The sequence below is a fragment of the Mastacembelus armatus genome, chromosome 11, assembly GCF_900324485.2.
Source record: "Mastacembelus armatus chromosome 11, fMasArm1.2, whole genome shotgun sequence".
Taxonomy (NCBI): Eukaryota; Metazoa; Chordata; class Actinopteri; order Synbranchiformes; family Mastacembelidae; genus Mastacembelus; species Mastacembelus armatus.
The window spans coordinates 9,502,277-9,574,365 of record NC_046643.1 but is presented as its reverse complement, the minus strand read 5'-3'; the positions used below and the strand labels follow the sequence as shown (position 1 = coordinate 9,574,365).

Genomic DNA, 72,089 nt, shown 5'->3' with positions numbered 1-72,089 from the left:
TAAACTTAAGAATTTTAGAGTTGTGCACACTAATGATACAATATCAATCCTAGACTTATTAAGAAAATGCATGAAAACACCATGAAACATAGTAAGTTTACCCAGACTGATCATTGTTTTATTATTTTTCCCCCATTAGGGTGTTTTAATACCCGTCACTATTTGATCTATTGATATTGCTTTGAGAATCAGCTCCTTAAACAGATGTAGGAGCAGGTGGATGCATCAGGTGCATCTTCCAGTCGATATGTATGAGTTCAGGTTTACACAGGCTTTAGGACCGCGGGATGGGCAGGATGCGACGCAAAGTGCGCACCTCCACTGCTCAGAAGTTAAGGTTACATCTTGAACTTTCCTTGTCTCGTGTCCCGAGACTTTCGCTTCATGGATCCAGCTCTACTCGTCTGATGAATATCTGCGATTTCTCTGGTTTTCTCTTTATTGGATAGTCCCTGTAGACTCTCATCACATTGGTGAAATGCAACCGTCTTCAAAGTTGATGCAAAGCTCAACAATGAAGAACTCACGACAACACTGGGCTAACTTCTGAGTGCCCCACTCCCCTCTCCTCTGCACTCTCCAGCATGAGGCTGTGGGGCAGAGTTACTATCCGGAGGAGGATGTTGTGTCTGTGGCTTCTGCTCCTCGGGTTCGCTCTGGTTACACTGGCGCTCTTGGACCTTTTTAATCGAGATAGAAATCACAGTCATCAGAAACCTGGCCCTCCCCGCCGCCCTCTCCAGCGGTTTCCCAGTCCACCGGACCTGGAGGTCATCGTGGACTCTAGAGATCCTGCTTTAGAGCTCGGCCTCGCACGGCTGAAATCTCTGCAAGAAGACCAGCTTTTATTCGTGCCATCCACACAGGGCACCAAGAGTCCGCCGCAGAGGAAGGGGAGCTATAAGGTGCTTCTACCCGGAGCCAATAGGAGCATAACTGCTCAGGCGCCCCTGACGCACGGAGAACTTGGCAAACCAGTCCGGCTACACCTGGTAGGACTGAAGAGGGATCTGGAGCTGGCTGCATTTCAGAAGTACGGGTTCAACGAGGCGGTTAGCGAGAGGATCTCACTGCGTCGTGGGCTGCCAGAGGCTCGGCACCCTGGGTGAGTGCACGACATATTGGTTAAAGCGCATGACAGAAAAAATAACCCAAACTTTTGTGCGCTGACCCTGAAACGACCCTACTTTTATGCTGCTGCTTCGACTATGTAAATGTGCGCTCCCACTTGACAGATGTCTGGGGGAGCAGTACACCAAGTCACTGCCCTCGGCCAGTGTTGTTATCTGCTTCCATGACGAGGCTTGGTCCACCCTCCTGCGCACCGTGCACAGCGTCCTCGATACTGCGCCCAGACAGTTCCTGCAGGAGGTTCTGTTGGTGGACGACCTGAGCCAGCACGGTATGCACAGTGAACCATATTCATCCAACTACTTGACCTGCTGATTTGCTGACGGCACGTCTGATTGTCCACCCCTCAGGTCACCTAAAAAGCGTTTTGAGTGAGTATGTCTCTCACCTGGATGGTGTACGGTTAATTCGCAGCACCAAGCGCCTTGGTGTTGGAGGGTGCCGTACTCTGGGTGCTGCCAGAGCTGCAGGGGAGGTCCTGGTGTTCATGGACTCGCACTGTGAATGTCAGAAAGGCTGGTTGGAACCACTGCTACAGAGAGTGGCCCAGGACAGGTACTAATCACTCTAAGTGCTGCGTCTTCTGAACTGCAGTGCAACATTTCCATTACATGATTCCACTGTAATCACACTAAATATAAATTGTTCTGGTGGTTTAATGCCAAAAATATATGAATAAGACAGTTAGAGGTTTGTATAGAATAATAATAAACATTTGCATAAGAAGTGGAGGAAAAATCCAAACATCAGCCAAAACTCTTTGTTTCTCCCTTGATTTGTGCTGAACCACTTGAGAAAATTGAGGAGATGGAGAGTTCAGGGTTATCAGTTTTCCTCAATCATTAGCAAAGCAGGGATATACATGTGCCATGTGGGTATCCAACCCTCGACTCTCATGATTTGGCTCTAGTCCTGATGTCAGGCTGCCTGTAGCGTGGCTCTAATTAGGCTAGGTAATTAGGCTGAACTCTCTGGCCTGGAATCTACAACCACGCAGTTCCCTCAGCCACATGTTTGACCCTTCTCCCATTTCTTGCTCCCTTTAATGTTTTCATTTCATTTCCTCTGAGCATCACATCACACATGGCCTCTTGGTGAAAATATTTTAAATACCATATGTGAACCAGGACAGATTCCTAACAGAAGACGGTGCATGTTTCTGAGCTTGGCTTGTTTGACAAAGGCTGAAAGACACTCACACGTGGACACTTGTCTTTTCGAAACACACACATTCACATATTTTTTTTTCTCAATACACACAAACTTTAAATAATGTTTGAATGACAAAAAATACACATCATAAATTGATCCCCATTTTGAATCATCCGACTTGACAAATGACAAATACAAAAATTCATTTGAATATATATTTTTAAAAAAATCAGTGTTTGGGTGAACATTGGTCTGTGCAGGACCAGAGTGGTGGCCCCCATCATGGATGTGATAGACTGGCAGACCTTTCAGTACAATGCCACCCAGTGGCCGGTCAGGGGAGTGTTTGACTGGAGACTTAACTTCTACTGGGAATCAAACCCTCAGCTGCAAGATAAGGACCCAGATTTGGATACTAAACCTGTGCAGTGAGTTTACAGCTGCCACAATCTCATGCTTTTACTACTTCAGTACATCTGTATTCGTGCCAGTTAAATTTATCAAGTGTGCATAGTTGCACAATTATGGATGCAGACTGACCGACAAATATTTTCTTTGCTCTTAAAAAAGATGTTTATTCTGTCTATTACAGGAGTCCGGCATTGGGAGGTGAGGTTGTGGCCATTGACAGGCATTTTTTCCAAAGTGTGGGAACCTATGACCCTGGGATGCTGCTGTGGGGGCTGGAACAAATTGAGCTGTCAATCAGGGTAAAGGAGAAATGGAATAATATGATCTTTCCAGCCATATCCTCTAATTCACATGACCTCACAGGACAGAGATAGATCACAGACTGTCTTTGTTTTTCATTTTAAGCTACATAAGGTATTTTAGCAAGTCAAGTGCTTTCTGTTAAGGCCTCAGGAATGTTGTACTGGGACATGAAGCCTTTTGCAAATGGAAATCTCATTTTAAAAGTCTGGGAATGTCTTCACCAACTCACAACTGTATGAGATCAAAATTATATTAAACCACTTAGATTAGCTTTTAAAAAATGCAAACTTCTGATATGTAGTCTGATATAAGTAGTACAACTTTTGTCTTTCTAGTGAACTGCATTTAAAGCTATTTGACATAGAATAAAAACTATTTCTATTTTTTTTACCTAAACCATTGACACAGTGTTTTACAGCCAGAAACATGCCAAAAAAACCCAAAACAAAACAAAACACACACACACACACAATTATATACTGTAAACCTGTTTTTTATTACTTACATTACTTACATTATCCTAGGTTTGGTCCTGTGGGGGCTCCATGGAGGTGGTTCCGTGCTCTCGTGTGGCTCACCTAGTCCACCACCATCTGCCGTACCACTTCCCAGACCAGGAGCTGCTTCAGAGAAACAAGATCCGCATAGCTGACGCTTGGATGGATGCATACAGGAAGATCTTCTACAGAAGAGACACACTTGCTCATTTCATCAGGCAGGTATGCGTGTGTGCATGTGTTTGACAGGATTTCATCAAGAGACCGGCTTGTACCACATCCTGAAAATCTACCTACATAAATCTGTCTGTGCAGTCTGAGAGCCCTAATATTGCAGAGCGTCTGCGACTGAAGAGAAGTCTGGGCTGCAGGAACTTCCACTGGTATCTAACAACAGTTTATCCACAGCTTTACATCCCCCAGGATAGACCTGGACTGTCAGGCGAGGTAGCACATATGCACACACACACACACACACACACACACACACACACACACACACACACACACACACACACACACACACACACGCACACACACACGCACACACACACACACACACACACACACACACACACACACACACACACACACACACACACACACACAAACACAAACACACACACAAACACAAACACACAAACACAAAGTATACATATTTCTCGAAGTTGGACAAGACAGGCTGTGATGCACAGCATTTGTGCTTGTTTAAGCTGTACAATGTAGGCACCGGCAGCTGTGCAAACTACATGCCAGGGCAGGGACTGCAAGGTGGACCCATGACCACAGCACCGTGCAGTGGGACAGGCAGCCAGGTAACCAGAGTAACCAGTTATATGGTGTTGAAAGCAGAAAAGAGTCACATGACACACAGTAACACAGATGATCTGCTCTATCCTCACAGCACTGTGGTCTTAACTTTGAGGGTGAAGTGCGCTGGGGTCCAATGGGGGCTTTGTGTTTGGATGCCAAGATAGAGAGGGTGGTTCTTTCTCCCTGCCCCACCCACCAGCCAACCCCCAGTAGACTCCAGTGGAAATTCATAAAGGCAAGACAGAAAACTAAACCTGTTTTGATATGTATTGTACCTGAAGACTTTCACAGTCAAAACTGAGTATTTACTCACTTTTGCTCTTCAGACTCTGTGATTCATCATATTAAATCTGAAATAAAATAATCAATATTAAAGTGCCACACCCATCTTAAATTTGGATAGGTTTACACTGACAGTGTTAGGACTGTGTGTAAGTTATAGCTCTTTTGACACTTTTTACTCATGTATGAATTAGTCATCATCAAAAAATCTTTCAACAGTAATTCCTACTTTGAATGAAAGATTAAGATCTTGGCTTGAAAGTGGTACGCTTTTTATTTTTAGAACTTATTTAACAAAGAAGTAATTTACCATTAAAGATTCCAAGACAACGTGACAACCAATCCTGATCACTGGTTGGTTGTCCCTGTAGAGCTTCAATAGGGTTTCAGTGATAGATTAGGATCTTAAAAGAAGATATATAATATAAAAGAAGTTTTTTAAGCTAGAAGCAACAGAAAAAGTTTTGAAATGAATACCACCTCTATAATAGCAGTTATCAATGCCCCTTATGTTTAAACTATGAGACTGAAGCAGGTGATCAGTTATTTGAACGGTCTTCTGTGATGAGAAGTAAAATGAAAGAATTTGCAGTGCCAAAGAAATATCAGCCACTGTTTCCAAACAAACCATTATGAACAAGCTGCCTAACGTGGACAGCAACAACAAACAGCCCAGTGAGCCCAGTTTTGGCAGAACAGCACATTGGAGCCATACTGGCCTGGACTTACTATTGGTGTGTGGCTCAGTGCAGACCAGGCAAAAACATTCCTCTTCATCAGATGACTCTTCCTCTGGTCTCTCAATGTAAATCTGCTGGTGTGCTGCCCCTGTCTGTCTTTCTCTTGAAGTTCCTGATCAACAAAGACACAAAAAATATCACCGTCTGCATATCCTCAGCTGAAAAACACACATCTCATACTTTAGAGAGACAACCATCCCCAGCTGACCTCTGGGCAAACATGTTAAGCTAGCTGCTACGTAGCTTTAGCTTGCTAAATGGTGACTCAAAAGAAAGCTACTATTTTTGACTTTTTAATAAGTGTTTGACTTTTAAATGACTAATAACCTACAAGCTGTTAATACAAAAACAACACCAACATGAAACATTACTCTAACGCAAAGAAAATGATAAAATGTCTGCTCATGTCAGTGTATTGTTTGTGTTGGTCAGTGCAAAACAAACAGGAAGTCAGGCCTAAAGTTTGATATCAACATCACGTCACAGCGCCCTCTAGTGTGGCTGTAACAAGCACCGTGACAACCAACCCTGGTCTTCCTTACTGTAAATCAGAACTTGGCACTTTATTGAAGAGTCTATTATTTTGTTTTGCTTTGAATGTGTTAAAACACAGAGCTTGAAGAACAAAACGTGTAACTCTCCAAAGTCTTGAAAGCAAATGGTCATTTAACAAACTGTGTTTCTGTTTTTCTGCCTCAGCTCAGTGGTCAGCTTGTTCACCAACAGTCTCAGTTATGTCTGGAGGCTGTAAAGGAAGGAGGGCTCCCTCAAAGCAAGGCCAGAGAAGTTTACACCCACACCGACACAGGAGATCTCTTCCTGCGCCCTTGCACCCACCACCCCCGACAACAGTGGCACTTTGAGCAACTGGTGGCACCTAAAGATGCCTGATACAGAAAGCACAGGTGGATTGGAAAGATACAAATCATAGACACATATTGTATTATGCACTGTGACAGACATTGTGTGAAATAGTGTTGAGGACTATACAAAATATATATTTTTACTTCACTTTTCCATCCAGCTTTTTTGTTCCTGTTTTAAGGGTTACAAATAGCATCAGCTGCGTTAGATAACAAGCACATATCTATTAGAGGAATCTGTTATTGTGGTTAATTGTTGTTTATCCTATACGGTTTGAAAAACTTATAGAGAAAGCTACCATAAATGATTTATACTATAATAAATACTTTTTCTTTTGAATTCATGTGTAAATCCTTTGTGCACATTTCTAAGAAAGATATTGCTACACCTTAATGAACAGAGAACTGGATCATAGCAGATTTTCCAAATCACTGACCATCATGACCATTGTCCAACAAATGTAAGCTCAGGGTAGAGGGACTTTAAGTGACGCATAGTACTCAAAAATTATTCTAAATAAAATTGTTGTATGTAAATTATTCCTGATATTCTGATTTCAGTAGTGGATATGGCTTTAAGTTAAAATATATTCATCTTGTCATTTGATTTTTGTTAGTTTTTTTGTCTGGTTTTAGTAAAACAAAAGCTTTTGTTAGTGATATTTTACTCATTTTTAATATATGACTTTCACCATCTTTGCTGTGTACAGATACGACAAGTGTTGTTTCACTTTGCACTGTTGCTGTTAGCTTGTATGTTTAGCCAATCTAAAAGAAGTATTGTCATACATCTGTCAACAGCAGAGGGAGCCACCTGCCTTCATAATCTAAAACCCAAGCAGATCATCTTTTCATTTTCTTTGTTACACACAAATAACCTCCCCTGTTGATTTGATTATGATGATTCTCACTAAGATGTTGTCATATAAACTTTCTTTTGTCAGAGCTAATCTACATGATGATGATAGTAGTACTAGTAGTAGTAATAATACAGCAAGCCTATCCAATGTACGTGAAGTAAATGCTGTCCATAGGAGGTAAAGAAAACAATATTATGTATTTTTAAGTTCAAGTATTCAAATCATGGGCCAGTAAAAGCATAAGTAAAGGTGTTATATAAACTATTAAGCTTAAGGTTGAGATGGCATCTGACAGGCAGGAAAGACCCTGAGGTCATCCTCAGTAACTCGCTCCTTGCCCCAGGTGCTGAGTCCTAATTTACCCCATAAACTCAGTCACACAGCAATGCTCTTCTTAACCCATGGTACAAGTAGCCCAGTCAAGTACACAGCACCTTTTCAGTAAAAACAGTCATATGGTATGTCTGTTTCAAGACACTGGTCAGTGACTTGGACAAACATGAAGCTGAGTAGCACGTCTTCTCTCAGTTACATACATATGGGTTACTGAGTGTTTCTGAGCAAGGCACAGACTCATTGCATGATTATTTTTGCTGTGAGGAGCAATCTATATTTTCTCAAACAGTAAAACATTACTGGAAGGCTTTTTAGACACTCAGTGACTATTTGTAACTGGTGTTGACCATAATTTTTCTACATTGCTACCATTTCAGTGACAAATAGGTCTCATGAATTTGTTACTTTAATTTTACAATTATTTAAACAATTACTGAGTTACACAAAGTACCATCGCTAATTTATGTAGAAAAAGATGCCATAAATTTTTTAAATTGTGGATGACATTTTGGAAAACCAAAGAAGTTAGTATTAACATTCATAAAACATATGATACTGTTGAAGTATTAACAGCGTTTTACGATTATTTCTACATTTAGTCACCTTCATCAAATGTCAAAGCTGAACAAAAGTTTAGTTTTGCAGTTACTTTTGTGTTTTTTTTATAAATAGCAGTGGAGTTTGTAGGACCACAAACAACTGACCTTCTAAAGTTGCATTACATCTCTTCAGTGGTGAGTGTTTAATAGTGAAATACTGGGTGGAGTGTCACTTTACAACTGTGTGATAGTTGAATCTGTAATACCATTTGGATAATGAAACCTTTTAGGCTGCAACTAGAAAATGCTAAAGTACATCATGTGATGAGTAATATGATCTGTGCATCAGTGCAGGGCATTTTTTTTAAATTTCAGATATTTAATGAGATTGTTATTCAGCCTTCCATCTAACGTCTAAATATGTCGGTTGATGACCTGGGCAAAGATACAATACCTTGGCACTGATGAAAGCCACATTCTCCTATTATTATAAAATTATTAACATCCCAAGTTTTGAGTCCCATATTTCCTGTTCCTTTCTAATGCATAAGGCAAAATAAATGCTCCAGTGATTACACACACATGCATATGCTTCTCCTCTAACGCTTCCTTCCAGCTCCCAAGGTGAGACAACTAATATCTGGACTGAATCCCATTATAGAGCTTTATTAGATTCACTCCATTAAATCCAGTTTTCATGTCTTGATCAATTTTGGTGTAGCTTCCACGACAGGACAGGCTCGATGCACAGAGTGTTGTCTAGTCTACTTTCTAAAATAAAATAATTCGATAATCTGAATGGAAGACCTGACCTGATATTCAAACCCGAATCCAATAGCATTTACAGCATACTGTATGTTCAATACTATAAGCCCCATAACATTTGATAACCAAAGGTGCCAAAGTTGTTTTTTTTGTCTATGCATAAAAGGATCTTGTTACTTTTAACACATTTTGTGACATTATGTTTTTCATCTCTGTGGAATTTTGTGAATAACATCGCAGCGTCTGGCTGTGGTTTGTCATTTTTCCAGTTTGCTCTCAGCTGTCCATTGTACCGTAAATATTTCCGTCTGTCTGCAATCAAATGCTGCTTCTCCAGAGACTCTGCTGCTGTTCTCCCTCCAGTCCAGAAACTGCCCTCCTTCTCTGTGGCTGATTGTGACCTTTTCCATGCCCTTCACCCCCCCCACCACCCTGTCTCCCATCAATAGCACCTTTCATCTCTTCTCCATGCTGAGTGAGTGTGGTGAACACAGTGAACATCAAACACTGATGGCTGCTGGGGTTTTCACCGGCGGTAGTCACGGGGTTTCAGTTCTTTCCTCTTCCGTACATAGACACATAAACACACACATCTTCGAAAGAACCGGTGTGATTCAGATGGATGTCAGCTGCTCTGGTGCAGGAAGCTGTGGCCTCTTTATGAAGATCCATGGGGCTATTTCACTCAGGACGGAGGTGGCTGTACTTACTGTGCGTACCTCAAAGAGCCTTGGGTCTTCTTTACACAGACACTGTTGTTTCCAGTGATTCGTAATGTGCTTGTTGTGCAATTAGGTCTGTGCGGATAAGCCTCCGGAGCCACCACTGACACAGAGCAAAGATTAAGTGCATTAAAATGTGACAAAAACTTGGCTTGCAGCAGCAATTAAGGCCAGAGACAAAAACAGCTTTTGAGTGTCTCATCTAGAAAGTTACTGGTGACACAAACCATTTATAAGGAAACGCTTTAAATTCTGAGTTAGTGTTTCAATAATACCCTCATTTCTGTGACACATTATAGAGTTTAAAAAATACAGTAGCTCTTTCAGGGCATAAACATATCAAGAATTGCTCTCTTGAGAAAGTACTATGTAAGCAGCTATCACACATCTGTTCTTCTTTTGTATGTGTTGTATATTGTCATGCACAGATTCGCACACTCTCTCAGCAAATAAGCACATTTGTATTGCCCACAACCTGCTCATCCCAGAGGCAACACACACACACACACACACACACACTGAAGATGACGTATTTCTGCACCTCTTGAATACCTAAGCCTTTGCTGCGGTTACCCAAGTGTACCGCAAGAGGTCAATACATTACAGTATTAATTTATAATCTGCACTGATGGTGTTATGTATTTGTACACTGGGGAGTTTTCTTTCTAAGGGCTTTTATCTGTTCAGTTTAGCGGCATTTCATGTTATAACACTAGTAACAGTGTGCTCAAATCAAATTTAATGTTTAGAGATTACACTTATTGGTTCTGCAATAAGGGAAGTGTTGCATTAATTAGTCTGCCAAAGGGGACTAAAAGTGAAATGTCACTTTACACTGGAGGACTCCATACCTTATCTAGTCTCGGAATGCCTTGGGGACCGCCATGAGAGCTGGAAATCATAGAGGGACGTCTGGACTACCTTACCAAACCTGCTGCTACAGCAACCTGACTCTGGATAAGCAGTGGAAAATGGATGGATGGAAATTTGCACTACTACCATATAGCCCCTTATTTCTCTATTTACCTCTCAAAGGGCTTAAAATCAAAAACACAAAGTGGACGACACATAGATACAGAACAGACATAATGGAGAACAGAAAAATATATGTAACCATTAGTGAACATGAGAGATTCAGCCCAAAATACACAGCTTAAGTAACCTTTCCATCCATCCATCCGTCATCTATACCCACTTATTCCTATTTAGGGTCACAGGGATCTGCTGGAGCCTATCCCAGCTCTCTTTGGGTGAAAGGCAGGGGTACACCCTGGACAGGTCACCAGTCCATCACAGTAAGTAACCTTTCATAAAATATAAATAAAGATAAAATAAACATGTCATAAGATTACACCCTTTCCTGCCAGAGAGATGTAACCAGTGTTTCTCTCACTCTCTCTTTTTTGGGGAGGCAAAATCTGGGCCTGGAATTCAGTGGAATAATGCAGGGCACCATCTTTGACAGACATCCATATAAAATTTATTGCAAACAAAACTATGGAATATGAAATAATTCATAAATATATGTGCATATCTAAAAGGTATACATAAACCAGCCATAAAATATAAATGTTATGATATACCCTACGGTACTCTTCGGCTAGTTATCAAAAACACACCATCACACAACAGAATGAAAAGTTACATCACTCACAGCTGTTTGCTTAAAAAGAGTAAAATGCTGCCAGGTGTTCACAGACAGAGAACTTATTTCTGTACTCTTCTATGAATGTCTGAACATTTTAATCCAGACCTATGAAAGCAACAAAAGAGGCAATTTAGCAGCTTTTCCAGCATGGGCATGGCAGGACCTACAGCTCTAAGAGCAGAAGCCACTATTAATCTATAACTCTGTCATGTGCACATTGTTCTGCCATCTCTACAACCACCACCACTTGTACCATGGCACCCAAAGGAGCGGACTCATTCATCAAACACACAAGATGTCCTGCAAGCTTTCTTCTCCCTTCCTGCTTTACACCAGTGCAAATATAATAGTTAGGATGTGCAAGCAGCTGTCATCTCACCCAGAGTGGAACAGATAAATGTAAAGCCCTTGTGTGGAGAGTTTTCTCCGTATTTTACATGTGTCAGACATAAACATAATGTGGCCTTGGTTCAGCAAACGCACCCCTTTTCTTCAGGAACCAGCCTATCAGAGCTAAGCAAGGGCTGAATGGGAACACCACACCAGAGCTGGGAGATTACAGCATATTTGCATTATGTCCTTGGAGATGAAAGAAGAGAAATGGACAGACTTTTATTACCTGAGAGAGGAGCTCTCACCTTCTGCACAGCGATGGTGTTTTTTAGTGCTGAAAACTGGGGCGAGGGACAAGTGAAGAGACTCTTTTCGCTGGGATAAAGTGCTCATTTGAATGGAAGAGCGAATGTGTGTGCGTGCATCATCATTTCTGTGAGTGTTTGGATGAAAAGAGTGGACAGAGATGAATAGTTGCTGTATTCAGGTCAGGGCCAACATCAAACAAAGTGACTGGAGTGGAATAAACACATACATGGACCCACAGCAGAAGTGTGAATATGAAACACAGAGTTAAGTGTACGTTAAGTATAAAAATTATTGCTCAGCTATCAAATCAGTTCACACCCCTCCCTACTATTATAACAATTGTTTTCTCCTTATTGCATTTTTTAGCACATTCCCCCAGTCACTCCGTCCCTCCGACTCAGGCCCAACTTTAATCGAAATTCATAAGTGGTGGGAAAAAAACACAGTATGGGTGCAGAGGGGGAAGGCAGATGGGCCTCGGTTTGTTAATGACAGATAAAGTGGGAAAGCAGTGAATAAAAGATGAGTTTGCTAGCAGGTGGAGAAAATGATGCATAAACAGTCAGGATGGGATTGTCTGTACACCATTAAATATGGATGTGTCTTCAGGACCCTGAGCTAAATAACAGCATTCCCATAGATGAGCTGGGGGTGCTGCTAAATACACAAAGACTCATTCTCAAATACAAGCTGCCCACCTACAAGTCCCTTCTCAGTAAAACACACAAGAAATTGTGTGTGGGGATTAGTTTGACTACACATACCTTAACGTTCAGACACACACACACACACACACACACACACACACACACACACACCTCAACATAGTTATATCTGCATCATAAAGGCAAATACAGCCTCAGTCTACACCCATTAAGTGTGTTTCTCCTGCATCCCTGCTGAACTTTTGTATTAGACACATTGAGTGTTCCCCTAGCTCCACTCCCTAGCACACAAACGCACACACGCAAACACACACAAACACACACACACACACAAACACAAACACAACACGTCACCAGGTGAGAGCAGCTGCACCTTTGACAGGTGTGTCAATGTGATCCCCATCACACATGCTTACTCAGTTTTCATCTATGTCACCAGTGGGACACGACGATTGCTGTGCTTTCACTTCAGATGAACCGGAGCAGCAGCTAACCAAAGACACACACACACACACATATACACTCACAGGTGTGCGCAAACAAACACACACTGCTATCATAAACAGAGTGTGGACAAGCAACAGTCTTGCATGACAGACATCTGGCATTATTAGTTTTGTGTTTTTTTGTGCACATGAACATACAGTAAGTGTTGGTGTAGGAATAATTCAGCAACATGCCAGTTCTACATCATTAACATGAATATGAGGCTGTCTTAGATGCAAAAGTGTCAATTTAATATGCATATCTGTGGAATAACCTGAAATGATTAACAACAAGCTATGAGTTGAGAAGTTTAAACAGCTGCACCAGTCTTAGAGCAGGTTAAGGGTTAAATTGTGGAGCACTTTGACGATGTTTGATGACAAGATGCTTGAAAAACTGCTGATGTTCCTTTCAGTCTCGGCTATACTTGGTGTTAGGTGCTAATTAGCAAACATTAGCAAGTTAACATCATCACAACTAAGATGGCTTCAACGAGCTTTGCGTGCTACACAAAAATGTGTGTCTGCAAACAAAATGTCATTAACTTGATTAAATTACTTTGACTTCATTAAATTAAGTAGTTTTTGAGCAAACTCATCATGACACATTTGTTATTTATACTCCGTGTTCCTGAAACTTATCAGGAAGAAAAATTCAATTTTGACATAAATGTGTATGCGAAGACTTCAAAACTTACCAAAACATAAAGTGTGTTAAGGAATATGCTGTGTATTTGTTTCAGAAAAGAAAACGAAGTGTATTTCCTGACTATGAAGATTTGTAATAACCTCTTTCCAGCTTTGATTGTTTCTGCAAACCAAAAAAAAAAAAAAAAAAACAGGACATAACAGTCATATTTGGCATTTATTAGCATAACATTTTTGTATCTAATAAATATCAAAATGTTAAAGGAAAAAAGTTTGATTACAGTACATTCCATTTGCAGAGAAAAAGGGTCAAACCTACATGAATTTGTAGATCTGTCGGGCCAAGGGTTATGACCTTTTTCCTGGTTTAGGATCGCATTGGCTGGTACCAGCAAACAGCACTGCCATAACCTCAGATACAGTAGCATCATTTACTGCCATCCCACACTTTTGCATCCTTTGAGGTAAAAAAATACATTTTTAGAATTGATACATTCATAGAAATATAAAAGCCTCTTTGTTTCCTTATTGTGCTTTTATGTGGGAATATTGCCTTCACTTTGAACAGCTGAAAAGATGGATTTCCAAACTTCATAACCCTGGGTAACAATCAGCCTGCACCATGGATCATGAACCAATTTAGTACTAGTGGATCGCTCCAGGCCACTTCACAACAGGGGCGAGTACCTTGTGCCTAAAATTATCCAGTTGTTGAAACTGAAACTGCAACCACAATATATGCATCAGTAAATTCCAGGTTCAGATATTAAAAGAATGAACCTTGTTTCCTTTATATAGATCATAGATAAATGGCAAGCTGGATTTCCACAGGGTGACATGCAGCATGTTAATGTGTGTCTACAGGCACTACTCAAAAAGGCTCAGAAAGGCATGCAGAGAGAAAGAGAAAGAAGGAGGGAGAGAGAGTGGTAGATGTATGGAGAGAAACACAAAAAGAGAAACTGTGAGGGAGAGTCCCTGTGCTCAGTGTGACAGATGACAGCAGGGGCTGTGCTGCCCAAGGCATAACATACCCCTGCAGCCCCAACCCCTCCTCCATGCACCTCCATCACCAACCCCCTTAACCAGCGTCTTTCACTCTCAACCCCCCCCCCCCCCCCCCCCCCCCTTGAGGGGCAGGTCGCTCTCCTCACACAACTCTCTGTCCTCCCAGTAGCCACGCACTTGTCCAGGCAATCCAGAGCAGTGGGCATAGGTTGAGTGAGCAAGGAAATTAGGGTTAAAAAAGGAGGCAAATATGGGGTTGGAGGAAGAATGCTAAATGCTTCTACTCTTTCTCTTTTCTTCTTTCCACCCCCACCACGCATGAACCCAGCCAACCTGAAACCATCTCTAGCCAGGAGCAAAAAAATAAAACAATGAAAAAAAGAGGACAGAAAGAACTCTCTCCTCTACCTCCACCATCTCTCTTGTCCTCCTTATGGTATAACCCTGTTGTTGCTCTCTAAAGAGACCTTAGGGTGGGTGGGTTGCAGGTTGGGGGTGAGCTACATTCATACAGCTCCACAAACCTCTAAATCCTGTCTAACAATACTACACTTACAAAAGGTAAAGCTAACACACCTAAACCTTCTGTACTTGTCATGCAACTGGATTTTTCTGCACGTGCGACAAAAGAATACAAAAACTAAATCTGAATTGCATCCCTAAAAATGTCCTCCAGTGATACAAGGGGACCCCAGATGAGCAGTTTGATCTTCAGTTCAGGAACCTGTCCCAAAAAATACCCTGGAAAATGTCCTGCAGAGTCCAGGAAAGTTCAGATTGTTAGGTAGCTCCCGGCCTGCTCCTCAAGTCCAGTTCAAGGAGAATCCCCAAAGCTCTAAGGAGGGCTCTCATCTCCCCCCGTCCTGCGGAGGTGGACTGTGCACCCTTGACCTGATGGTGCTGGAAGCCCCGTCTTTGAAGTGGGAAATCTCTGGTGAACTGAGGGGTGATGAAGGCATTTGAGGGTGTAAATGATGCACTGCTGAGATAGGGGTTGGAGGTGGAGTTGAGCTGTGGATAGATGGGTGCCCCAGCTGGAGGTCCTGGGGTTTAAGTGTGAAAGAATCCACATGGCATATTGGATCATGTTGCTGGGGAATAGTGAGGGGCGAGGAGGGCAATGACATAGGTGTGTCTGTCCAGACGGAGGAAGTCTGAGGGGAGGAGGGTGGAGGGTAAGACTGAGGCGGGTTCAGATGGGGCAAGTATGTGTGGTGTGCTGGGGAGCAGTGTGTGGGGCAGACTACTGCAGGCTGAGGCACTGATGACATCAGGGTCTCCATGAGTTGAACCATTCTCTTCATGACTTGTCCGAGGTCAGCAACTTCCCTCCCGAGAGAGCTGACCTGGAAACAGAAATACAAGTCTGCTTTAATTTTAAAAAGAAAAAAAAAGAGGCTGTAACTATCAGTAAACATGGCATAAAACCCAAATTCAAGTGATTTATCTCAAGTTAATAAGCAGCCTAATATCTACTACAAGAAAGAGAAGACGTCTAGTTTCTTATCCAGGCCTGGATGACTTAAAGACCATGTCCATGTCTTATGTTGCTGGACGTGTTTGACTCGGTCACCATGATGGCATCACTGCCATGTAGCTGAGCTTTCTGCTTACATAATGAAGACAAACCTTCTAGGAAACACTAATTACCAGGAACAAAAAGCCCCAGGGTATACAGTACAATGTCATCATTTTCAGGTCAATCATTTTGGGCCTAAATATTTCTGTGCCCTGCCTGCCGTTTTGCATGTAACATCATGCTGCTGTGATTGGTCATTACATCGACGGGCAGGGGGGCGACGGGTAGAGGGGGTTGATTAGTGGCTCCGTGCATGTGACTTGTGCAGACCATGAAGCTCTGCCAACATGCCATCTGCTGCTACCAGTCAAAGCATTCATGACCATTCATCAGGCCAGTCACCCACATCAGTGCTACTGGGCACACATCAGCCCTCAGCAGGACACACAACTCCAGGTGGGAACTGCTCCGTTCGCCGTGTGAATACGTCAAGATATGATTAGGCTGAATGCAGACAAGTATGTTGTGATGACAGATCAACCCAAGATGGGAGCCCCCTCTTCCTCTCCCAGTGACACACATTGGTTTGGCATACATACACACATATGTGCATATGTTTATCCTAAATAAGCACAAATATTCACTTTTCTAACGCTGACATTGGTGAATAGTACACACAAACATCTTGTTTTTGCTATTTTTGCTATCCTTTTACATCAATGTTGTTTGACTTTGATCTATCATTCTGAGTCCCTGACAACAGTTTTAGGAGAACAAAATATTTCCTCTCCTCACTCACAATTCACCCATCTCTCTCCCTCTCTGGAGTGGCTGATAAAAGCCTGGGTCTAAGCTCTGGCTCTGATAAAAATAGAAAAGCTGAGAGAGACAGGACAGTCCAATCTGACACGCTGTCAACATGATTCCAGTACTCCCACCTCATAGACAACCATCTGTGGAGATGGTCCGACAAAAGAGCAACCAGATCAGAACCCACTGTAGCTACAGGTACATTTTCATCCCCCAGAATTTGGATCAGCATCTTTACTGTAGATCATATAAATTCATACACTACCTTAGCCCTGAGAGTTATAGAAATATGTGGATCTGAATACATTTATTAACTGATTTATCATGATTACCCAGCAGGCCTCACTTATAGTTACAGTTTATAGTAAATGCTGTGCCAAAATTGAGTTCCATAATTTTTTTCAATTCCTTATTTTAAAACTGCATCTACTACTTTTTTCATTAACAATGGCTAAAATAACTATGAATATGAACGGGGCTGTTCCTAACATCTAAGTAATTACCATTCAGTTCTCCTCAGCTCTGCAGTCTATGATTTTGGTTCAGTCTCATTACTTTCCTTTGCAGCCAACTAGCAGGATGTTTTCTGCGAAAAAAGCTTTCATAAGTATCTGCCCAGTTATAAACAGCATGGACTGATGAAGCTAGAAACTAGGTAGAGAACAGTGGTTCATTAAAATACCAGATGAATACCAAAGTGCCAGATGTTTCACTCAGGACTTTGTGGAGATCAGCGCAGAGCTACGAAAGTAACCAGTGACCAGGAACATGACTCTAAATGGGTTTTGCTGTTTCTGTGCAGCTGCTGGGTCTGCAACATATTGCTAGTGTGTCAGTGTTGTGTTCACAACTTGTTCTGCTACTTCCCAGTGGTATAAAGATTAAAGTAATTAAAGATACAGGCTTTAATTATTTGATTTTCTTTCTTTTTATAAAAGTGGCCGACTACTACATTGAGTTCATGGCTGTGTCATGTAAACACAGCATAACAGACTGTACATTGAAAAAATGGGTTTATGCCAGCAGAAAGAAAATATCCTCTTCCTAAATAAACACATTTCAGTGCTACCTGCATGCACCACATAACATGCAATATCCTAACTTGTCATTTTTATTTGTTTGTGTGTTTGTGGAAGGAGCAGATAAGCTTTAAGCCAACACCTCTTTTCCATCCCCTATGGTGATCGGTGTGGATGGATCCAAGTGAGAATTAACAACCAACAAGACCATGCTGAGAGACTTCCTGTCAAACACCGGTAACCCACAGAGAGAGAGAAAGGACAACAGAGCCACTGTGTGTAACTGTTAAAGTGCTGAGCCACTGGCACATACTTCTCTTTTTTATCCTTTTCTTTTTTTTTGCCCTTTTTGTCCTCTGCCTTTTCTCTTTTTGTGCTCTATTTTCCATTTATTTTGCATTTCCTTTTCTCACTGTGTCTATCTCCTGATCCCAGGTTACACATGGAGGCTTAGCAGGAGGAAGCAAACAGCCCTCCTCACCTGCCAAAAGTCTAATGTCGATTTAGCCACCTGCCAATCAAAGCCATAGGATACAGCACGAGAGACTGTGTATTTCAAGCAAGAAACATGAGCAACTAAAGTCTTTTAAATGTCTTAAAAAAATATGACGCTACATAATACCAAGGCACAGTACATCTACTAATTCCAGGTGAACAAAACAGATTAAACACCATCGATCAGAACCTATACATTTTAAAAATCTTTTCTTGGATCATTATTTCTCTCAATACAATCTCCATCATGTGCCGGACATGCTGGCATAGCCATATGGCTTGTGCTTACCTGAGCTCGCTCGTCAGTCGCTCTCTCTCACCACACAAACACTCTCACACACACACACACATGCTCTCAGTCCTACCTGCTGGTCGAGGTGTCGCAGTTGTCCCCTGGTCTCCTCTGCTTTGGCTGCAAGTTCTGCTGTGCTGATCTGCAGCATATCTGTGACACAAATTAGGCACGAAACAAATCACTTCAAGCATCAAACAAGAACTACAAATCTACACCCAGCAGTTACTGCATCAGGGCAGATAGATGATAAATAGTCTACACGCCGACAGAAGATGCAAAGTCACATTAATCAGCCTCATTATACGACGGTACAGCAGGGCTTTGAATGGGAGCATTTTTCACTTTTCTAGGCTGGTGGGAAGTTGCAGGCATCAGAAATGGCATTAGCTCAAATTTTAGAGGTAAACATCTTTGTAAAGTATGATAAGATGACCTGTGGCAGATGCTGAGGCACTAGGTGGTTCATTAACAGGACAACCTCGGGTGGTGGACAAGGACAAGGCCTGGGAACTCTCCATCGCCCCAATGTCTTCAGTACCATATACTATCCTGCACATACAGACAAAAATGTGCATGTTTTAGGTTATTGTTGATGATACAATGATTGTAGAGTAAAGGTTTTGAGATGACACACTTGATAAAGTAAATTAATTAATTCTATGAATTAATCCAAAATGATACCAAAATCCCAGAAAAAATACAAATTTAGATGTGATATTTGTGTCAGATGTTTATTTGCATGGTGGCAAAGCTGCAAACCTTTGAGCGATCCAACCAAATATGAAGAATGATTTAAATTCCTCACACAATAGTTCACACTGTACTATAGGAGACAACGATGCTGTAGCTTCTGTTTCTGACTACATTCAAATAAACAAATAAAGCTCATATATTATATATATATGGGTTTTGCTGTTTCTCACTTATGACACTTTAGAAGTACAGTTTGTACCACTGTGCTAAATAGACATGAGACAGCATCACAGAGGTGCAGACACAGGCAGACAGACAGATCACTGGTGATGAAACTCACCTGGAGCTGAGGTTGGAAGGGTCTAAAGTGGTGAGAGTAATTTCCTGGATTGTCCTCTGAGACCTCCTGGCATTCTGGTCCATTGACTTCTGGTTAGGTTGTCTCATTGGAGACTTTCCACCTACGGCCCTGTTGTTCACCGCCCGGGTTCTCGCCGACGACAACGATGTGACCCTGTCTTCCTCTTCCTCCTCCTCATCTTTTACGTGTTCCTCCGGAACCTCGACGATAGGCGGATAGCCTTGAACCACTTGCCCGTTCCGTCTCACCCCTGACTAGAAACATGAAAGGAAATCAAGTTGAAAGCAACAACAAATATCATTCACTTATGATTCGAGGACAGAGGCAGAGAGTTGACATTAAATTAAATTCTATTCATGTTGCCTCATTTGACGCATCAGCCTTGATGATGCCAAATTTACTTGGACATATCTCTCAGTTTTATTTCACTGACATCCTTCCTTTTTCAGTTCCCTCTAAAGATGCTGAAACTGTATTTATACAGTTAATACAATTAACCTGAAATACAGAGAGGTTACAGAAACATATATATGTACTCATCAGTTCTTATTAAGATCACAGCACTCAGCTGGATTTATAACTGATAAGGTTGACCTAAAAGTCCAAGATCAACGGCTTAGGCTGCAAATGTGTCCTGCAGAATAATGAAGGCAACACTGGTGAACTCTGACATCAGACTTAATAAACACAGACACATGCTATGATGCTGATCAACTGTAAGATGAGGATAATTAATCAGATATTGTAACAGAAATAAGATCCACAGTAGCCTATTGATCCTCCGCCTATGACCCCCACTCTCTCAGAGGAAAACAACACCATGAGGTTAATGGTTCGGACGGCTGTATTGTTTTTGCTGTAAAATATCAGATTACAGATTCTTATATTGGTATTATCTGTGTAGTCTCAACAATGAAAGAGCAGCGTGACAGCATGTAGGCCATTTTATCTCCATCCATTCTGGGCCAGTTGTGATTTAATGACTGCTAAATCATTTTGTGCAGAATTGATCTTTACAAATGTATCTCCTTTTGAAGGTTAATGTGAGATTGAGTTTATTTTCTGTTCCTGGCTGATTAAAATGTTGTGGACAAACAGGAAGCAGCAGTCGACTTTAGACAAGTCTTTTAAGTAAATGGTACCTGTCTCAAAAGGGCATATTGCCATCAGACTGTAAATCATCAGTCAGCGTTTGTGTGTGTGAGTGCTTGTGGTTTAGTACCTGAGTATCTATTGTGGACAGTCTGGCCTTAACCTGGAAGAGAGGAAATACACAGTAAATGAACTGCAGGAAATAGCAACTGAGATGTGGCCCATCTTTTCTCAGTTTTCATTTACAGAGGAGCTATTTCACAAGGCTCGGGAGTAAATTATTTTCTAAAGTGAACACCAGAATACAATACATGATTATATGGCTTTCAGTGATGCAGTGCTGGAAAATATTTCACTTCACTACACTAATAGTATTGTGCAGCACTCGTATGCAATACAGTATTATCCAAACATCAATCTCAACCTCTCAGCCACAGACACACCCTGAGCTGCCTCCTGCCTACATTTTAACTCCACTCAGTCCTGAGATTTGAGCTGCCACTCTCCACATTAGCTTCACCTAAAAGCCCTGAGGCAGGTAGAGTGTGCGTGTCTGTGCGTGCACGTGTGTATGTACACGTCTCCGTATGGTTTTGTAGACACATTTTGCTCAGATACTATTCTTGTGTGGACATTTTAGTCTTGTAAGGACATTTTGGCCAGTCCTCACAGCTTTGAATGGGTTTTTAAGAGGTAAGACCTGGTTTTAGGGTTAGGGTTAGAATATGTTTAGGGTTGGGGTTAGGCATTTAGTTGCGATAGTGAGGGTTAGGGTCTAGAAAATACATTATGTCTATGAGTGTCCTTGCAACTATAGAAAGACATGACTGTGTGCATGTGTGTGTGTGTGTGTGTGTGTGTAAGTGGGCCAGTGGTGTTTGGGCAAGAGAGACGTAAACACCTGACTGTAATTACAGCAGCACGGCTCCTCCAAATATTTTTCCCAATCTCTCTCTCTCGTTTCTAGTTTCTCTCTCACTTCTTTCTTTCCAGCTTTTCCCTTCTTGCATTCTTTGCCCTTGTGTTTGCCTGCAAACTCCAACCGTTCTTGCTTTTCTCTCACTCAACCCATCAGTCATTCTCGTACATTATTGCACTACATTAATTCATTATACAGAAATTGGTAAGTGTGTATAAAGTGTTTGTTTTGCATGTGCCCCTCCCCAAACTACAATAAATAAATAGATAAACAAATAAAATGTGAATCAAAGATGAAAACTGGGAAAATCTGATTTGAGTTGTTTTTAGTTCAGCCACTTACTGCTCTTTTTAGGTACTTTGAGAGACATACATTGAGTAATCACTTTCCCCATTTTGCTCTTCTCCTATTAAAAGAAGCTTTTTGGAAATTGTGAACAACAGGAGGACTCCATTAATGGAAACTACAGTGATCTTTGTTCTGTTGCAGCAGAAAACATGAACATTTGAGTACATGGGGACTTTTAATCAAGGTGAAAATGGGGTTTAAAACTGGTACTTTAAAAAATGCTAAGCCTTAGTTACAATGCAATGAAATCAGTATTTCTTAATCACCTCAACATATATAAAACATACAATTAAAAAAATGTAGCCATTTAAAAGTATTTGTACTAGTTCTGACCATCTCATATGTGCATGTGTGAAAGGGATTTTAGTTGAATACAGAGACACTTTCCTCCATTAGCAGATGAATTTGACAACAGCCTTCTAGTGTTTCAATTCTGCACACAGAGTACATCATTCTGCACAGCAAAGCACAAACATCCAACAGTACTATAAAAGACAATGGACTTACATGTGTCTCATGTCCCTCCCTCAGGTTGTATGTGAGGTCCTGCTGTAGGTCCTGCACAAAGTGGTGGGAGTATTCAGGGTAAAGGTCCAGCACCTCGTACAACCCCTTCAGGTTGATACACTGCAGGTCACAGTAGGTAAGGGCTTTCACATCCGCATTGGTTTTTATCACACGGTCATCTAAGGACAGGTTTGCCCCTATAAGGTCTCCTTTACCTGCTCAGAGAAAGAAATGCACATGGTAGGCATAATGTTTACATGGTAGTTAAATTAGATGAAGATGCAGACATGTGTCCACAAGATATAGACTGGATCCCAACCATCTCCAGAGCTGTTGTTCTGCACTTGACCCTGCCTTCTGATCTCAATCACTGGCTCATTACTTTTAATTAAAGAGTGACAAAAATACAAAACAACGTTTTAAATGTCACAATAATCCAGCAAGTTTACTATTGTAAATACCACAATATTTATTGATGAAATAATAAATGTAATCATTTTAGAGGAGCCAAAAAAGTGTTTTTCCCACCCTGGCAACTCAGAAGCTGTTTTCATTAATGGCTTAAATCTGCTCTAAAAATTAGCAATCACCGCTGTGACTGAAAGTGTGTTTGAACTGTTGCCATATTCTCGACATGAGTTTGTCTCTTTTAATTACAACCAGGGAGCAACAACTGAGGCCAGCACAAAGAAATGAAACTGGCATCAAAACTATCATTCAGCCATCATTCAACAAGCCTTACCACTTAGTCATCTGTGAGCGCATCGACTGTTGAGAACACAAAGCGTGAATGGTAGTTGAAAAAGACAGAGACAGTAGATCACTCTTTATGGTCTTATTGTTATTTATCAAACAAAATCTCTTCCACTGCTTTTACAAAATGTTACAGTTTGAGTAAAAAAAGCTGCGACAGCTTTTTCCTGTCCTCTTCATACATGCAGGACAAAGTACTCTGTTAGTGTTAATGCCCCTAAAGCAGTGCTAAAATATTCATTATGGTCATTGTGAACTGTGAACACTGCTCATTTACACCACAGCTGATGGAGCGGCAGTCGTGACTGCTCTTATTTCCCTCCTCTCTGTCTCTCTTTCTCTCCAACTGTCTCAGTCCTCTCCGTCTCAGCTCAGCCTTTATTTGTCTCCTTCCCTCTCTCCTTTCTAGATTTCTTATTGGTGCTATATCAAAACTCTGTCATTGTCATCTATTTCCTCATCATTGCCTCTCTATCTGTATTCCTTCTCTGCTCCCTTTATTTTTCTCCTTTCCTTCCTTCCCTTCTTTGTTCTTCATTTTTTACTTTCCTCTCTCATTGTTGTCAACTTTCCTTTATTCCCTGCTTTGCCTTTTTTTCTCTTACTTTCCCCATTCCCTTTTTCATTATTCCCTATACTTTTTCTCCTTATCTTCCTTTTTTCCTGTTTTTGTTCCTATCCTTCATCTTTCTCTTTGGTTTCTTCATTGGTCACTTCATTTCCCCCCCTCTCCTTTCGCTTCTTCCTGTTGTTCCTAATTCCTTTCCCCTACCTTGCTATTTCCCCCTTGTTTTATTTCTTTCCCTGCTGCCTCCATGGTTCCCCCTTTCCTATGCTTTCATTTCTTCTTTTATACTTCCTCTATTTTCATTATTTCTTTCTATTACTGCTCTGTTTCATATTGCTGCACATTTTTTGTCCTTCATTTCTTCTTTCCTTAGTTTTTTCTTGTTCTTTTTACCCTCCACATTTTGGGTCCTACTTCCTTCCTTTTCTACTTCATCTGAAATCAGCTCAGCTGTATTAACACACTATTGACTGCTCTTATCCCATGCTGTCACACATTCCCTATGAACCCTCTACTAGTTTCCTTTTCCTGTCTCTACTTTAGTCCTCAGCTCTCCCAACCTACCTCCTTGACTTCCCTCAATCCAGTTTTGTTTCACTTGTTTGAGATATTCCACTACACGCTTTCCTCTCTTCGTCAACCTTCCTGTCTCTTCATCCTATCATTCTCTCTGTGTCATGTATCTCAACGTGGCCTCTCACTCTCACCCACTCTCTATTATACGGTGCTGAGCAGTGGCTATGGACTTGTAGCGTGACAAGGAAGCGAGGGATCGAATGAACATACACAGAAAGAGAAACAGATAGAGGGAAGCTTTTTTTCTCTCTCCTTCAGTCAGACACTCAATGTCAGCCTGACCTTCTGCACAGTCAGCAGGCGAGCACAGAGACAATGCTTTCCGCCTGTCAAGCCCACACATACATATGCACTCACCCACATGCACAAATAAACGCCATTGTGTGTACCAGTAAACAATTCCACCTACTCGTTGCACACACACACCCAGACACTGACAAACAGGTGCTGAGACAAACAACAGGTAAGAAGACACACGACCGGAACACAATAACAAAGCTCAAGATAAAGATTGTAAATAGTGCTCCAACAGAGACAAAGTGATGGATGAAGTTTCAGATTCCCTTTCCCTCTTTCTATTACTGACTCGCTCACACACGCTTACACACAAACCTTCCTGGCACACACATGGTTGTGGCAGATTGGTCTATAACTGTGTGTCATGAAGGTCAGATAACAGAAGCCACTGAGGTCACACAGTACAAGAGGCTATGTTGCAACAGCAGAAGTGCATGCGTGGGAACACAGCTAGAGCGATGCTGGTTCTTTTCTTGTTTCAGATTTATTTTGCTTTTGGGTGTATGATTTTTTTTTTTTTTCACTATATCCCCAAAAATTCACAGAAACTGTGAGCATCAGTTTTGAGTGGGATACTCTCCAGCACTCACCAGGTGCAAATTTGTGTGTATGCAGTGAAGGAAAGATGTGATGGTAACAAGCTAGAGTAACCATCTGTCTTGAGTGCACCGAATTAGCTCCAAAACCATTTTTGCACCAGAAAGATACCTCTATAAATCTCAACACGTACATACTTGAAATGTTTTTCCTCATGAGCAGTTTGTGATAAAATAAAAAAACATCATCCTGTTTGGTTAAAATCAGCTCACAAATCTTGCCATCTACCATTGGTTGCAATATCTTGTCTTTTTTTATCCTTTTTTTAACAAGCACCCATTCCTTTTATGCTTTTTGAAAAAATACAATTTAATCTAGAGTTCCTTTAATTAGAACTTCACATAATGACTCCTGCTGACTCCCTTTCAAATGTGCATAAAGAAATCCAAAGTTCTTGTATTAGCTTGGGCTGAATTGCAGCTTTAGTAAATGTTTTGGAATCTCATTTCTTCATTAACGAGTAGCCAATTTCTATTTTAGCATCACAACAGTTTATTTTTCTGGAATTGCTGATTTAGGGTTTTCCCACCATTGAAATTCCCCCTATTATATTATTCTGTTTCTGTTGTTGGATGAACAGAGAGCACAGCTGCTATTATAATTAACCACAGCTCTATGAAATCAAACATTAATGTAACATGTACAGATTTGGCCCAGAGTGTCATATAAAGACTGATTGCAGCTACTTACAAAGGGACAGGACTAGACAGCACTAAAACAGACTCGACTAGAGAACTGAAATTACCCATCTGCAGTGAAAATGGTCTGAGCTGAACTGGGCAACACAGATTAAACTGGACAGGACTGAATCACAGTGCTAAAGAACAGGCCTGACCATACACAGCTGGACATCACTGGAGTGGTGGCGATAACTGAATGGACTACTGCTATAGAGTGTTAGACCGTCTGCAATGTCTGAGTGTCTGTGTCTGTTTCCACATCTAGTTATTATGGTTGTTCACCATGGAAATACCAAATAAGTATTAACACTGTTATGTTCTTAAAAAACAAGTAAGACTTTGGAAATTAAGAATCTGTCTCCTTCATTTTGTATGTACAGCAATAAATAAGGCCTTCTTTAGCTCTTATTGCTAGACCCTATTGTTGAGCAATAGTTGATTTTATGGGATAAACTCCAATAAAATAAACTTTTGTAACTTTGCAATAACAATAGGCTGTGAGAATGGGCTGAAGGATTTAGGACACTGTAATTCTTCAAACATTCTTTCAAACAATGAGCTCATTTACACAACCCAGCGTTATCACAATGAGCTCTGCAGCACTTTTAAATGTGGGTTTCTTTGTAACACTCTAATGATGACACAGAGAAATTCTTGCTCGGCCTTCACATCACCAGCCGCACCCCCCCACCCTCCCCGTCCCTTAATCGTACCCAGGATGGCCAGCACCATGCCATCTTTCAGCACCTCCATGGATCCAGAGCAGACAAAAAAGATGGCCTGCAGTGCATCGCCTTGTCGGAGGAGGTACTCTCCAGGAGCAGAGAAAGAGGTCTTGATGTGCAGAGACAGGGAGCGCAGGCAGCCACGACTGGCTGAGGCAAACAGCGACAGCTCCAGTATCTCTTTGTTAAGGTGCATGGTGATGTCGGACCGCAGCTCGTCCGGGAAATCCTTCAGCAGCTGCAGAGATGATAGGAGCGAGGATGAGACAGAAAAAGAGGAGGCAGTTAAGAGTGAGGAGAGGATGAGGGATAGAGCTAAGCCGTAACTAAATGGTTAGATTTTCTATTTATTAAATTCTTAAGATATTGTACTACAGGAAACATTAATGCCAAATCGAATTAAGTTTTTTTTTTTTTTTTTTTACACAGTATAGCCCAGAATCAATAGTTTGATTCATTCAAAATCAATAATACTACTTACATATTACTGTAAATCAATACAATATAAATTGTTGCTAACCACAACTTAAACACCCAACTAAAATCTGGAATATCCCTATCACCATTAAAAGAAACGAAACAAAACAAAACAAAACATCTGTCTGCTTGTCATGACAAAGATCTGGAGCTCACCGTCACAGAGTCGCTCAATGAGTCATCAGAGCCAGGCTGACTTTAATCAACAGGCCCATCTATAATTCATCTGTCTGGGAATCATCTTCATCACTCCATCTAAGCACTGGCCTGGGTTTTGACAGCTGTCTCGCAGGAATTCACAGCCTAGATGGATGAGCCTCTATCAGACTACTGACTGGTTGCCTCTGTTTCCTCAGGCTTGTCAAGAAAAGGTGCTGTTAACTCTTCTTTTTCTGCTTGGGTTTTGTCTAAGCTGTCCAAACTGCATTTGCAAACTCCAGTCATTTTCCACCTCTCTCTACTTTTCAGTTTATGTTCATGTGTGTTTTTTGCAGGTCTTTATTTAGCAGACTTTTCTGTCCAGCACCACCCGCAATAAATGCCACTATAGCATAAGCTTCAATTCCAAAATCATTAACATTGCTCCACGACTACCAGTGAATAAAGTAGGATTTACTCAGAACATTTATGTCCTTGATATAGAAGCAATCTGATTGTAATAATAAGGTACTAAGAGTTGAAGTCCTGCATTAAACACACATAATTATTAGTTAGCATCAATATATAAAACATTCACTATTCAGAATTCTCCTTTTCAGCATATTTTTATATACTGTATATTATAATTAACAATGAAATATTAGTATGCAGCATTTTAATTATGTAGCGGATCATGGTGGAACTAATTTAAACTTTATATATGTTGCATAGTTTATTATTATTTTTACATTTTGCGAAGTAATTATTAGCTAACACTTTTAAATAAATGTGGTGGAGTAAAAGAACATTTTCATCACAAATGTAGTAAGGCAAAAACAAAACATATCATCAAGGAGATAAAACATACTGACAAATGTGCTTAGGTACATTTGCTTGAGTGGATATACTAATATATTTTCTAACAGCAGCTTATACTGTGACATCCTGTTTGCCCAGTTTCATATACAGTCATATCCTGAATCATGAGGTGACATAGTGTCCTGTGATCCACAAATTGTCAATGAAGACAGAGAAGTGATGTCATATCAATGTTTTCATACTTGTGTTCTGTCTCCTCCTTGTCAGTCAGTGCTGAGAAAAACAACATGCTTTTACATGGTCAGGACATCATGTAATGTTAATCATATAAATGTGACTCACATGTGAGGAGGCAAAAGTATGTGATCTTTCAAATGAAGTATTGATCCCTATTTGCGACGCTGCTCGATGTCAAGACTCTAAGTTAACTGAACGAGAAGGATAAGGATTTAAGAAAGTTTTCAAACTGAATCAGACTGTTTATTACCTCGTTGCAGTCGATGCCATTGTTGACTGACCAGGTCGTCTGAAAATACTCCAACATTCTCTGCTTGAGGCTCTGTGGCAGATGATGGACACGAATGAAGTCCTTGAGGTCTTTGGTTCTGGTGTGATACTGGGACCAGCGCGAGTACATCCTCTGAATAATGGCTGTCACATTACCAAAGACCAAGGCATGCATCAGTGCTGCAGGTAAGAAGAGGAAGATAAAGAGAGGACGGTATGATGGGGGAACTAGACAGGGAAAAAAATAACGAAAAAATAAATTAGATTTAACTGACAATGAATTGTCAAGACAGGGAACCAGAATAGAAAGATCTTTTAGTCACTGTTTCAATGGCATGGACTTGGTGCCAGCAGAAAAATATTTTTGTGTACTTCACCGTAAACAGTGTCATTATGTAGAAAGAGACACTACAGGGGCTCTTTGAGACACAGTGGACAACACTTCAACACCTACTCGCCCAGTGCTGGTCAATGGAAGCTGCAAGGAGCAGTCATGTCGGGTCTTTTCATGTCTTTACAACCAAACAGATATTTCCAAAATCACACCTACTGCTGCTGTAGCCACATTGCCAGGAGATACGACAAATAACAAAAAGCTAAAAATTTCTGAATTTCTGAATGGGAATTTGAATGGGAATATATGAATAGGAATCTTATTGGAAGCTGTAAATTTATGTGATCAAATAAACAGACAAACCAGTCAGTCAGCTGTATATTAAATTACATTCACGTCTTTATCTCTGCCCCAGCTAGACAGGATAATCAGTGTCAGAACTGAGAAAATCTGAATTGATTGGAATGACAGAAACCTGCTTTTTACACACCCACAGGTAATCCACCCTCCTAATCTTATTGAGTTTACAACTGTGCTGCAGGTGTCTCACACGCCTCCAGACATGAAAACACCGCACACAGTACATGTGTTGAGTGTGACTGCTGCACCACTGACTCCTGTTTCCGACATGTGCTATTTACCAAAAATAAATGCTTTCAGTCCCATCCCTTAAAACTGTTTACCTACTATATCAGATATTTCCTCTTTCGTTTTATTCTAATGAGTCAGTAATTCAATTTATTCCACAGATTCACCACATTTCATCTATAGTCTGTTATAAATATGAACAGGTGTGTTGTCTTAGTTTTCATTTCACGTTAACAAACAAGGGACATAAGGATGTGTGTGTGTGTGCAAACATGCGTATGTGTGTTGTGCGTCTGTGATTGCTATCACCTCCAGGCAGCCAGAAACATTTAACATTTAGCTGAACAAGAGTGGGGAGTGTCCACAGGGAAAACCCCTCCACACTGACCTCCCCCAAAAAACAAACCTAGTGTAAGGATCCAGTTTAAACTGGCTCAGAACACCCTGCAGACATTTGTGTAACATGTTGATTTACACAAAAGCCATTTCCAAACCTATAGTCATGTGATGACTTTATGTAATACTTTACATGAATGTGATCACTGAGGTGTGTGTTCTCTCTACCTCCTATGAGCATGACACAAATAGAGAAGATCTTTTCTGCATCAGTGTTGGCTGAAACGTTGCCAAAGCCCACGCTGGTCAGACTGCTGAGGGTGAAGTAGAGTGAAGCAATGTAGACGCTGCGGATGGACAGGCTGCTGCCGGTTCCATTCACACCTCCTATGGCAAAGTACGGCGACTCCAGACGTTTCCCGAGCTCATGGAGCCATCCTGGAGTTAAATAGTTAAAGTGGGGAATTTAAGGATAAAAGAACAAATGGATGGGTAACTCTAGTAAAACAGGTGCTTTTGTTGTGATTTCCAAGATAATAACATTGGTCATAACAGTATGGTCACTAAAAGAGATAACTATGACAGAACAATTCTCAAAAACCCCTGTCTCTTCTGACCTGTAGCAAGTATTAAAGGATCAATAAAAGTCTATTACAAAACACTGAATATTCATATATTTATTCTTCTTGTATTCCTACATATTATCACCATACAATTACACAGAATCTGTAGTTTTATTAATACAGTGAGCTGTATTGGTTATTTTTAAGGAAGTGAAGATACAGACACAGAGGGCTGTCCTGGGTTCAGTGGTCTCCTCCATGCTAAATCCAGAGTGGTGGAATTAACAATGGATTTAAATGGTTGGGAACCAGAACCTTTCCTTGGCCAGTACACTGTGGTGACATACAGCTGATCCCAGGAGAGTCTTCTGCAGACACTGATGAATGGTAATTGGATAGAGGCCCCTATAGCTCTATGAATTCAACACTCAGTTCGGCATCAGAAATGTATAATTAGAATACACAGTGGCTCATGTACCTGTTATTTTATGGCACTGAAATGCAGTAATTGGTGAAGAGAAATCTGCATTGTTCTCATGATCCAGTCAATGCTGACCCGGAACCAGTTATGAAGACACCGGGGCAAAGTAATTGCAAGAGGTGCAGCTCATCGATACTGACCAGAGATCAGCCCAGTGGGCCTTATTATATGAGGGACCTGGAAGCTGAGACGGAACCCTGGGGGCTCTATCATTAATTAGGAAAAGAATCACACGATTGGCTCAGTCAATTTTAAAACTTACACACAGCACCTGCATGAAGGTATACATACACACACACCTGTACAGCTATCTTTGTGAGGGCACCTACTTAATTTATTCCCAAACCTCTTCCTCTAACCTTAATTATTACAACTAAATATCTAAGCCCAACCTTTACCCTTAACCCTAAACATAAAAACAAGTCCTGACCCTCAAACAGATATATGAAAAAGTGATGTCCCCACTTTGTCACTGTCCTCACAATGTATAACCCAGAGCCATACAAGAGCACACACACACACACACACACACACACACACACCCTCACACAAACACACACACACACACACACACACACACACACACACACACACACACACACATTTACTCACAACGAATGCACATATTAACAAAAGACTGAATAAATAAATAGAATCAGTGAGGAACTCAAACTTAATTCAGATGCCACAATACACAGTTTAGTGAAACAAACATGCACTAATATCTCTGGACTGCAAACGACTTCATAGTATGACAGTATTATGTGTCAGTAATATAGTTATTGGCAATAACCTCGCAATTCAATACTACGTGATTCAAACAGACCTAAATGTGGTGTCTTTACTGATGTACTTTAAGAGCAGCAGGTCATGTTTTAAAAACCCACAGGAGGACTACCATAAAATAATAATAAAATAAAACCATAAAATACACATCTACAGGTAAATTTCAAGTTCTACTTTCTCAAAAAAAAGCAGCTTTCATGCATCACTGGTAAATCTGAAATAACGAGCAATGAAACTGAATTGAATCAGCATACTGACATATTTACCACACACACTGTGAAAAATCTGAAATTAAATATGAGTACAAACAGCTAATAATAGATAAAAAGAGTGATGAACAAATGGCCTAAATGACATTTTGTATAGTTGGGATTTATTTGATCAAATAAATTATTTTATTTATTAACACCAGATGATCAAAAAAAAAAAAAAAATCACTTGAACTTTACAGTCTTTCTTTGGAGCCATGAGCCATGAATCATTTATTCCACAGATTGTTGCCCATAAGAGCTCAGCACTTTCTTTAGATTGATTTAGTACAGAGCTTGACAATGCTGGATAATGGCTCCCACAGCTAGAAAAACCTAGATAAAATGAAAACACGTCATTTGGCTTCACAGTTTAACACAAACAAAAAACCACTTCTTCCCTAAAATCAAGTCTTCCCCAAACATCCTCTGTTCTACAATCCTCTCATCTTTAAACTCTATTTCAGATCCTCCTGTCTCAGCCCAGTGTTTGGCACTGCCAGGGTCCACTGTTGTTTTACATAGGGAGGTGTTGTAATGGAAAATGTTGGTGTTATGAACTATGATAAACTCCTGCCAAGTGGAATCTAAAAAAAAAAATCTAATTATTTTATTGACAGAATGTGAGCACCCACCATGTTGTTATGTGCGTCAAGGCAATGACATAGTTTCTTTATGCCAGAATAATAATACAGGTCTGTGTGATTTTATAAACACACTTGCTAGCACATTACACTCCCCAGTAACACTAATCCAAGCTCCCCGAGCCCTTTGGTGCCTGAAGATACACTTCTGTACTTGGTATAGTGCCCAGTAGTATCCACAGTGAGCTGAAAGAATGATGCTGTGGAGCTCATTGCTGTTCTCTGTCTAGTTTTAAAACATCGACAGCAAGGGGTGTTTGGAAGGCGTTTGGATTTGATACTTGGCATAATTCTATCCTTTACTCACCAATATCCCAGTTGTAGGCGTTGGCCTCCATCTCCATCTTGCCTATGATGTACCAGATGCAAGCCATCCAGTGGGCCAGCAGGGCAAACATGGACATTAGCAGGGTGAGGACCACCGTGCTGTGCTGGGAGTAGCGGTCCATCTTCTGGAGCAGCCGCAGCAAACGGAGCAGACGTACCGTTTTTAACAGGTGGACCACAGACACCTGGGGATGAAGATCAGCAACCCAAGGTAAGTTTATTTTCAGGATGCTGATGGCAAATTTAGGAACTTCCTGCAGTTTTGTAGCATAAAAATCATTTTGTGAAGATGATCAGCATCACAGCTACATGTGTTAAACTAAATTGCACTAGCTACCTTGTTTATACACAAAAACACACACTGATGTCATCACTGAATATCTACCTATAAGTCCTGAAGGCAACAGTGTTCCTACTAAGTATCACGATTACATAACCTTTTTTTTTTTTGATTTTGATTTTTTTTGTTGATTTTCGGAGGGCAAATTCAGACAGACAGACAGTGAGACAGAAACTGTGAGCAGCAGTCTGAAGTCGTCTCCCTTTTACAGACAGTAAATGTCACTGGAAGCGTGATAAACCAGCTTAATACACACACTGGCTAATAGACAATTTCATCCACAGCCCTGTCTGAGGTGACAAAAAGCTCTTAGCCATTCTTCATGTCCCCTCCAGTGATACAAACTGCTCAACCACTCTCACATTCTATAATTAGAACTTGACAAATGCTTGTAAACACATCAACAATATGATCTATATGAAGATTTCTTGATGAAGGATCCTTGATTATAAAAATAGCAATTAGAGCAATCAGGCACTTGCTTGCAGGTGTGTTCTGTTGTTCCCCCCCTCCGGTCTTCATAACATATTTCTTTACTCCAGTTTTCTTCTTTTTATGTCTTTTGCGCCTTCACTCCTTTAGTCTTTCACAAATGAAACTGCTTTTGTCACACCCTTTCTGCTTGTTCCTGCCGACTTACATGCACAACGTCAAGTTCCCGTTCACATCTTTCCTCACATTCATGCGCTGTAGATGTGACATGAATGTGTGAAACATCCATTGTGCACATGCTCCTCAGGCAACCTCCACCAACAGTCATTTGGGGCTTGCTGACAATGTTTAGTCCCACCATGTGCACAGGCATATGCATTCATGTAGTGAGTCTTTGTGCGTGTGTGTGTGTGTGTGTGTGTGTTATTTTTAGTTTATAACAACTGTTATGAGGTCAGTGCTCTACTGTCCAGTACTCACAATTTCAGTGGGCTGTTTGAGGGTCTTTATGTGTGGAGTTTTCATGAGTGGGTTTTCTCTGGACACTCTGGCTTCCCACAGTCCAGTGACAAGCAGATTGGGGTTATAGGTTAATTTGTGACTCTAAATTGCCTGTAGGTGTGAATGTGAGTGTTGGTCTGTCTATATGTGTCATTCCTGTGATAGACTGGCAATCTGTTCATGTTGTACCCCACCTCTCACCCAAGGTCAGCTGGGATGTCTCTACAAATGTTTGCATGTGAGAGACAGTGAGAATTACAGAATCACTGTGTTTTTACAGACCATGAAGACAAGCTGTGTGGACAGTCCTTATTAGATTAGATTAGATTAGATTTAGATTAGATTAACTTTATTGGTCCACAAGGGAAGTTCCTTGGTCACAGTAGCTCAGTTACATACAGACAATCTTGAAGACTATTAAGTAATAAAAATGAAAATAGAATAGAAAAATACGAGCAGAAAATACAATTAAATATGTGCAATATACACAGATATAGAAGTAAATATACACTATATACAAACATACATAGTCAACATCACAGAAGAGACTGTGGTGGAGGATGGTGGAGTCATCTGCTGCAAAGGGGGGAGTTATTAAACAGAAGGATGACGAACGGTATGAACGAAGTCCTGTACTGTTCGCTGTGACAGCGGAGCTGGATGAGTCTGTTGGAGAATGAGCTCCTGTGACCCTCTATGATCTGGTGAAGTGGGTGTGAAGAATTGTCCATGATGGAGAGCAGTTTGTCCAGTGTCTTCCTGCCCCTCACTGACTTGAACGTCTCCATGTCCCTGCCAATAATGTGTCCTGCTTTCCGGATTAGTTTATTGATCCGACTGATGTCCCTCTTGGTGGTGCTGCTCCCCCAACTGGTTACAGCAAAGTAGTGGGCACTCGCAACTACAGACTGGTAGAAGAGCTCCAGCATCCTGCTGTATACGTTAAAGGACCCAAGCTTCCTCAGGAAGTAGAGTCTACTCATGCCCCTCTTGTACACAGCATCACTCCAGCCTGCTGTTCAAGTGAAACCCCCAGGTATTTGTAGTGATCCACAACTTCCACCTCCTGGCCCTGGATGATGATGGGCTCCACTGGTATCCTCTTCCTCCTGTAGTCCACCACCAGCTCCTTGGTCTTGTCCACATTAAGGAGCAGGTGGTTGGCCTGGGACCACTCCAAAAAGTTTCCAATCAGCGTTCTGTACTCTGCCTCCTGCCCACCACAGAGTCATCAGAGAACTTCTGCAGGTGGCAGAATCCAGGAGACAGTGGAGGAGCTGACACCCATCCTAAGCAACTTGTCATTCATCAGGAAGGGCTGAATGGTGTTAAAGGCACGGGAGAAATCAAAGAACATGATCCTCACAGTGACCTTCCCACCATCCAGGCGAGACTGAGCACGCTGGAGCAGACAGATGACAGTATCGTCCTCACCAACATGAGGCTGATATGCAAACTGAAGAGGGTGCAGGGCAGAGGCCACCAGGGGTCTAAGTTGGGCCAAGACGAGTCTCTCCAGGACCTTCATCACGTGTGACATCAGAGAAACTGGTCTGATGTCCAGATGGGATGGGCCTCTTGGGCAGTGGCACTACGCAGAATGTTTCCCATAGAACGTGAACGTGACTTAACTGGCCAAGTATGGTGACCCATACTCAGAATTTGTGCTCTGCATTTAACCCAATCCCGAGTGCACACACACAGCAAGTGAACACACACACCATGCACACACACCCGGGGCAGTGGGCAGGCAGTGCTGTGGCACCCGGGGAGCAGTTGGGGGTCCGGTGCCTTGCTCAAGGGTCTCGCCTCAGTCATGGTATTGAAGGTGGACAAGGCGCTGGCTGTTCGCTTCGTGCCACCGACCATTTCCTGCTCCTGAGACTCGAACCTGCAATTTTCAGGTTACAAGTCCGACTCCCTATCCATTAGGCCACGACTGCCCAGAACCGGTATCTTTTCCAGCGGAGCAGAAGTGTCCGGCAGGAAGGGGTCGTTGGAGTGTTGTGGATTGGCCGTCTGGGGAGGTGTAAGGACTGGAGCGGTGGGGGAAGGGCCAGCAGGGGGTCCAGAGCTGGGTCTACTGAAGAAAGCATTCAGCTCGTTAGCTCTCTCTGGGTCGCCTCCAGCTGCCGGGCTTTGCTTTTTGGTGGGTTTTTTTTTCCCACAGGCTTGCTACAAAAAACAGAGAACTGGTGCAGCACGAGGGGTAATGAAACCTTCTACTGAGCCCTGGGGAGAAGCTCCAGCTCCTCTTCACCATCCATCACCACATCGCATCCCACCTATGGAGAAAGCAGCCTGCACCATGTCCCATTCTTCTCCAGCAGCATGAGCAGTAAGTAACATAATATACTCAACAATGCATATACACCTCCTGCCACTTTCTCCTTCAACCTTTCCCTCTTCCACTTCCATCTCACTTGTGCCATTCACATTTTCATTTCCTCTGCTCATCAGGTGTGAAATTTACATTTTGCTACCTGATTGCTTACTTTGCTTCTGCTTTTTAAGGTGGTATTTGTGCAAATGAGACTATAACTTTACAGAAATGCTCATTATTTTCTTCCCCTGCAGCCACGCCTATAACTCTACAAGCAAATAACAGTGTGACTGGTCATGTTTTACTGATGCAGCAGCAGTGGAAGAATAACCACAAATAATGCAATTTTCCAATAGAGTAATAGTAAAGTGTAGAGGGGATGATCACAGACTCAAAAAACTCAAAAATATGCTGGAAATAAAAAATGCATAAGTATTGCACAACAATAAAAAGAAGTGTATTTTGAGTATTTCATTAACAAGAACTACTACTCTACAACAACAACAACAACAACAAAAGAGAGAGAGAGAGAGGAGAGAGAGAGAAGGAGGTCTCTAGAAAGAGACACCGCTGAGGCCCCTTGGCTCATTTTGGTGAAAGATGGCTTCTGTCCTCAAAGGGGACATCAGTCTGAATGCTCTGTCCTTAGAGGGGGCATCATGCAGAACACTCAGCAATTACCAGCCATTCCTGTTCTCCCCCAGTGGCAGTGAAGGGAACTTGTGACCCAGTAGCCCTACACCCAAATCCCCACCAGCACATGGTATTTCCATTAATATAGTCTGAACCCAAACAGGCACTTTTGCCTGGAGCTGCCTGCCAATGTGTCCACTCTTCCCCTACCCTTCCCCTCCACACAATATAACTGTGCCTGGTCTTCACTGATCCCTCCTCTTACTCCTCTTTTTCGTAAACCTACTACTCCTTTTTTACACCTCTATTCAAATGAATGTCTCTTAACACTATGGCTAAATCTATTTTCTGTCTTTGTTCACATTGCACCCACTGTATGTGAGAGGAGAAGTTTGCAGTCACAACTGTACACTGGGCATTTCTATTCACATTAAAATGGTTGAGTGAAAGTAAACAACATAAAGCCCAGTCAAGGATCTGCTTCTCTAAATTAGAAGTTAGAAAGCAAAACTTCCAAAAACTACCAATCAAAACCTCCATGTGGTGTAACGCCTCCATTGGGTGATATCGTTCAGCCTGAGACAAGACACGATGGCCCACCTAATTGCTCCAGATCTCTGTGTCTTCCTCCATTCAATTATTCTTAGGGGGGCTGTGTATTTGACTTACGCAGGACAGAAAAAGGGTTTTAATGATATTGGTTTGATTGTACAGTCTGGAATCAATATATGGAATCAACAGGGAAACAATCCACATGATCTATTCTTATGAATTGTCAGATGTGCTGGAGGTGATGCACTTTACAGATACTGGCTCTTTAATACTGGACAATCCATCAGCTATTAGTCTGTTTTTTAGAACAGCATTTAAATTCAGTGTCTATTAGCTTGTGTTTACAGTACATGTCCTTATTTATTCTCTCTTTCTTCCTTTCTTTTCACTTTTTTAAATGTTTTTTATCTTTTCTGGGATATGTATTATATTCAGTCCGACAAGTATATGGCTACTCACCACGCTGACTTTGAAGGCATAGAGCAGGTCAAAGGGCAAGGCAGCCACCAGGTCAATGATGAACCACGTGGTCAGGTAGTGGATGCAAATCTGTCGAGCGTCAAAGATCACCTGGCCTGACTTACTGACATAACTGGTGCGAAAATTGAAAACAATGTCTGGCAGGAAAATAGAAAGAAAAATGTGGGAGTAGGTAGTTTAGTTTTATAAATGATGGAGCAATGTTTCAAGAATTTCTACATAATAACTGATGTAAATCAGTTATATTGAACCTATTGCATGACTAACCTATGATGAACAGTATCTCCACCGCGATGTCGCTGACAGTCGTGCTGCGAGTCAGGTCATCATCATCACCGATGAAACACACATTGTAGGGCACTGTCACAGCAACGTAGAACGTAGCAAGCAGAATCAACCAATCCCAACCTGCCTTGAATGTGCTGTAGTGAAGTAAGATGAACTTGGACTTCTTGGCATCTGCTACCTTGTACTCTGGTAGAGCGGGTGGATCCCCAAAAACATTCTGGACAGGACAGGAGAAGAGAATAAAAGTTAAAAGACTACAAATTGTAGATACATTTATTTACTAATATACACTAACTAATCTCTGTTTTATTTATTTCTCAAGATACGCTTGTGATTGTGATGAAGTGATTTAATGAACTGCAGTTTTTGTTGGAAAATTTTGTTTACTGGAGAGTTTGTCTCCCATGCTTTAATAACAGTAGTTATCTTGTCATTTCCCATGTTACACAGACCATGCTCTTCCACTTTTGAATCACCCTTCATCATGTTGCATCCTGCCCCGTTGTTTGAGGTGTCTGACGATACCTTGTTGAGTTTAATCTTGCTCTTCTCTCTGCTGTGGAGGTGACCAGAGATGTGGTAGAGCACCGTACTGCTACGCAGTCGAGCTGAGCTGAATGGAGAGCCTGTTTTCACCCTGCTGCGCCATCGCTCTGTAAACACACACACACACACACACACACACACACACACACACACACACACACACACACACACACACACACCAGTAAGCACCCCCCTACAATACTTTACCCCCCAAGGTAAACTCTTGATGACTGAGTCAGTCATTATGCTTGATGACATACATAATATTCTGTCCTGAATAGGGAAACATGAATATGTAACAGGAAGAATGTGTAATTTCTGAGCAAATTGCACAATTTCTGAGTGAGGTTTAAAAAAAAAAACCTGGGTACTTACTGTCATTTTGCTTTTGTAAATGTCAAACATTTATTATCTACTTTCATTTACATTATAAAACTGGAAATAGTGGACAGCGATGTTTTTTTGTGTAACCACTATCTTCAGCAAAACTGCAGTTTTCAGCTTTAAAAAGTCACTATTGGGGCAGAGAGGCATTTTAAGTGCAGTATGGTAGATTTGTTATGGTAGATTGCTGCTGGGGTGGGGTTGTGTGTGTGCTTGCAGGTTTGCTTGTATGAGTTTCTTCCAATTGTATTGTAGTGGTAGATAAAGTAGGTAGTGCAGGAGTCATGTGTTCAGACAGAGAAGTCGGATAATGGGAAAAGGCAGTTTATTGCTGCAGGGTTCTCACTGCTGTGAACCCACAAGAAAGGACTAAGGCCAGATTGGCTCGTGGAGAGATAACTGCAATAACAAAGCTGGCGAATAGAAGTGATAACTGTTTCTGAGTGTCCTTTGGAACTTTGGAAAGTGTGTGCTTGTTTTCTTTGGTTTGATTTGGGAGTGTGTGGACGGACCCCAGATGAGGCGAACAGACAGGGCCCATCCATAACACGATGCAGCCTTGGAGGATGCGACACGGCAGGAGCACAAAGACAGAGACATGCTTATTTTTAGAGCTAATGAATTTCCTTCCACTTTCATTCAATGGGGAGATGTGGGTGTTTTGTTTTGGGGGAGGGCAAAGGCATGTAGGGCAGATAGGGGATGTGGAATTTAATATAAAGTGTAAAACCAGCTGGAAAAGATGAGAAATAGAGGTGTTGGACAGAGAGAGGTGAGGAAAGGACACAAGAAAGCTAGAAACAAGTGAGATTTCACAGAGGATGAACACTCAAAAATAGGGATAGTAAGGAGAGGAGACAGGTGGTGGAGAGAAGAGATTGTTGACGCCAGACATTGGGTTTCCCTCTTTTCACACATTGTTTGGTGAGTGTGGAGGACAGAGACCTAACTGGGCCACATCCAGGATGTTTGTCCATCCTTGAAATCACCTGGTTGTTGATCTTTTTTTCTTTTAAGCACATTAATATTCTCATTTATACAGGCTTGTCAGACCCAGGCCCATTATAGTGAGGTGTTTGTCTCTGTTTGAAGGCATGCTGCATCAGCCTCTTTCTTTTTCTATGAATAGCATTTCATTATGTGGACAAAAATAACGTTGCTTTCTGCTTCCTGTTCCCCCTTTTTTACAGTAATGAGAATAATTAGGCAAATCCAGAGGAGGCAGGCCTGCCATGAGAAAGGGCAGTTTGGTGTCTTCACAGACACAGAGACAGACAGACAGACAGACAGACAGACAGACACACACACACACACACACACACACACACACACACACATAGGTGTTTATAATAATGAATATACAGCAATTAAAACACATGAAGGCCATTTGATGTGCATTTCTAACAAAGATATTAGTCTCTGAAATTAACCCTGTCTACCCTCAACCACCTGCTCTTCTACCTGCCTAAACTTGTTTGCACTGCCGCCAGTGAAGAAAAGGTTGCTACTGAACATAACCCAGGTAAAGATTTTGAGAGTTTAAAAGCAAACAGCAAACCTGTGCACAGATATCAGCTTTGAATATTGGCTTAAACAAAAGGGTCAAAACAACGTAACGGGCAGATGATCTTACCATCCTTTTATTTATTGCAAAACATTTACTCACCTTCTATGCATAGTAATATTGGTAATATACGGTAATAATATAGTTTGTTTTAATTTACTGAGTTACTACAAGTTTGGTTCTGTACTGTTTAGTTAAAACCAGTGACCAAAATCCACAAGCTGAAAAAAACTTAAGCAATTAGGAGTTTCCCTCTTTCTTATCTGTGAACCATTAGATCCATTTAAAATGAACACACTGAAACATACACATACTGACCTTCCTTCTTGTCCTCTGGAATGGCTTTAGCTTTCGTGTCGGTGATGTCCTTAAATGAAGCCAGAAAGAGCACCACGTCTCCCTTCTCATTCTTAATTGGCACGATGTCCAGCAGGCACCAGAACAGCACCACTAGAAGGGAATAACACTCTTTTTAACACTATTAAACATAATCTTTGGATAGATTCAAAATGAATTTACAATTTGTGTGAATTACAATGTGCATAAGGGGGCATAGAGCAACAGTTCCACAGATTCGCAGACTTATTAGAAAACCTATCTAAGACTATCTCTCTGAAAGTCCCTCTGGAGACACAGAGCCTTTAAATAAACCAAGTCCCAGTTCCTCGGGCACAGCGAGAGATGAACCCATCTCTGAGGTGCTATCTACTGCTAAATAGATTGCTTTTCAGAGGATCTGTGGCTCAGCAGCTGTGAGCATGTGTGTTTCACCCCATTACTGTTTTTGTTCCAGTATTACTGTTAGTAAGTTTAACAGGACAGACTTATCAAAAAGATGCAATAAAACTGATTATTTTAGGTTAGAAAATATCCAATTATTATATTATTCTGTTCATTTTGTACAAATATTGACCCAATTTAATACTTAATATTTATTTATATATTAACAATAGAAAAAATGACTGTGTGTATAGGGGTCATTTGCACTTACAGGTCTACAGATAATTAACACCAGTTTTGTTAGTGTTACATTTATTAGTGTTAATTAATGAATCGCATTAAATACAATCTAATCCACACCATGCTGGGGTATAAGCATGGCAGTGACAGCAGTAAAGTAAGTTACTTTTATGAGATCCCAGGGTATTTGTCATGTTTTCCACTTTTGCTGATGCACATACATTTAGTTTAAATGAGAATTTTCAAAGCAGAGGTGCTGATCTACCTTTCACTCTTTTCTTTTTAGTGAGTAGATTGGTGATCAAAAGGGATTTTCCACAGAATTCCCTCCCATTACTCCCACTCACTAAGTCTTCCTTGCCATGGTGGTGATTGAGTCACGGTGTTTTTGTCTCTTTGTGTGTATGTGTGCGTGTGCACATCAGCATACCAGCGAGACAAGGCAGCACTATCAAGCACACGGTGAGAGAAAGAGAGCCCCTGATTGCTTTACTCTTTTCTCACGCAGACAGACGGAGGACAAACTGAGTCAATCAGCTACGTTTACTTTTCGGAGTCTGCTGTGACAGATGGAATAAGAGGGATGAGACTGGCTGAGGTGGGGAAAGAGGGAGAAAGACAAGAATGGGAGACCCAAACTGGCAGCAGCAGTTACATGTGAAAATGGTAAAAGGGATGGGAGAAAATAAAAAGGTAGTATCATGAGAGAGACAGAAAAGAAAAAGATAGATGGGGAATAGATGGTGTGACAGAAAAGACAACCTCGTGGTGTAGACAATCACATCTGTGATATTAGAAAAGCCTTGTCTATGTAAACTTCACTCAGCTGCCTGGTCTCTTGTTGTGCCCATTGACACCTGTTTCCTTTCTGGAAAAAGCAAAACAAATCTTAATAGGTGGGGAAAATGTTCTTTTGAGTGGTATGAAAACTGTTAGCCTAACTCCTCCTAGCCACCATTCACAGTGTCAAACATCAATGCCTGATCAGAGAAAAACAAAACGTCTGATTATCAGCCAATCATAGATGACACTGAGAGGTTGGGCACATCCTGGACAGATCACCAGGGCTCACACATAGAAAAAAAAACAGTGTCACATTCAGACCTACAGGCAAGTTAAACCCCTTTAAAATGATGTTTTCTGTTTTTGTATAGATTCACACAACTGAATACGCTGTAACACACAACTAGAACATGCAACATGGAAGTAAAGAAAACTCCCCCATGTCCATGCAAAGACACAGGGCCCCATCCTGCATCACAGCAAGCATGTATCCACTGATGCCTAGATGTGCTCATTATTTTTGAGTTCATTTTGTTCCTAGGCCAGCTGGCTAATCAGTGAGGCACACACCAACATATACCACATCACAGCTCACTGTTGGGCTCAGTACAACCAGAGGAAACAGGGTAAAGGAGTCACTAACTGACAGCTATGAAAGTTGTGTCTCAACGTTAAACAATTGGAGGATTTTTGTGGCTTTTTTTGAAAGACAACCTTTTAATGAGAATGGACCAATAACCACATTAGTCACACATTCCTTCAACCATTACTACGTCTCCCCATTGGCCTATCTATGCCAATTTAAGCTCTATCTATGGAGCTTATTCACAAAAAGCCAGAGAATTTCCAGTCACACCACGTGGTAATCACTCTGTCTGTGCTCTCCATAATGGCTGGCTTTCAGTGCTTGTCTACTTGCCTTGGTCTCAACATTTAATTGGTAAATGGCAGAAAAAGACACATACTCTGTGTTTTATGGTAATGTGAATAGACATGAGCAGCAGCATTAAATGATAAATGAGGAGAACAATGGGAACAACTGAACCATCTCAGAGTTGAAAAGATAATTCTTTGTTTCGTTAACTTTCCAAGCCTCACCTGTCTTTTTGTAGAACATAATCTCATCCTTAAACTCTTTGCGCTCCTCCAAGGCATCGTCAATGCTGAGTATGATGCTTTCGCTGGTCTCAGGCCCATACAGAAACTTACAGGCACAGCTCTTTTGCATGACCTCCGCCCGGGAAAAGCCTGTAAGCTCGCAGAAGCCATCTGAGCAGTAGACGATGGGAAAGCCTTTTGACACCTGAGCATTGGCCAGGATGAAGTTGCTGTCTGCAGGTGAAAGGAGGGGAAGAGAAAAAGGACAATGAGCTGAGATGAAGATTTTGTTCTTGAAGTTGTATAGACGTTAAATTACACAATTCTTCCTGCTTATACAAGTATACAGAAACTCTTGGATGTCTTTTGGCTGTCCCTGTACACAGTTAAGAGAAAAAATGAGCAGCTATTTTAGCTCAAGTCCCAACTCCTCTTAAAAGAAATAAAATACACCGTTTGACTTCCCCACAGGCAGTAAACATATCTTCACATTGACTGCAGTGACATGAAAAAACAATATCTAGCATGTTTTTCCGGTCTAGGCAGGCCAAACGCCCCATAGACCAAGCTATGAATGATTCATTATATCATTGCTCCTCAAGGAGCAATATAAATCTTTAGCTACTTATGACACTACTATGTTCACTAGCTAGTTGCTAAATTCCAAGTCTGCCATTTGGTGCTGAGCATGTTCCATACAGTGGGCTTAGCAGAGCGTTGCTATTGACACATATATCAAATACTGCTGACAAGGCTGACGGACCAAAAGAGTAAAGTTATGGGCTGTACAACCAAAACAATGAGCTGAAAGCTAATAAAATGCTCCATAAAGCTGAAACCACAGGTGACAGGTGTGTGTGTCTATGTATTGGACACTATGAAAGACACCTTTCACATTTCTCATGGTCATTTGATCCACTGTTCTTATAAATACTAAGAGCAGCTTTAGTGATTTTGTCAGCATCATATACAATAGCTCATCTAGATTAATGTGCACTCTGGTTGTGAGACCACTGTTTAAACTCCCAGCTCCCACTGCCCACTTGTCAGGATTCAGATAATAAAAATGGAAGCAAAACCGACTGGTCAAGGAGCACCTCTCTGGGTGATTAAATGAATTGCTGCCTGCTAGCCACCAGGGCTAAAATGTGACTTCTAACGCACACATACAAAAGGCTGATCGGGTCCTCAGCACAGGTAGATGAAAGCATGTGTGGGCTGCAACATGAAGGTCATTTATCTCACTACATGGTGGATTTATCTGCATGTTGAAGAGCATTGGGATGCGACTCTTCAAACTCATTCCCTAATGTCATAAACTGACCCTGAATTCATAATCCTTTTAGTGAGAGTTCCAGTAAAGAAAGGTTATATGTTATGGGGAAATATGGGTAAAGAAAAGAGTGAGAGAAAAGATAGGAGGGTGTGAGAGCTGTGGGAAATATGCTAGAGACATGACAGAGAAAAAATAATCATATTATAGTGTTGAAGTCCATCACTGTTAATTAGCCTATTTGTGTCTAGCCCTAAATACCCAGTTGAAGTGAACCAGCTGTTTATACCTGAATGCATTTATTATGGCACACAAACACACAAACCCATCCACACAAACAAACACTCACAGCGCCAGTGTTGTCCACAATGTTGCTGAGCTGTGCTGATAGACAGCTAATGTTTACAGTACAATGCCCATTATACAAGACAGTGGACTGCTGTGGTTTGACGGATTCTATAATGTGTGTGTGTGTGTGTGTGTGTGTGTGTGTGTGTGTGTGTGTGTGTGTGTGCGCCTTGCTGTAATTTGATAAGCGCTCAAAACTGCTTAAACAACCCCCTAAGCTGCAAAATAAAATGTGATTCTCAAACTACACAAACACGCAACTGCATCTTTAAAGAAACATGTAGCATTAACAAATCATTACCTGCATTAAGTCTGAGACATATTATGTTCCCACTAGGATGAACACATTAAGCCACACACACACACATATAGACCACTCATATATAGAAACAGACAAAGCAACATGATCCAGTTCATGATCGTTGCTTGAGACATAGCAGCACCTTGTACCTGCATAGCAATTTGTTTCAGTTGATTTCATTACAAAAAACAATTTTCTGCATCAACAATTCCTTTTTCCACCAAACCTCATGTTTAATTGTTTTATGTCTAATGCCAGACCTCGTTGGAGGAAACCACTTTAGATTTGAACTGGGAATAAAAACAACAAGAGAACAAACCCCATGTATGTGTCCGTCAAGAGGAATGAGCAACATGTTCCTTTCTATAATACCATTCAGCAATCAACAATTGCCTCTGCATGCTTGCTGTCACTCCCAAAGAAACTTTGATAAAATGAACAGGAGATAAAGAACCATGAAATTATGAATAAAGGATAGTTCTCGTTTATTAAATCCTTATTATTATTATTATTATTATTATTATTACCTTAATCAATTATGTTGCTTATATTTGGGAAAGTATTTGCTAATGTCTGGGAACAGAGCATCACCAAACAAGTACTTATCCACTTCTTTATTTGGAAAAAAAAAATCCAAAAACTTAGTCTTCCAGGTGAGTTGGGTTTCTCAGGCCAAGTGTTTAAAACCCATCTGAGCCACTCATATTTCTTCAGATTTCTTTTTCGTGATGTCTTTTTTGGAATCACAGTTAACATTAGTGGATGAAAACTCAGTGACAGTGATACCCATTCATGAAAGGAAAAAAAAAAACACACACACACAAGGAGAACATGTCTCGTCAGCAGTAATTCCTAGACAGATGGTCAGCGTGGGTCTCAGGACTGGGACCAGCTGTCAGAAATGAGGCCCCTCAGGCTTAGGGGTAAGGAAGAGACAGGACTGCTGGCCTCCCCAGGACCTCAAGCAAAGGCCCCCATCCTGTCTGGTTGCAGCTCCCACAACACAAAGGGATGGTGCTGACAGACAATTATTGTTCACAGTAAAAAAACACACTATACTGTGTTTGACAGTAGATTACTTTGCTTAGATAGAGTTGACAGATATGTTGTACATTGTTTCAGAGAATGGTGATTCTGGATGTTTATATTGTATTTTTTTTATGTATTAAATGTACACACTGCCAACATGGACCCAAAAGATGTTGTCATCCTCTGAAAGCTCTTTAGTATTATACACACTCCACTGACTTACTCTGTGCTCTATATATATTTCTATATTACAGATTATTGTACAGTAGTGATAACCTTAATTCATGATCAAATTTATATATACTATTCTAGAGAATAATTACAGATTTTATTAGATTAGCACAGTGGATGAGTGGTTTCCACCATTGCCTCACAGCAAGAAGGTCAATGGTTCGTGACCCGTCAGGGGCCTTTCTGTGTGTAGTTTACATGTTCTCCCTGTATTTGTGTGGGTTTTCTCCAGGTACTCTGGTTTCCTCCCACAGTCCAAAAACATGTATGTCAGGTTGATTGGTGACTCTAAATTGCCCATAGGAGTGAGTGTGAGTGTGTGAGGTTGTTTGTCTCTATGTGGCCCTGTGATGGACTGGTGACCTGTCCAGGGTGGACCCCTGCCTTTCACCCAGAGAGAGCTGGGATAGGCTCCAGCAGATCCCTGTGACCCTAGATAGAAATAAGCGGGTATAGAAAATGGATGGATGGATGATTACTGTGACCATTGCACCAGCTGGGAGAATTTCCAGTGGTCGGTGTTTATTCTGCATCAGTCAGTCAGGCCACAAAAATGAATCAAGCAAAGTAATGACATAAAGTTGAAAGCTTTAAAAACATCACTATTGTTTAACCAGGCAAAAAAAGGGTCTTAAGATGACAAAAACCCAGTGGTCACAAGTCCTCTGCAGGTAAGAGGAGAATCTGCTGGAAACACAGCCATGTCTATCAGAGGCCACTTTGAGTAAAAGACTACATGACAGCCTTGTTAGAATTTGCCAAGTCGGACTCTGAAAGCATGAGGAAAAGGCTAAAAAATTGAACACTGAGCTGAGCTCCAAGCACACCAGGCTCTGCTCATCACTTGGTTAATACCATCCCTCCCCAGCATAGTGGTGGCAGCATCACGCAGGGTACTTCTTTATGGCAGGGGCAGAGAGGATGGTCCAAATAGATGAAGGATGCTCCAGTGTGCACACAACCTGAGACTGGAATGACAGTGCACCTTTCAATCCAACAATGACCTGAAGCACACAACCCAGACAACACTAGTGAGTGACTTCAGGACAAGAGAGACCTTAAGATGACAGTTCACAAACACTTCCCATCCAATCTGACAGAGCCTGAGAAGATCGACCATGAAGAAGAGGAACTGCCTGAATCCAGATGCAAATCATCTGGACACTTAACCAAGAAGATTTAAAGCTGCCAAGGGTCTTTTAAAGGGCTGAATTAAGAGTCTGAATACTTAATGCGTTAATGAGAGATTTCAGTTTCTAATTTTAAACCAATTTGTCAGAATGTCTGAAAACATGTTTTTACTTTGTCATCAGGGTTTTGTGATGGCCTCAGCTTTGGCCACCCCATGAATTAATTACTTACCGTTCTGCAGATCCTGGGGTATTGGCCATTTGGAGTAAAAGATTGGACGGAAACCATGGGGAGATTGAAATACTTTCTGCCTCATTTAGACTATACCAATGGCTGCCCCAGGAGAAGGGGGAGATCTATAAGGGAGATGTTTAATTTGATTTATATAGTTACTTTGGAATATTATCTGTTATGTCAACTTTGTTTCTTCATTAATAGGAATTAAGTTAGTTTGTTTAGAGTTTATTTGTAAATTATTTAGCAGTTGTCTTGTGTTTATCCCCCTGTGTGTCATGTAGTGGTTGGGCCATCCAGTATATATGTCCCCCTTTGTGTCAGTTTAGGTTAGGTCATTTTTGGTTTGTTAGTTTGCTCTCTGTTAAGATTGTTTGGTTCATATTTTTCCTGAGTTGAGTTATCCTTTGTTGACCTCTTTTAGAGTTCTTTAGTAGGTAATTGATTATTTTTGTATTTTCATAATTTTTAAGGGTGAATAAATCCCCTTTGTTTTCAAAATTATTTTCTGCATCCTGTGTCTATCTGCCTGGACCTTCACAGATTTACTGTGTGTGGATTTGATTGGTCAGTTTAAAATTAAATCTGCAACACATTAAACATGTAAGAAGTAAACCGGTCTCAATACTTTTTGAGGCAGCTACTATTATTTAGTCTTTTTATGTTTACCTTTGTACCAAATTCCTTTATCCTTTCATTTCTCCACCATTATTTTATATTGTTATTACCGCTCCCTCTTATTGTGCTGATGTCTCTAGTTTCTTCCCTGGCTCCTTGGCTAATGCACCTGCATAATGCATGTTTCTTGGCACCTTATAATGTTTTGTCCTTGTTCTTTCCATCACTCCCACTGTCCTTTCTCTAGCCCTCCTTCCATTCCCTGCCTCCCTTATCAATCTTGGATCTCTCCTCTCCTCCCAGCTGTTCTTTATGTCCTTCCTACCAAATTTGGATCTCTCTACCTAATTACTTTTCATCTGCTCTCTACCCTTGGAACTTATATCTCTCTTTTCCCCCGATCAATTCATATACTTATGTACATGCTGACCTTGTCCACACCACCCCTAAGAGATCATCTGTCATCTGCCATTACTATGTTATTTCTTCACCTTGAACTTCTGCTAAGACAAATCTGAATCATCTCCTCATATCAGAGTCCTTTAAAGATTTTATCTCACTGCTTTCCCTCCTGTTAGTCTGGTCATTTTGTTTCTTTCTTTTTTACTCTCGATCTTTTCTCCTCTGCCTTAACCTCTTCATCACCTCCCATGTCTCAACTGTATCTCTGCACTCTGAATTTCTTTTGGCTAATTGCTCTGGTGTGGAAGCCCATAGATCATCTCCCCTCATGCTCACACTACTGCATGACAGCTGCTGGAGAAACTCCACTGGGACACGAGAAGAGAGGGAGGGAGAGAGGGAGGGAGGGAGGAAAGACGGAGACAACAAAAGAAAGAGGGAGGGCAGAGCAGGAAGAAAGTGAGAGAGGTGGTTACTGAGCCCTTTTATTCAGTAACAGTCAACTTATGTGCCTGGTAATTGTTGATGAAAGTGTATTTGAGCTATTAATAAAATGTAGTTTTGCGTGTAATCAGAACACTGTCACAATACAGGACTTTCCTCATTTAAAGATGTATTTTCTGGTGGTTGTAATATTTGTGCCTTTTCCCAACACCTCATGAAAAATTTACAGAACTGTGAAGAAACTGGCAGCATTTGTTGGTCAAACACTTAAACATGTTTTTCAGTTGTCCTGACAAGTGATCTCTTGCATTGCACAAATAATGACTGTTTTTTTTTTTAAGAAGCAAAGACAGGCAACTAGATCAATCTGCCCCAGTTCAGCATCACATTTTTGTAGTAGCCATCTGTATTCATGGGGGCTCAGATGTATAGTGCTTTTACACTAGGGGCACTAGGTCAGAAAATGCTCCTATTGGTCCTTTTGAAATGCAGAGACAACCCAAAGAACAGACAAAAGACATCCTCTTTTGTCCTTTGGGTTGGAGGAACTGTTGCAGTCTACTTTCTTAGTAGGTCAGTACTACAGTAACTAGGTGCATGCAAGGGAACTCTGCAGAAGCATAAAGTGCACCATCAGGTACATTCTTTCAGCACACACCTAAACAAAGGGTGATAGTTGGGAAGAGAAGTGTGTGCTAATGGATGGGGTATCTTGTCCACACACTAGTGTGTCCTAGATTTGTGGTTTTTAAACAGTCTCACAAATGTTTTGTATGCACATTCATCAGCTCCTTGACAGGCCTATGCCACCACCCAGAGCAACCCCAGAGCTATTTAAGGCACAGCTCAGATGAGGGGTGAGCAAGCATGAGAAAGCAAAGGGGACAGAGTGGGAGAGGAGAGAGACAGGGAGGGAAGAGGAGAGAGAAGGAAGGAGGAACCGACAGGGAGAGCCAACAGGGAGAGGGAGAGAGAGATGGATGGCAATGGAGGCAAGAAAGTGAAAGATGAGGGGAATGTGGACAGGTAAGGGGAAAACAAGGGGAAGCTGAGTTGTACACCGAAGCAGACAGATGAGGGCGGGAAAAGGTGCTGAGGGTGAGAGGGTGATGTGAGAAGTTGAAACTAAATAAGATGGAGCTGTGAGAGGTGGAATGATGAAAGATGTGGATGGAGTGTGGTAAAAATTGGCAGGGAAGTGGGGAGATGGATGGAAAAAACCTCCTCACCTCTCTGACAACATTCATACAGGCCTCTAAGAAACTGCTACAGAGCAGTCACATAACCACAAAAAAGTCTGAGTTGCCATGGTTACCACTGACACACACCATGGTAACCAAGGTTACAACTGTGGAGTTTGTCAGCAATGGATACTGAATCTAGTCAACACAAGATTATGAGATTTGCCCAAATGCATGTGCAAATTGAAGGATGCATATCGATCATGAGTCTTTTGCATTGAACTCCGAGCATGAAAACATGCACAGACTCGCAGCCACGCCAACTGTGGCAATCCTTTCACACTGTAACTGAAGAGACAAAGCCATTAGCCAAATCCACAGTCTTAATCACCTCTGTGCCTCTTTATCATACCGTCCTCCAGGCTCTCAACAACTGAAACATTACACCACTCATTACATTCCTGTAATATGACAGACCGCCTCTATGCTCATCTTTCCCTAGCTCTCTCGGTCAGTATCTTCTTCACCATCCATTGTCTATGTCCCTCTCTGTCTCCTCAAAATCTCTCTCATATTCTAGCTTCCCGGCCTGGATCATAAAAACCAGTCTTCACAGTGGAAAGATTAACTCAGTCAAAACTTGATCCAGACTTCTGCTGGTGAAACCCCATTTGTCTATCATTTTGGACAGTTCAATAGAGATGCCAATTAGGCGATTTAATAAGGCAGAACGTCCACAGTAACAGGGACGTCCCAGAACAGGGGTACTCACCACCCTTTTAAGTGCACAATAATAATCAACCCTAGTGACCTTACTGCAAGGACACTATTTTCCTGCAAAGGCTTTACTGATGATGGTGGCTGTCATTTTAGCAGCATACTTTGTCAAAGCCTTGTTGAAGCAGTGGATAGTGCTGGACTGCTATCAATTCAAAACACCAGTGCCTTTAGCTATGCTTGTTTACAGCCAGTGAGTGGGTAGATGTTACTTTTAACAGGACACACAACTGATGATGTTGTGGGAAACGGACTATTTTGTGTGCATAATTGTTTTTTTTACAGCAGAACAGCAGCCAGCTATTTTCAGCAAAAACAAAAACTGTGCACAACAAAGAAGCAATTGGCAAACAGACAAGGTTAACAACTAGCTGGAGAAACATGTTGCTTGATTTTGCCTTTAATTTCCTGCCCTGTAGTATCATACAACTTCGCTTCGGTCTTAAGTCGCCATCTGATCAACTGTTTGCTATTTCAACTTTAAAGGTGATAATATGTGAATGATTACAGCTTGTTGAGTAGCCCTGCAATTAGTCACTATATTATTAAACTTTCAGCATCACCTGCTTCACAGGGATACATTTTGCTGTGCTATTTTATGGTGTTACCGTGCACTCTAGGTGTGTGCTTTGACATGATTTCATGAAAAAGAGATCCTCTATAGTCTATGAGCAAAACACCATCTTTGTGTTTATTTTTACCCCCAAATAAAACATCTCGATATTAAGTGGGCTTTGGAGAGAATGGGAACAGCAGTGCCAATCCACCGCCAGTAAGTAAGAGCCCCTCTGCACCCTGCAGCACTACAGTCAATGATGATTGATTACTCTCTCACAGTCTCATAACTGCACTCATTAATTCCTTCAGAGTCATTCTCTGACTGAGGATAACATCAGACCTGCCTCTTCACGTGTTAGCATAATCACACTGTAAATTAACAATCTACTAAGCATCTATTACGTGGAATTAAAAACTTGCTGCCTTATTTGGCACTGTATTACATATGTTATCAAATAGTCAACGTTATATATGCTTTAAAAAACCTTGTTAAAACATACAGTATGTGCGTCAGCATGTGGTTTGTGGTCTTTCAAACTCAGTAATTAGCTCCCTGGGTCTTACTGTGGGTCATAAGGTTGCTGACGAGACCATCGTGGAAGCAACACTATATCCTCTGGCTTCACTGAGACAGTAGGAGCTGATTGTGATGGGATGTTCTGTGTGCAATACTGTGAAGAGTGTGAACATTCACCTGGTAGCAAATGGTAATCACAATGTGGGATCCCAGAGCCACTTTTTAACAGCTTGATTAGATGTAGCACATTTAAAGAAAGTTAATCAGTGGAGAGGAAACTTCTGCTTAGCCACACTTATGTTCAGAGACAGAGACAGTTGAACACACACACACAGACAGTCTGTTGTCATTCTTACTGGGGATTCATATTCCTGGAGACTTACCCTAACCTTAACCATCACTCCAACCTAACTCTTGCCCTAACCCTAAATTAAAACTAAGCTTATACTAGTCTGAAACCAGGTGGCTGTTAGTCCACTAAAGGGCTTAAATGCTGCACTTTCCTTTTTCTTTTTGCTTTCTTCCTCCTCTGTGTCTTCATCTCACTTTACTAATATAGATCATATCTATCTCTTTCTCATCCTCCCTCTCCCTCTCTTTAAATACAGACCTAAACATAACCACCACCGCCTTGTACCAACCTAACACACAGCTGTTCAAAGTCTTGGTGTCAGTGATCGTGGCAGTAATTACCTGCCTAGTGGAGGTGGAACCCGTGTGCGCTGAGAGCTAGAAAATAGCAACCTAAAAGAATGGTGCAGGACGGGAAGCGTGCAGCACAAACTCAGAGACTTCACACAGCCCTCTGCTCCAGGTGTACCACCAGACCTCCTATTTAATTGGCAGAAGAACAGCCCAGTATAGTCTCCATCTCCCCTGTGAAGGTCATCACTGGTTGACAGAAAGTCATGTCAGCAAGCACACTGTCGTAGTGTTGAGGCTGCAGCAATAACTTTAGTTCAGAGTCACTAAATGACTATGTTCTGTAATGGTGGTTCTTAACTACATTTCAGTGACATGATCAATTATGTTCTACAGTTCAGACACCAGATGTAAGATGTTCTTCAAATTACTGTAGTGCAGTACAGTGGTTCTCAAACTTTTCAGCTTGTGACCACTTAAAATGAGGAAATATATATTTGTGAGCCCCAGGGTTTGTTTTAGGTCTTTTTGTGAAACTACTATGGAATTTATACTTTACTTTATCGAGTATTTCATATTAATAAAATTAAAGAGTAAAAACATGATTTTTTACTGCTATAGCACTGTGATACCTAAGTGACAATGTGTGAGTCTAATGAGCAACACACTAGTAAACACAGCTCCAGTGATGGACAAGTGGTAAGATTATAGTCACCTGTATGATTTACCGTTGTAGTGATGACACAAGGTGTCACAGCACTCTCACACAGTCTTCACAGTGCAGAGCTAGAGATTCTGTTATTTTAGTTGCAGTACAGGCAAACAGGAACACACTGAACTCAGGCCAGTGATCGGTGGTGTTTGTGTCTGCCATCCAGTCAGTCAACAAAACATTCAACCCACAAACACTGCTGTTCTTTTGAAATGGCGTGAACTGAGCTGATTTGGTTCAAAACGAACAGCAGCTTGCCTCATATCATGCTATAGGAAAATATATGTGGAATGTCAATTATATAAAGCCTTAAACATTTATATCTACCCACATCTGAGCTCATTAAGTGGAGCAGGCAGGCTTTCTGTGTCTGCTCCCAGTTGGTAATGGTATTGAACCTGAAAGTTTCCAGTTATTAGCCACCTCTGTAACCATGATACCTCAATGTATTGAAATAACCCTGGGTCTGAACTGCAAATATCTGTCTCTGGGAACACTCAAAAAGTTTACTCCATTTTAAAGGCCACCGGTAAGTGTATAAAAGTTTTTCTCTGAGTCAGATCAAGTTAAAGACTTGCCTCCCTTCACTAGCAGCCATTTATCATACATTGTTTTCAGCTCTATCTTACCCACCCAGGCTATGGGTGATGTCAAAGGGGATCACGCAGGAGCGGATCCAGCACTTCACTTATATTTGCTCTTGGCCAAACAAACACACCCAATTTGTGCCTTCAAGCTCTGCTGCCTCCAGTCTTACAGTTCAAATCCAACATTAATTTCCTCTACCTCACCAGTTCAAGGACAGCTGTTCATTCTCTTGGCCTTGACAAACCACTTCTACTAGGTACAGTACCGCTCCTATTCATTTATGTGAGAGGAGAGCTCCTGGCCAGGAGACTGAGTGTTTGTTGCGCCAGGATATATAGCCTGCTCTTACTCATGCAGTGGTGCTCCACCTGCAGGTATGGGGAATGAAATAAGGATGAATGTTTGTGGCTATTATTGTCTTTCTGTGAGTGGTATGAACACGCTGTAAAATGTAGTGTGGGACATAAGTGGGGTCAGATAATGAGTTTGGGTTAGATTCATCCACAGAGGGCATGACGCATTGTTACCATTAGGTTTAAGACAAGTCATTTTTTAATTTGAAAAATAGTTGCTAAGTATTAGCTCAGGCTGAACAGAGATTCAGTTAGAGTTATAGAGGTAAAGTGTGTTTTATATAGCTGTAATACTTTCAGACATGGATACCATAGTTCCTATTTGAATCAGTGAGCAAAGACAGGATATAGCACAGCTTCACAGCAAACCAAATCTCTGCAAAAATGCCTAAGTGCCTAAACAAACAATAAAGAGGGTCTAACTTAAAAAACTAAAGAGGAACTGAAGTTTGCAGAAAAAACAGACAGTAAATCCATCCATACATCATCTATACCTGCTTATTCCTATTTAGGGTCCCAGGGATCTGCTGGAGCCTATCCCAGCTCTCTTTGGGTGAAAGACAGGGGTACACCCTGGACAGGTCACCAGTCCATCACAGGGCCACATAGAGACAAACAACCTCACACACTCACACTCACTCCTATGGGCAATTTAGAGTCACCAATCAACCTGACATACATGTTTTTGGACTGTGGGAGGTAACAGTGCTAACCACCATGCCCCTGTGCTGCCCGGACAGAGTAAATGATTTCCCGAAATCGTTTGAGTAAGTAGAACATGTTCAACATGAAAAGGCAAATAAGTGGCATTGAGTTCTAAAAAAAGTTTCCATTTATAAATGCCTGTTCGTGCTTCAGTCTGGGAAAATATTTACTGTGAAACATCCTCCGACAAATTAATTTTGATAAATGCGACCGCTGGTTTCACAACAGCGGGAGGAAAAACGCATTGTATCCGCAGAGACAAAAAACGAAAAACGACATGTAGACAACTTTAAAAAGTTTCTCTGCACAAACATAAACATATAATCCAGTCTCTAACTTGTGCGCAAGTCGTCCAAACGCGTGGTGAGTAGCGGGGAGCCCGTGTGCGCGCCCTTTGTGCCTGTGTTGAGGCTGTCGCTGTCCGCGGTGCTGAGCTTTCAGAGGCGGAGGTTTCAGAACCGCGGACAGCGACAGCCTCAACACAGCGCTCTCACAACGAGCGTAAACAATTCTGAGTTACCTTGAAGTTACTATCTATTTCAGGGAAAATAAAAGGGCCTGGGAATCACCGTGCCTCGATCCCACCTTAAACTGACAGGCCATTCTCAACCCAAAATGCAAGAGAGCAATCCGTGTTGACATCCCAATGTTATCGATGAGATTTTTTTGCAGGTTTTAGGATGTTGGACTGAAAATAGGCTGGAGTCTGCCTTGACAATTTCCTTAGAAAAATGAATGAACCCAACCTGCCGAAAACTATAGGTTATTACAGCTACTATATAAATGCAACTGTTACAAAAAAAGCAAACTTACGAGTGCCATCAAACCGTGTGGCTATAGTGTCCAGAAACGTGTTCTGCGGTGCTAATAATCCTTTCATCACAGGCATTTTCCTCGCTTAATGTCGAAGTCCCCATCAAAGTTACTGAAGAGACGGTACAAGTTGGTCAAATGTGCGAGATGCCCCCATTTAAGGCGCTGGACCTCTATAAACCAGCAGCAATCCGGTCAACTCAGCACAATGCGATCTCTAGTCGATGGAGTGTGCACGTGAAGCGCGCACCCGTGAGTCTGGAGATTCTGTTGCGTGTGTAGATGACAAGAGAAAGATGAAGCCCACAGGTGCAGTTCAAGTATTAGCCAGGGACGACCGTGAGAGACCGAGACTTCCTGTCAGCGATGCCATTATTATGGCGCTGGATTCAATGATCATCTCTCCTCAGCGCGCAATGGTCAGAGACATCAATCACTCTCAACGCAACTGTGGTCAAAGCGCCAGTGAGGGAGTTTCTCTGTGTGGAGACTGTGGCATCATCATAAAGCGAACTTTTATGTGCATGTCCCTATAGAGATACGTTTTCTTTGTATTGTCACTGTTTTAATAAAGTGGTGGCTCAGTATTTATGTGGGCACAAATAGAACAAGGGCTAAATAATAACTCAGGCGATGGTGCTCCCATTTAAAAAACCTGTGACAATGAAAAACCACAATTTCATCACTGATCCTGTTTTAGTAATACAATATGCAATAGGTAGATATTATAATGATTATTATTATTATTATTATTATTGCTTCAGGAGATGCAGCTTCTGCATTTACAGCAAGCTCACAGCTGGCAGTTCTGAGACATTAGTGTTTAGCGCCACCCGATGGCGAAGGTAGGCCAATGCGATAAGTTTGTCAAAACTCAACGACTACAAAAGAAACGTTGGACTTATCAGTTTTACAACAGCGCCTTCATGTGGTAGTTCAGTGAAGCATACCCTGGTAATTTTAAAAGCAGCTTGAAATGCATGTAGAGAAAGCAGAGCAGTGTTTTTGGTTAAAGAACATGTCAATTACACCAAAGTAAAGGCAGTGGTGTTTCTGATGGTGATAGTGCTGATGGTGATGGTTATTTTTACAAAATCATAAACGTGACACCACTAGCTTACAGTATGGTATCTTATAGAGAATGAAGTCAACAGTTATTAATGGATGAATTCTTACACAGTTATATATAGCTATTTTGAAAATGAACATTTCAAGATTCTGCTGCAAGAAATCAAAACCATAATCACCGTGATCAGAAAATCCTACACTGCAAATCCAAACTCTCTTCTCTAAATCCATAAATGGGATTACACCCAAGGTTTTTTTCTATTGCAAGCCTTGTGCACTTACAAGGCACCTCTAGCAAACAGCAATAAATCACACACACAGGTGAAACAGATGCAACTAAACCCCAATCTAGGTCAATCCCATTACTAACAGTGCCATACCATAGGAGCACACACCAAAAGTCAAGCACTGAGACTCCTTTGCAGGTCCTTCAGTAAAGACAGCTGTTATATCATTAGGACAAAGCAAAGTCATCATGTGCTATAAGGCTGACTGCTGTGAATCCTATACATGTATCACTTTAGTGGCTAGTGCATGTTCACACACATATATAAACATATACAAGATACTCATGTGGAAACACATGACATGACTCATGTCCCTGAGGTGAGGCAGTGTTAAGTAGCCAAACACACAGAGAGATACTTCAATAAACGTGTCAGCTAATAAAATTAAAATAGACAGTTAATGCACAGTGATGCTTCACCTGTATAATGAAGTGCTTAATGCATCATTTAAGCCTGATTACTGCTGCAAACACACATTCTGTATGTGTGTGTGTGTGTGTGTGTGTGTGTGTGTGTGTGTGTGTGCCATAGGTAAGTTAGTTAGTTGTATATTAAAGTGACAACTGAGTCAAAGTGAATCACTGTTGCTCATGGTACCTTACATGAAATTTTGGAAAATTCCAGTATAAATAAAAGAAGTAAAGTAGATTTATTAGGAGGAAGAGGTATAAGGGTGAAAGATTTTGGAGGTAGACTAAAATCATAATTAAAGTTTAGACGCAAGATGGAAAATTAGCTAGACTTCAGAAAATGGATAGAAATCAAACATTTCTAAGTTGAAGTCTAATAAGGATTTAGTAATAGTGTTTCAAACTCATCATAATCCACATCTTCAACATTATAAACAATATTATCACCTTCCTCACATTTTTATTTTTATTGTACTTCTAAAACAAATCACAGTGTTTTCCTAAGTACGGTCCTCATAAACTGAATTACAGAAATCATAAATGGAACAAAAATATACAGTAAATTTGCAGGTTTTTTTAAACAAGAAAAGCCATAATTGGAAAGCACTTATTCTGTCAGTAATACTAAATTACCAAACCATGTTTATACAATTTATATGGATTAGAAGTTATTACGTGATGATTGTCATTCAACAAAATGTTAGAATTAAAGGTTCTACTCACGATATAGACAGCCACCATAGCACCAGCAGACAATCTGTCATGTTCTGAGTGGAGGAAAGAGATAAAGCATTAGTTTAGTGTGTTTAATGTGTATTAAATATGAAAGATATACATGAAAGCATAAAATTGTAAATTCAAACAGCAATGCACAATTAAAAATAAAATAATGAGTTAATGTCTGTTTTTACTGATAAGTTGTATAAATTTGTTTTTTACAAGTGACGTGTGGCTTTACTATAATTTTATCTGCACTCCTCTGTCTCTCTCTGTATTTTGGCTTCATTATAAACAGACCAAGTTAAACTCTAATCAGATCTGGCCTTGTGCCTGGATTCATGCTTTAAGACTCCCTCGTTACATTGCAAAGGCAACATTGTGCCGACATTTTAACTTAATGGTTTTTATGGTGCCCCTGGGTGCTACACAGGAAGCGGACATGGCTGTTTTAAGATACAGCTATAAGTTCATTTTACACACATACTTTGACAAAGTTAATAGCCAAAACTGTATGTGCAGCATGTACACGGCTACATTCCCACACACAATCACACTGTATTCATCACTCACCTCTACAGAAGCTCTTTTCATTACAGTACAAGCAAATACAGAAATGTCACATGCCACGCTGGGCCCATATGGGCCAACATTTCTACTTTCTATCTTGTGTCCTTTATTTTAGCTTCTCATCTGTCTCTTCCCACAAAACAAAACCATTCATTTTTTCAGCCTAGTGGGTAAAGAGGGTAAAACTTTTGTCTGAAATCTGGAGGTCCAAACTTATACCTCTTTTATCAAAGCCTTTCTAACCTGTATACATCAAGTCTAATTTGGATTTCAATACATATTCGACCTTAACCTGAGGGTTTATAGAAGTATGTTAACAAATCAAGAAGCCTACACACACTCCAGCTAAGAAGAAATCTGAGAAGAGACAGCTGCCTTCAGGCTGGGTCTGTATAGATATCAAATATGTCTACTAGGAAAGGTTTTTAGCTTAGGGTGGTTCAGTTGAGAGTTATTACAAGAACAGTGGTGAAATAAGTGCTCAGATTCTGTGCTTAATGGTTTCAATAAAATACCGTCCTAATCCACTGTACTTTGCCCTTTGGAGGTTTACATTTTGCTTAGGTTAAAGTGCACATGTGTGTTAGGTTAAGTCATGTGTGTTTCAGTCTACTGGTATGCGCGAACACATACAGTCATTTTAGAGTGTCTGTGTTTTTTGCATTTCATTGTTTCACATTGTAAGCATTTCTGTGCATCTGCAAACTTTCTCCAGATCACGGACTGTCCATGAGCAGGAAAAAACTGAGCTGTTTAATAGTGAACACTGGCAGTCGGTTTCCCCTTTAACATGCCAACATGATGCCTCTACCCATCTAACAGCAGCAGACTCACTAACTATATCATGAGTTTATAATAACCACATCACATCCATAGCGAATGCGGTGGAATGAAAATCTAACCTAATTTGGAAAGATACACGACTGTGTGAGTAGTAGGGTGTCCCCTGAGATGAGGCTTCGATTGAGGGAGCTGTGTGCTGCACTGGTAGCATGCTTTGTGAGCGTGTAATGGTCTTAATTATCATTTAGCATGCCAGCCTCATTGACGACATATCCAGCCAGTGATAAAATAGAGTGACAGAGAGAGAGAGATGTGTGAGCATACAAACACTTTAAGGCACATGCACAAGCAAAATACTAGTAGATATCACTAAAGTACATACACACACACAAAGTGAACTTATGCAGTAGCATACCCTGAGGTGCAAGTGGAATGATACAAATGCACACACACACACACACACACACACACACACACACACACACACACACATTTCCACCCGGCTGAGTGACATCTCTCTCTCTGAATTAGTCACGATGAATGATGTGTAACCAGCCATGACTCGTTCTGGCTGGGGAGATAGCTAATTCACTTTGTTTAATTAGTCAAAAGTAGTAGAGCATGCTCTCTCTCCCCAAACATACACTCCCATTGCACAACATCCACCCATCTATGTGTCTGTAGAAACCACATGAGTGTAACATTTAATGGGGTATTTGCCAGATTGAAGGACCTACCTCTGACTCTTACTCTCTTTCTCTGACAGACACAGACATACAACACACACACACACACACACACACACACACACCTATTACTTTTGCTGTGTGACATCCTCTCAGAGATTTGGAGATCACAGCTCCAGAGGTGAGATGCATTTTGTTTACAGTGGGCTGCATGGAGGGTGATACTGACACTTGACTGCAACGTCAGGTTTCTGCAAACAGGACAGAGGACAAGCTGTTGTCTATGTTACCTGATTTTGCTGTATGAAAACTTTGAGGTAGAGTGATAAAATAATTTTCCTTTTATTTGTGTGATGAGCTTTGGTGCTTCTGGTAATCCTATGTTCTGATATTTTACACTGCCAGTTCAAATATTAAATTAATAATAGAATAGTATATTGTAATTTAGTATGTTATAGCATAGTATATAATATATACAGAGGACTGCTTTTCTACTGTTATACTATATGCATAGCATACTACACTATGCAGCAATACTTGCAACACTGTATGCTTAGCCTACAGTAATAGTATATATAGTATAGTAGAATATAGTTTAGTATAGTATAGTATAATATAGTATAGGAGTTAGGGCAACTGAATTGTTCTACTACATTATTCTATAATGTTTACTATACTATATCAGATGTATATCAGTGTGATGTGTGTTATATAACAGTTTAGCACAGTACAGTATATCATATTGTATCACTACAATATTATGGTGATATATATGTAATATACTACAACTTACTATACTGCTAGACTATAATATAGTATTGTATAGTATAGTATAGGATAGTATAGGATAGGATAGGACATATATACTATATATATATATATATATATATATACTGTATAAAATGCTGTACAGGTTTCCATGCTGTAGCCTAGTGCTGTAATTGTAATGAGATATATAACGCATTCTTCGGTGCATGGAGTTAAAAAAGTGATTATCTACATATTAAACACAAGCCATGGGTAATCTTGTGACAAAAAGTTAATATCAGTCAGCCAGTTCCACCTTGTCCTGCTCCACTTTGTTACCATGGAGAGCTCAAATACCCTAAAGACAATAATAAGTGCGTGCACAGCATGCGGCAGAAAATAATAAATAGATTTATGCGCAATTGTCACATTTAATACATTTACGGAGCGCGCTAGTGAATTCATTATTACACCATATGCTAATGCAGCTGGGTCCGTGTATTTATGAGTCTGTGTGTGTGTGTGTGTGTGTGTAGGGGGGGTCTCTCTCTCTCTCCCTTCCTCTCTCTCTCTCTGACTCGCTCTCTATCCGCGTGCGCATAGGGCTTTGAAGTGTAACCAACAACTGCTGTCCCGGCGTCAGGGCTGGAGCCTGATATATGACAGGGAACCTACTCCAGGAGCTCCTCAGTGTATTGTTCTCACTGGAGCTTGATCCACATAGCAGCATGCCCCGGTGCTCGGGATGAGAGGTCGCTCTGAACTTGCACTAAGGGCCAGTTTATCGTTACACCGAAAGCGAAGCGCGGTCGGAGAACAAGGAGCGATAGGGGCAAAACTATCTGGGCAGTAAACACGAGATAATATCGATGTTAAACAGACGATTGTTGTAAGTGAAAGCGCGCATACAAGGGTACAGTGTTGGACAGACACCGTCAGCCGAGAGAATCGGGTCTGTTCCCCAACTGGAGATCAATGGAAGCGAGGATAACATATGGATACGGTCGATGGCTACAGCAACGGCGCGTTGATGTAGGATGGCAGGTCGGGGATGCACGTTGTGCCGACTGAAACAGGTTGGTTTCGCCTTGATTAAACTTCAGCAGAATCGTTACGTGGGACGATTGGCGCGCATTAGGTGCTGAGGATGAACTGAATCAGTGTCGCTTACAGCGACGCGCCTGGAGATGACAGCAGGTTTATTATGGGTACGCTGTGCTGTAGGGTCTCTGGACTTTAACTGGATTTTGATGATTATCCTAATCGCTGCATCTGTGTGAAGGTCATCTCCCAGTGCTGATCCTTCAGATCGCACTGTTTGTGTGCGTGTGTGACAAAACTGTGCATGTTGTTGTTCTTCACAACTGTATACGACTGAAACAGCTTTCTACCACACTCTCTTGACACAGCCATCCAAATATGTTTTCTAGTGAATTAAATTTCTATTATTTCATTAATTTCTAGTGTACATTTTTTGAGGACAGGATTATCATTGCTAAAGGACAGGATTATCATTGCTAAAGTTAATACATGTAATATTCTCTAGAAACAGGAGGTTCAGGCATCAAAGGGTCACCATAAACTCACTGCTGACCTCCACAGACATGCTATCCAAATATTTTAAGAGATTTCTATTAGGGCACCTTGATTCTTTGATTCTTCAGTGTTTGTCTCTATATCATCGTGAGACCACAGATGGACACCCTGTGTAATGGAGCCAAGAAATCTGAGGGCAGCGATCCCATTGTAGACCCCCGGCCTCCTCCTGCCAAGCTGGCTCGACTGGAACAAAACGGAGCCGGACCGTCGGCCCAGGAGAGGAGCAGGCAGGGGAGTCCTGTGGCCAAAAACCCTTGTCTAGCCCAGAAACCCAGCACAGTGAGGCCTCAGAGCAAAAGCTGCCACAGCAGAGGTACATGAGCTGATATTGGGAAAGCTTTAGATAATTTATATAAACAAGATTCCTAGTGTGTTTTTGTTTTCCTTCTAAATGTTTAAATTTTTTACACTCACTTGAAATTACAAATGGGTTCTTTAGCACATTAGTAATGACTCCTACATGTCATCTGATGTGTCTAATATGAACTACCAGAGTGATTAAATGCAAAATGTCATTCTGTCTGAAATCATTCGTCACCTCAGGAAGCCTGCTGCCGGTGTTCTGTGTGGTGGAGCACAAGGAAAGCCCGTTGGAGGCAGAGAGGAGAGAGGAACATGCAGAGTTTGTGTTGGTCAAGAGGGACCTGCTGTTTAACCAGCTGATAGAGATGGCCCTGCTGACACTGGGGTACTCACACAGCTCTGCTGCACAGGCCAAAGGTACACAGCACACACATGAGATACAAAAACACAAGTCATTCTTAAAGTTTGCTCACAGTTATCTCTTGTTTATATGTGTGTGTGTGTGTGTGTGTGTTCAGGTCTGATCCAGGTGGGCAGGTGGAACCCGGTGCCTCTGTCTTGTGTCACAGACGCTCCTGATGCCACAGTGGCTGACATGCTGCAGGATGTTCACCATGTTATCACCCTTAAAATACAGCTGCACAGGTAGAGCAGACATCACATCTTTAAATATAGTTTCTGTATAGTCTGGTTCTACTACTGTTCCTGTCTATGTTTAGTCTCTGGACTGAATTCCTCACCTGTAGGTGTGAATATGAGCCTGAGTGTGAGTGTCTCGTGATGAACTCGAGAGTGGTTGAATATTTTCCAGCCTTTAACTCACTTCATGCAGGAGAAAACTAGAGCCGATCAGCAGCCTGAATTTCTTACGAAGAAAATAAAATAACTAAAGGACATGGAGCAGATCTTGTTTTAACAATTGTTAATATCCTAAAATCCAATTTAATGAGTGATTTTATTTGCTTGTTGCAATGAATACTGATGAGCAGTTTAATGGTAGATGTAGATGACATTAAAGGTTATTTTCTGCTTGTTACATTTTTAAATAATCAGCATCTCATCAGGTGTCTGTTTAGCTTTACCACATATAGGGTGTTGGGTTAGAGCCCCTATAGGAGTTGGGACAGACAGCACACTGATTACCTCAAGATTCACTTAATTAAGGCCAACAGAGACGTACATTTTTGCCCCTTTCTCAAAAGACATTTAGACCTACAGCAGCGAAAGCAACAGCTGTTACAAATACAAATAACATTTTGATGGATTTATTCTATCCAAGGGTCCCAGGAAGTCATGACAAGACCCTGAAACTGAAGCCGCCCAAAGGAATTCAACATCATCATTAATTTAACACTGCATTGTCAAACAGTCCATTGTCTTACAGAAAGAACAAACTGGGATCATGTATGCTTCACATTAGATTACTGAGTGTGCTGCAGTTTCCACCTACAGCCCAGGCTTTTATTCACACCCTCATAAGTATGTGTGTTTGTGTTTCCTTTAAAGCATGAGACAGAGCAAGTGTGTGATCCAGTATTTAGACATAAAGTCCACACTATGGGTGTGAATGGAAGTGAAAGTGTGATAATTAATGAAAGGGGTGGGGGGTGGGGGGGTTATTAGCCCTGTCAACTTGTTTGATTTGTTGTCTGCCATCACCAAATGCACGCTAGAAAATGCTCCTTACAGGGACAGGCTTTTTTTTTTTCTTTCTTTTTTTTTTTGACTCCACTCATTTTATATATAAAGTTCAGGAGTTTAGTCTTTATAAGAAATACAGTATTGTGCAAAAGGTTTAGGCACTAAAAATACACAGAGGATGCTTTTAATATAAATCATCCAAGTTGTTTTTCAGTAAAGGAAACCAAATTTAAATCTAATCAGTATTTGCAGCTCTCTTCCTTGCCTTTAAACCAGCAGCAGTTCTCATTGGTTTGACCTGTGCACAGTTTCTGCTGGTGCTTTGGAAAAGCTGTTGCAGTATACGTGTAGATTCAGGCTGTCTCTGCGTCTTCTGTCTCTTCATGTGAACCCAGACTGACCCCCACAGAGCCCTGATCTCAGCACTGTGGGGGTCAGACCATCTGCTGCAGGACTCCTGGTTCTTCTTCCTTCTGAAAAGTGTTCTTCATGAACTCTAGTGGGTTCTTTATGGGCTTGTTTTTCTGCACAGTGGTCTGCACAGTGAACCTGGGATCAATCAGACACTTGATGGTTTTGTGTGATAAGAATCTATAACTTTTAATGGGCTGAAGACTTCTGCACAAAATTGTACTAGTGAAAACTGTTGCACACTGTTTTCCATGTCTCTAAAGAGAGCTGTCTAAAATAATCCTAATGATGTATTCTGCGTCTAATGAAAGATGCCACTAAGTTACATTATGGGATTTAGAGGATCCTCTGTTTCTGAGATTAAACCAAAGCACACACTAAAAGTCAGGTTTTGGATTGTGAGTTTCCTACTGTCTATGAAGTCACTGGTACCCCTTTAAAATTGTAATTTCATAAAATGGTGATACTTTGCATTTTTTGTAGCTGTCCTAAATTAGAAGACTTGCCAGCTGAGCAGTGGAGTCACTCCACAGTGAGAAACGCTCTGAAGGAGCTCCTCAAGGACATGAACCAGAGCTCCCTGGCCAAAGAGTGTCCACTGTCCCAGGTACTGATTAAGACACACACAAAACACACACACACAAGAACAAAGAAGAGGACTGAAGTCCAATGAGTGCATGTAATGTCTTTGTCCTTCCATGTCCTGCACAAGTGCATGCGTGTATACTGTATGTATGTGTCTGTTTGTGCCTACTTTGTGCATGACAGAGAGTAAGCATGTGGCCCAATAGTTAATAGACAGGAAGTCCAGATGCAGCAGTAGATAAGGTGTGGGGGCAGAGCACAGGGGAAAAAAGATAAAGAGAGAGATGGATATCTCTTAAAAGCCACACTGCCTGGACTGTTGCCTATCTGGATTCTCTCGACTGCGAGCCTGTCTGCCTGAAGCCCTGTCTATCACCCTTGCCCACAGTCTCACTCTCACTCGGTCTATCTGTCCATCACTCTCTCTTTTGTCTGGCTTTTAGCTTTATCTGCACATGACTGATTCAGCAATAACATTCAAATCTAGTTTTAAGATCCCCTTCAATTCTTATGTGTTTAATTAAGCAAATACAGACACAGCTGCAGAAATAATTTTACATTAATCATGCAGCATTTCAAGAGGACTTTTTTATGAATATTCATAATTATCAACTTAGCTTATCTGTTATTTTGCCTGAGGGTGCATAGGACATCTATAGCTTGATAAAAAAGAAATTGCTCGCTATCTTTCTCTTCTTCAGATTCCTTCCATCTCTTCAATATTAAGATCTGCTATAGGCTGATCCTCCCTCCCCCAGGTTTCCTCCCTCCTCGCTCTCTCTCTCTCTCTCTCTCTCTTCTTTCACTCCCTTTATCTCCTCTCTTGTTTGCAAGAAGCAGATTAAAATAAATATGAGAAGATGAAAGGTGTAATCAGATGTAAAGATTGCACAGGATGGTCTTAGGGGAAAACTGTGTGTGTGTGTGTGTGTATGTGTGTCAGAGAGAGACAGACAGGCATCCTCTCTGATGACTTACAGTGTTTTCTTTGATAACGCACACATGAACACATACATGCTTGCATGTATACACATGCTGTGCATCCACACACACAGCTCACACACTGACACACTCATCTGTCTTTATTATCCTATTTACCTGGGGGTCTTTTTAATAACACTGATCTGAGTTCATTAATATCGGATGTGTGAACAGCTGAGACACCCAGGCTGCCCATAGCAGGAGCTCGGAAAATGTAATGAATTTCTATTGTCTTTTCCCCTCTGTTCCAGAGTATGATATCGTCTATTGTAAATAGCACTTACTATGCAAATGTCTCAGCTGCCAAGTGTCACGAGTTTGGTCGATGGTACAAGCATTTCAAGAAGACCAAATGCCTCAAGGGTGAGGGGTTTTCAATCAAGCCTGCAAACATTTATGTGTGTTTTAAAACATGTTCCTAATCTGTGAGTCATCACGATATACCTTTGTAGCAGTTGAAAAAACAATGCTTTAACATTTTATGCTGACTGGAAAAGATATGTATGATATGTACAATGTTGGATATCAAGCATATTGTGACTTTGGAATGTTAAAGCTAATAAAACATTACAAGTAAATTCAGAATTTCTGTCTACTTCCCAAGATGTTCTTAGACGTGTCTTACCAACTACATTTTCATTTATGGCAGAGTCAAAAATCTGCCACATTTAATATGCACTTTTCTAGTTTAAGCATGATATATATTTAAAAGCTGCTTGAAATGAATCTGTAGTACAAATTTTGGACACACTGTTAGTATTTAATGTGTTAATAAGTCTACATATGCCTTTGCTTTGCTTGCTTTCCTCCAGAAATTGACAGCTTCTCTGACCAGTCCACGCACATCCCCCTAACCCAGCAGCCAATCACTGCTAGTCCGCCTGATCAGACCTCAACCCTCCTTTTCCCTCGTGGAGCAGTAGCCAATGTATGTGGTCGTTCCCCACTTGGTCTGCACCCTCCTGGGTTGGTGACCCAACCTCTCAGCTCCCAAATGGTCAACCAGCAGCTGGTGATGGCGCAGTTTCTCAATCAGCAGTATGCTGTTAGCCGCATGCTGGCTGGCCAGGGTCTCTCATCTTCCCCGCAGCAGTATCTTAACCACCCCCCAGCAGGAAGGGCTCCTGCCAAGGTCTTCTCCATATCTCCTGATTCCCAAGCCCCGCAGCAGGCACAGTGTGGTCCAGGGGGAGGCCCTGCACCTGGGCCACAAAACCAGGCATCATCCGGGCCTTCTTTGGGGTCGTGTGATGTGCCAAGTGACATCTACCAGTGCGTGAGGGAGGAACTGAAGAGAGCGGGCATTTCCCAAGCCATTTTTGCTAGGGTTGCCTTTAACAGGACCCAGGTATGGAAGAGAGAGGGGACAGTATGAAAGGTTTTGAAATTATAAGAGGTTGTAACTGTTTTCTGGTGATTACTTTTTGGAAGTGTTTTCTGGTGTTGCAGCAGCGATGGTTGGCATGTTGGCATGGCCTTTGCTGCAGTGTGCCCTCCCCCCGATACGTGTGTGTGTGTGTGTTTGTGTGTGTGTGTTTGTGCCAGCTCTCTGCAGCACAAAGCTGGTGCCAGCACTGAACCAGCTGCTAGGCTAACTAATCACAACCCTTTGGAGAAATGCTGTCTCCCTCTCTACCTCTTCCTCTGTCTCACTGTCCCTCCATCTTGCCACTTTTCACTTTGGCAGCCCTTCTACTCATTCAGTATCACTTATTGTCTTTTTTTGAATATTTCTCTTTCCCTCATCTCTCACCCTTTTCATAACCATGTCTCCCTCTACTATCGCCTCTAGCATTAAAATGATACACTATCTATGTCCATCATCTTACACTCACCACCACGCCCACAGAAGTGGTGCTCAAAGGACTGGCTAACCCCATTGTTATTATTATTATTACCATCATTATCATTTTCATCACAATAAGCAGAGCTAGTTATTATCCACCCCCATGTTTATCCATTGCCAAGTCTAAGGTGCTCCAGTGCCAGTCATACAATTTGGGCTTGATGCCAAGATGCCATCTAGAAGTGAGGGATGCATTTGTCATTTGGAGATTCACATAAAGCCTGCATGCATTTAGAAAGCCGGGTTTGCTGGGTAGATTCAAAGATGATCCATGATTGGAATAAGAAGGCTGTTTCCTCTAATGCCATCTCAGTGGCAGCATGAAATTTGATTTCTTTTCAGGAAGGAAGCCCTAAAATCTGCATCTGATGTTTGAAGGCTCTCCTGCATAGACAGATACATGTAAAATAATACTAGCTCTACAGGCGAGTAGGCTTCTTAACTCTGAATGGGAACTGGCTTTGTATCATCTATAGCTGTGAAACACTAAACTGCAGGAATTTGTCCAGGGCCCTGTTTGAATGAGATCCAGAGGTGGATATGAGGATATTTTCCAAAATTCCTTTGGGCTTATAAAAAACTTTATACTTGCCAACTTTACATGAAGATAATAGAAAAAGACAATCTTTAATATAAGGTTTATCATAGTAACAGCACATTGTCTGGGTTTTTTAAATGCATAATACAGAATTGTGCCTATATGTTCATTTTAACATATGATACTCAGAAAGCCCATATGTCTGAATGAATTTGACATTACATGCATGTACAGTATAAGTATGCATCCATCTACGTATGTGCACTTGCTTATACTAATTAATGATGATGATGATGATGATGATGAAGATTTTTATTTGTGTATGTTTTTACCAGGGCCTGCTGTCAGAGATCCTGCGTAAGGAGGAGGACCCCAAACACGCCTCACAATCTCTTCTGGTAAACCTGCGGGCCATGTACAGCTTCCTGCAGCTCCCAGAGGCAGAGAGGGAGCGCATCTACCAGGAGGAGAAAGAGAGAAGCCTGACAGGATTCACACCCAGCTGCAACAGCACGCCACCCAGATCCACACAAGTCAGCCAGCACTCTGACCTTAGAGACTATATGTTGAAATTGTGACACTTACTGACTTAACTATTTGTTCTTAAAGGCTCAGCTACTGACTTGTTGCTGCATGCCTTTCTCCCACCTTCTTTTAGGCGAGATTGTCCCCAGTCACAGCAGACAGAGGGTTCAGGACAGACAGTAGTGTTCTCAACATCAGCGCTTCTATCTATGAGGAGATTCACCACGAGATGAAGCGAGCCAAGGTGTCTCAGGCCTTGTTTGCAAAGGTGGCTGCCTCCAAAAGTCAGGTAATCGACTCCTTGCTGGTGTGAATCTGAAGAAGGTGTATAATTTTAAACACACACACATATTGCACCCAATCATTTCTTGATTGTTAAAATTTAGCATCTACAGTGAATCTATCTCCACAGTTAAAGCAGGGATGGCCAGTGTGTGTGGAGCAAAGCCCAGATAATCAACCAGCAGCTGTACTCTGCAGAGGACTATCATCAGTACATCAGACTGCTATTGTGTCCTAAATTATCGCTTTAATAGTCGCCATACACGCATGCACAAATACACACCCCCTTATTTGTGCACACAGACATACTAGATGAACACATGCACAGTGTGCACACAAACACACACAGAGAGACAAACTCACTAATAGACATACACACACAAGCATGATTTGAGTGTTTATTGTTCTCATTTTTATAGCGGGCCCATAAGCTTGTTATTGCCTTTTGTTTTGAGGATAATTTCCCTTCATGGAATGGGGGGATTTTAGCTGTCTCATTTTCTCTTCCTCTCGTGCATGTTTCCAGTTTGGTCTTTCTTTCTTTCATTCTTTCTTTCTTTCTTTCTTCCTTTCTTTCTTTCTGTCTGTCTTTCGTTCTGTACCCCCCCCCCGCCACACACACACACACACTCCGGTTCTCTCTCTTCCCAGTCAAGTTGCTTAGAGGTCATTTAGCGGCCATGCCAGTACAGACAGGTGGTCCAAAAACCCTTGAGGTTTGTTTTCTATCTCATCAGTGGCCTCCATTTTCACCTTATTTCTCTATGTTCTCTTTACCAATTTCTTTCCCTCTCTCTTCCTCTCTATCTCTGCTGCCCTTCCTCTCTCTCTCTCTGTATTACCCAGTTGTTTGGCAGCCAGAGCCATGCTGGATCTCTCTCTATCTCTCTCCTATCTGCACTGTGCATCTGGATGGCATTGTGTGCTAGAGTTGGGCTACAGCCAGGGGTTTGTATGTGTGTGTGTGTGTGTGTGTGTGTGTGCGTGCGTGATGGTGTGTTTGTGTAATTCTGTGTGTGCCTATCAGCCTGCTTGCAAACATAATCATGCTCCAGTTCATGAATCTGAAACTAGCTTGGCTTTACGTTGCTCAATCTGCCACTCACAAGTTTCTTCCCTCATGATGCTGAAAGAATTCCAGCTCATAACAAAATCTCACCATGATCTTTCAGCTCTGCCATTAGAGCATTTTTAACCTTCCAATTTGTCTTTGTATATTGATGGCAAACATGAAATGCACAAAAAATGTACCTACTACCTATTTTGAATAAATGTGAAAAGGTAGTCATTGTACTGGTGACCTGTCCAGGGTGTACCCCTGCCTGTCACCTGAAGAGAGCTGGGATAGACTCCAGCA

General features: G+C 41.3%; 3 protein-coding genes across 3 annotated transcripts in view; 2 read left to right on the top strand and 1 right to left on the bottom strand.

Moving 5' to 3' along the window:
* Positions 1–343: 343 nt before the first annotated feature.
* Positions 344–6,524, top strand: LOC113126469 (polypeptide N-acetylgalactosaminyltransferase 15). The gene is made up of 10 exons (XM_026300494.1): positions 344–1,105; positions 1,236–1,402; positions 1,482–1,686; positions 2,544–2,711; positions 2,876–2,993; positions 3,522–3,716; positions 3,810–3,941; positions 4,208–4,309; positions 4,399–4,542; positions 6,029–6,524. The coding sequence occupies exons 1-10, from the start codon at positions 585–587 to the stop codon at positions 6,218–6,220; spliced, it is 1,944 nt and encodes a 647-aa protein (XP_026156279.1). The 5' UTR covers positions 344–584; the 3' UTR covers positions 6,221–6,524.
* Positions 6,525–15,358: 8,834 nt separating this feature from the next.
* Positions 15,359–56,829, bottom strand: kcnh8 (potassium voltage-gated channel, subfamily H (eag-related), member 8). Its single transcript, XM_026300182.1, has 16 exons — positions 56,754–56,829; positions 43,897–44,130; positions 41,374–41,505; positions 39,087–39,214; positions 38,541–38,778; positions 38,253–38,410; positions 32,993–33,197; positions 30,192–30,401; positions 28,686–28,885; positions 26,753–27,002; positions 22,569–22,783; positions 20,925–20,957; positions 19,682–19,956; positions 19,082–19,197; positions 18,719–18,798; positions 15,359–15,856 (listed from the first exon to the last, which is right to left on the bottom strand). The coding sequence occupies exons 1-16, from the start codon at positions 56,827–56,829 to the stop codon at positions 15,359–15,361; spliced, it is 3,048 nt and encodes a 1,015-aa protein (XP_026155967.1).
* Positions 56,830–63,716: 6,887 nt separating this feature from the next.
* The window catches only part of satb1a (SATB homeobox 1a), a 12,828-nt gene continuing 4,455 nt past the window's right edge, over positions 63,717–72,089 (top strand). Inside the window, exons 1-8 of the mRNA XM_026300496.1 lie at positions 63,717–63,933; positions 64,164–64,340; positions 64,442–64,568; positions 66,459–66,582; positions 67,793–67,904; positions 68,354–68,889; positions 70,261–70,458; positions 70,584–70,739. Coding sequence (XP_026156281.1) covers positions 63,717–63,933; positions 64,164–64,340; positions 64,442–64,568; positions 66,459–66,582; positions 67,793–67,904; positions 68,354–68,889; positions 70,261–70,458; positions 70,584–70,739 — 1,647 coding nt within the window. The remainder of the gene's footprint in view (positions 63,934–64,163; positions 64,341–64,441; positions 64,569–66,458; positions 66,583–67,792; positions 67,905–68,353; positions 68,890–70,260; positions 70,459–70,583; positions 70,740–72,089) is intronic.

Excerpts from the sequence above, each read along its gene's own strand:
- LOC113126469 (XM_026300494.1), top strand. The coding sequence starts at position 585 with ATGAGGCTGTGGGGCAGAGTTACTATCCGGAGGAGGATGTTGTGTCTG. Across the intron at positions 1,106-1,235 it reads CCAGAGGCTCGGCACCCTGG|ATGTCTGGGGGAGCAGTACA; the intron begins GTGAGTGCACGA and ends CCCACTTGACAG. Across the intron at positions 4,310-4,398 it reads GCAGTGGGACAGGCAGCCAG|CACTGTGGTCTTAACTTTGA; the intron begins GTAACCAGAGTA and ends CTATCCTCACAG.
- kcnh8 (XM_026300182.1), bottom strand. The coding sequence starts at position 56,829 with ATGCCTGTGATGAAAGGATTATTAGCACCGCAGAACACGTTTCTGGAC. Across the intron at positions 41,506-43,896 it reads TATGTTCTACAAAAAGACAG|TGGTGCTGTTCTGGTGCCTG; the intron begins GTGAGGCTTGGA and ends ATTCCCTTCTAG. Across the intron at positions 22,784-26,752 it reads CATGGTGCTGGCCATCCTGG|GTAAAGGAGACCTTATAGGG; the intron begins GTACGATTAAGG and ends TTCTCTGAGCAG.